Source organism: Helianthus annuus, chromosome 16 (assembly GCF_002127325.2).
Source record: "Helianthus annuus cultivar XRQ/B chromosome 16, HanXRQr2.0-SUNRISE, whole genome shotgun sequence".
Lineage (NCBI taxonomy): Eukaryota > Viridiplantae > Streptophyta > Magnoliopsida > Asterales > Asteraceae > Helianthus > Helianthus annuus.
Genome location: NC_035448.2, coordinates 148621778 through 148693866, shown reverse-complemented (window position 1 = coordinate 148693866; position 72089 = coordinate 148621778).

Here is a 72089-nt window from a genome sequence, read left to right as displayed (position 1 = left end):
ATGTAAATGTTCATAAAACCGGTTTGCACTTGGCATGTAATCGGATTAGTATAAAAACCGAGCTTGTGGTGTTATGCTAAATGTTTTGATGCTTGTTCATAATTTTGGTAGAATAAGGGTTGAATGTGTTATGAATATGTTTTGAATATATGAAGAACTTGATGAATGTGTTTGAATACATGAAGAACAACTTGAATATGCTAAGAAAGTGTGTTGAATATTTGAAATCTGCACTGTTTGATCCGATTTGGGTAAATATTAGACAACAAAACATGTTTAGTGGATAGTACATAATTCTGCATGAATTCTATTGGATAGTACAATCTGTGCAGAATCAGCAACTGTTGGGGAGTCGGAACCCCTGGTTGCGACTCGAAATCTCCACGTTGCGACACCAGTTGCGAGTCGAGAACACCTGGTTACGACTCGCAACCATAACATGACAAGCCGAGACCACAGGTTGCGACACAGGTTACGAGTCCCGTTACCACTCGAAACCTTAGCATGATCAGCCGAAACCATGGTTGCGACATAGGTTGCGACTCGCAACCATCCATGATCAACACAAACAGCATAACCCGCAACCATGCTTGCGAGTCCGGTTGCGACTCGAGACCACGCTTATTGGACTTGCTTAGTTACGGGCCTTAGTTAATGGGCCGGCCTTGTGGACTTCTGTGTTAACTGTTTAATGCGTGTTTTAGGCTTAAGCGATTTGGCTGAACATATGGGCTATACGTGCTACTGTTAATTGATTATGTTGTGCACTGTTGTTGAAACTACCATGATGGAACTGTATGCTAGGATCGTTACTTGTACGTGCACTGCTTGGTTTGAATCTGATTATAAATGGTATCTATGTTAGGACATAGTTGACCACTTGCAACTTGACCGACCCTTCTGTGATTAACTGCCGAGCAAACCAAGGTGAGTTCACACCCTCTACAAAGCATGGGATTCCCTGGGTTGGGAACGGGGTTAAGGAACGTGGATTCCTCGTCCTCCTTGGGTAGGACAGCTATGGTTCAGGAATGTGATTCCTCGTCCGGATGGACGGATAACTCGTACTAGACCAAAACTCTATCACGAAGTCCCTCCTTTTTGTATCGACTTAATCGCCGGGCCAATGGCGAGCGAGTCATTAGTTAGATAGCGCTATTTAGGTCTGACAAACCTCACACCGTGCCGTAGAGGACGGGCGTGAACTAATGGATCTGGGGCACGTCAATGATGATAGACATTGATGGTTTTCAGGGCACATAAACATGACTACAGTCAGCAGTCGATATGGTAACGAGTCTAGTGTACGCATGGGGTAGCCCCCACGGCCGAAATGCCTGATAACTAACATGGGGTAGCCCCCACGGCTGGAATGCCAGAGTAACTGGGAATGAACATGTCACGTTTTTAAACTATGGGGTAACCCCCACGGCAGGATGCCAGTAAAGGAAAACTATTTTCGAAACAACTAAAACGAACACCCAACTGTGAACTCACTCAACTAGTTGTTGACTCGTTACTACATGCTTTGCAGGACCATAGGTACTCAGCTGGAGCTGGCATGGAGGAGAGTCGTTGTGGGACATGGATTGCTGCGTACTATGTTAAACTTGAAACCATTTGAACTTATGTTTTAACTTTAAGACTTATGCTTCCGCTTGCAACTTAAACTTTGTTTGTTTGAAACACCAATCGTATTGGTTAAACTTTTATAACTGTTTACATGCTTGTTCAGTATGATTGGTGGCTGGATCCTGGTCAGTCACGCCTCCAAGCGGTAGTACTCCGCAGGTGGGATTTTGGGGGTGTGACAGAACGGTACCTAACCGAACAACTGGACATTACCCGGAACACAAAAATATTGTTAAAAACATTGTCTCACTTTTTCTGAGCTAGTCATGGTCCCCGAACACTTAAACACATTACTTATTACATGGTTCATACTAAACATTAGAGTTTACATCAAACACCCTACTAATTAACCTTCTTACCCCCAAATATTACACTAACCCCCCCCTGGCTGATTTTCGGCTCACATGGCCCCACCCACCAAAATCTCCTAATCTTCTAATATCTTCACCAATCTTTCATTGGATTTAGTGAGATTATGATGTGATGATGCTTGTACTAGGGGGAGCATATAAACCATTGGACAAGGATGTTTAATCTACATATAATCCCATAAGCTTATCATCTTCATCATCACAAAACTCTCTCTCCCTTCCTCCATTAAAGCTCGGCCGAAACCCCCCTATATACACTCACCATTTTTCGATTTTCCATCATCAAATCCAAGCTTGTTTCAAGGTGCACAAAGGTGAATCACGAAGTGTGGAGCTCACGGATTATCAAGGACCTCTCTCGTGTGCTTTTATCCACTCATTTTCTCTAGTGTTTCTTCCCTAGCTTAAAAGCTAGTAGTAAGCTCCTTTGATCCTCATTTACTTCATGTTTATGGTGGTTAATAGTTAGATTATGATGAAAATACAAGAACACTAAAAGATTATAAACAAAAGTCTTGAACATAAAGTAACATGATGATGAAATAAGATGAAAACTTGATGAAATGAAGTTGTTTTGGTTATGTTGTTGATATCTTGATGATTACTAGTAACATGATGGTTAGTCATCATATGAAGCTTGTTAAGTTATGATTAAAAACATGACTTCACAAGTTAGGTATGATTATGTGTACATGAAATAATCATCCACTAGTGAAGACATGAACTTGAAAGTAGGATGATTTTCTTGAAAAATAATGAACCAAGTGAACTAGTAAACTTGTAAATCCAAGTCTTGATGATGATTTTTCTAAACTAACCAAGTTAAAAAGACGGGTTTTGAAGGATCATAACTTTACTTGCATATACATTATTTTTGGAATTAAAAAGAGTATAAGGATGCAAGTGAAACATGAAAATATTGTAAATGGATATTTTTGCAAAATAAGTTCACAAGTTGTGAACATTTAAAAACCTCGAGAGTAAGATTTTAACAAAAATAAACACACTTTGGAGGGTAACTAACCCCACTAAACACCCCACTAAGTTACTAAGCGTTTTTATGAAAAACCAAGTTCATGTTGTTATGTAAAGTGCATTGTTTTTACACTTGACTAGAATAATTGTATGATCGTTTGCTGACCCGAACGAGTCGTTCAGAGGTTGTCTCTTGCGTTTCAGATGTGGAATAATAAGAAATGCAAGTAGATATAGCTTGTACTTCCTCCTAACTGCTTGTTTTATTTATTTGAAACGTTTTACAGATCAATCGTCACACCGGCAGAGCTTCGGCGTGGAATCCAACAATAACTACTGAGGTCCGCTCAAACGACTCCTATATATAGGCAGTTGGGTCCGCTTATGTGTCACATGACCATAAGAGCGGACCACCTTAGTCCACATAAGCGGACCACAATTGACAAATGAGCGAACCATAATCTTAATGTCCCTATGAGCGGACCTAGCATATACAACCTATACAGACTCCTGTTTTCTCGTAAAACGTGCCCTAATCTATACAATACGATATAAGACCTGATTCTAGACACCTAGACGAAATCAACAGATGTAGTGCACTAACAGACTCCCCCTCAGATGTTGATGTTGATGTAGTCGCCAATACACCTTGACAGCAAAACTGTGTCTTCAACTCTTCAGTCTAGATCAGTCTCTGGGCTTTCTCTTTTTTCAATCTTCAGACTCCCCTTCTCGACTTACTGGCATTCTTTTGTTCTTCAGTAACATCTTCAGGATCGTTGTCTGGCTTTAAAACACTCTAATTCTTTTGATCAGATCTCTTGATTCCTTAAGTTCATCGGCATCAACGATAGACGTGATCTTTAGGATCAGAACCTGACTCTATTCATTCTTTCAGGATTAATTTCCAGAATAGAAACTTGACTCTCTTCCATCAGAAATCTTCAGATATTGAAACCTGGCTACCTTCACAATCTCAACCCCAAAATAAATTTCTTTCACAAATATTTTAAATATCTATGCACCAGCATTTGACTCTCATATGCACTAAACAAACATATAATCGCAACAACTCAGGCTCTCTCTCTCAAATATCTATGATGAACCACTTGAAGAAGGTTAGATTTAACGAAAACAGTTAGATTTACACAAACACTCCCCCTCAAATGCTGCTCATAATGTTTAGCACTCGGAATTTTGAAAATCAGTTTTCCAACATCAGTTGTCGAAAATCTTTTTGACTTTTTCAAAATTTAGCTAAAATGCACTAAAATCTTTTTGGATTTTTCAATGTAAAAAAAATAAAATGCAAAGAATGAAATATTTACAAACATATTTTTGTGAGTTCGTGTAAGAGGATCATATCAGTTTATGAGACAAATCACCAACACCGTTAAGCTTGATTTCATTTTAAGCTTTAAACAATTTACCTAGATTGTCAGTATGTTTGTCCTCTTAAATTCTCACACAGATTTCAATCGATTCGAGATACGATATTAATGTTTTATAGACTTAAACTTAATTGTGTATCACTCCACTTGAATATACTCCTGTATCCAGATCCCAAATATTCAGTCTTACAGGTGAGTATACCACAGATGATATTTGTAAAGGGGTTAGGTGCGAAACCGTGAGAGCTCAGGTCAGAACTTCCGTTCAGCAGAGAGATGACGGCTCGACTTTTGGTGGGTCCCCTTTAGAGGATCTTTTGAATTTCAACAGCAGCGACTATCAATTTTATTGTTTCATCAGCATGCTGAGGGCTGCGCTTTTTCAAGCATATGCAGAAAGTATTATCCGGGGACTAGGTCAGAACTTCCATTCAGCAGAAGTCCCGGGATAATACCCCAGATATCACTGAGTATAAAGACCTAGTATCTCAGAATATGGGACCTTTCAAACAAGATTTCGGGGGTTACCCATATATCCAAGAATAGTTATTCACGAATCAAGCAAGTTTGAATTTAGGTTTATATCTCGTTTCAACTTACTAAGTGTGCGAAAATCTACTGACACATCCGCAGTAAGATTGTTTATCACATTTTAGCTTTACATTTCTTTAGCGTGCCGTGATAGTCTACTGATGTACTATCATTTCCTCTTTTCACAACGAAACTCATTTTTGAATTTTATCATGTTTTTGGCTTTTTCAAATTTTCAAATGTTTTTGGATTTTCTAAAATTTCTTACTCCCCCTAAAATGCAAACACATTTCAAAGGAAATTTGAAAACTCAGACTCTTGACCCACTTGAAAAACATAGAAAACAATACAAACTGTACAGAAACTTGACAACTGACACTGAATCACATCAAATCGCCATTCACTCAGCATAAACAATCAGAACTCCCCCTTTCACAAACCATTTTCTCATTTTAGATTTCAAAACACTTAAGTTTGTTTTAATCAAAATGATTTTTCCGGAAAATGAATTTGTGTTGATAAAAACCACTTGTAGGTCTATCATTTTAAGAATGGGAATGTGGTTCATCATCTTGTTTATCAATTTCATATGAACAATAAATCAAGTACAACTTAATGTCCCTGATTTATTATTTGCAGTCAAGCAATCTCTAAACCAATTGTAAAGAAAATAACCACTTGTAAAAACACACAGTACCACTTGTAGGAATGTTACGTCTACATCACCATTTTACCAATCAGGATGCCGATTCCTGCTTCGCACTTACCAACCTGGAAGCTCCGGCGTAGTCCTTCATCCTGTAAACATTAAACACATTTCAAAATCTTACAAACAAATTTTTCAAACACTAGAAAGATGTCGATTCCTGATCCACGATATAAAATTTGGGATCTCCGGCATAGTCCTTAGACTATTATGGGAAGCACACTTCCATCCAAGTCTTCTCAGACTTGATGGCCTTTAGTTCTTGAGCCGTAGGGTTGTATGTTGCCTTTTTAGTTGCATAAAAATCCTTTACCCCCTTAGCTCTCCCACTCAACATTTTCCCAAATATCTTTTTAACATTCCCGTTGAATGTTTTCTCGACATCAAATTCATCTTTTTCTTTATAAAACTGATTTGAAATCTCAATTTTTCCCACTTTCTTCTTCGCTTCCTCAAACTTCAATGATGGAAACTCCTCATCATTCACTGAAATCTTCTTCTCAACCTGTGGCTCTTCTGGCTTTGTGGAACCAGATTCATTGTCGACATTCACTTCACCTTTCTTCGCAACCAATACCTGGTTGTCTTTTCCTTTCTTCTCATATTTGTTCTTTTTTGAACACTCACCAACCTCAAATTTTCAATTCTCAAAAATTTTAGGTCTATTGGTTGGTGTGTCAACATCAACAACTTTCTCTTTCAATTTCTGAGAAACTCCCTGTTTTGATTTGTCACTATTCGAACAATTCCATGCAATGTGACCAGCTTCATTGCATCTATAACAAGTTCTAGTCTCTCTTTGATAACATACATCAGCTCCATTCTTCTTTCTCTCAGCAAGAAACTCTTTATTAGACTGTCTCCAGAACGGTTTCTGTTGTTCCTCCTCAGCACTTCCACCTGACACAAATTCCGATTTTGTTTTAGAATTTCTCATATTTTTATCATTTTCTGATGGAGCAAAACCAAGACCTTTCTTTTTGTAGCTACGATTCTGGTTAGGTTTCTTTTGAAAACCAAAACCAGGATTGTTGCCCCTTTTCTTATTTAAACGTTGCTGAACTCTAGAAGTGTATTTTTTAGATTTTTCAAAACTTTTCAAAACTTTTAATTCTGGAATATTAATCTCTATTAGTTTGAAAGTTTTGTTTATTAGTTCCGTTTTAATACTCATTATTGGGAACTCTTTATTGTAATATAATTTGTCCGAACCATTCAAAGTATACACAACTTCGAATGTTTCATCATTCAAATCTGCCTTTGACAATAAAAATTCTTTACTATAAGACCGTTTATCCGACGAATTTTGACTGTTGACTGACGACTTTGACTTTCCAGACCCAGATTTCGACTCAGACTCCTCATCAGTATCCAACACCTGATCGACCACCTTTTTGATTAGTACAGACTCATGATCAGTATCGGGCGAGGTATACGTGACATCTATGTTATCTGGTAAAACGTCAGTTGTGTCGGTTTTAAGCTTTATATTGACTGCTTTTTCCAATTGCTCCTCATTTGGTCTCCTAGGTGAATAACCATCCGAAATCGGAGGCGGACATTTGTTGTAACTAACAGTCGATTTCTTACCACAGTCTTTCTTGTCTTTTAGCTTCTCATCTTTGAAAGCTTCCATACCTGCAACAGTTGGGTAAATACGATCAATGAGATAATCAGAACTAGAATAACTTTGCAATAAGCGTCTAATTCTCTCATTCTCTATTTTTTCCGTCTCCAACTCTTGCTTCCACTTAGCACTTTCTTCGATGTAGAAGTTTATTGCTTTTTGTTTTGTCATTAAAACTGCATTCAACATCGTCAATGATTGCTCTCTTTCTGAGTTTGTCTTTTGAAGACCAGTTACTGTTTTGTTCAGAACATCATATGATTCTTTCACATAGTTGAGATTGAACAGTAACTGCTCCTTTTTCTTCTCGTACTCAGCTATGATGTCGTCTTTAGCAGCACAATCCTTGCAAGCTTCCAAGCACTTCTCACACGACCTCAACAATTTTTTCAACTTCAATTGTTTTAACAACTTCTTCCACCTTTTCTACTTCAATCACCTTTTCTTCTTTTTTCACAACCTCAGTAATCTTCTCAGCAACATTCTCAGCGTTTTGAATATCACCTTCAGATTCAGATTGTTGTTCTTTAGCAGCTCGTTTCTCCTTCAGTTTCTCCCTTCGATCTGCAAAATAGAAATGAAAACTTTCAGGAGAAAGATGAGTTTTTGCAATATTTATGTGTTTTTCTTCCTCATCATCACTGCTGCTGTGATCAGGTGATTGATCAAACTTTACAGACTTATCAGAATCACCATCTGATACATCGGAATCAGACGGTGTTTTATCAAAAACAACTTCTTTTTCTTGAACATTTTCATTTTGTACACTTTTATCAGAACTCTGTAAATCTTCATCTGAACCCTGTAAACCTTCGTCTGAACTTTCTGAAACTTCCCCAGAATGTTCTGAAAGTTTATCATTACTGTCTGAACTTTCATCAGATGACACAGATTTTTCATCTTCACTTTTCACAGTCTCTCCAATTGATTTCATCCAAGTAGCAAACAAATCTGGCTCTCGGACGATCTTAGCAATGAAGGCTTTGAACTCTCCCTTCTCATCCACAAACATATCCCAACTAAAACCTTCTGGTAGTTTCTCATCATCTTGATTGATAATACGTGCTGCTGTGGCTTCAGATGCTATGTAATTACTCCAGCTAAAATCTACCAAACATGCTCTCTTGGGATCTTCAATCTTTCTTCCGTGAGCTGTCTGCGATTCTTGGGATTGACCAACTTGCTGATAGATAGCTTTGCGATAGTAATCATCTTTCCCGAATGGATTCTGTGCTCCGCTAGTTTCTCTTCCCTTGCACTCCCGCTTGAAATGTCCTTTCTCCCTGCATCGAAAACAAGTAACTTTAGATTTATCAAAACCTAAAGTTGAAACATGAGCATCTAGAAAGTCATTTCTCCCTGTAATGGTTTTGAATTTCTCAGCTCGTCGAAGAACACTGGCAAGACACCATTTGATATCCATGAGTTCCATTTCCTCAGCGTCTATTTGATCGTAATCCTCTTTGGTGAGCATAGGATTTCCGATCCGACCAGCAACAAGACCGTCATAGGATAACAGAACTGAACCCAGAAGTGCCATGTGGTCTTTAGCAGTGTCTTCAGAGAAGCTTTGACCTTCTGGAAGATTAAGAGCTATGTTGCATTGAATTATGTATCCATTTCCGGTTTTTGTACTCTGAGACTGAAAACTCGTGTTAGTCTCTTTCGGATTCACACTCGGAAACGATGAAAACCCACTGCTACTCTTGTTCGAACCCTGATCAGCTTTTTCAGATGAATCACCAGCACTGAACGCAGTTTGAATCTTCGGACTTCTCTCAGATTCAGTGACTGGAACACTACCCCGGTAGTACATCTTCACATCCTGTTGACCACTCGGACTATTCATCCTTGCGATCTTCTGCTGCTCAAGATCCTGACTCTCAATTTTCTTAATGAACTGTGAAATAGTCAGTCCGTCATACACACCAGTATTCTTCAAGATCATCAAATACGTTCCCCACTCCTTCTGAGGTAACGCGTCTGCCAACTTATCCACCCACTCCTCACGACCTTTTTCAACTCCCAACATTGATAACGATCGCACCAAATGACAGTATCTCTCGATTAGCTTTTTAGTATCCTCTCCCGGCAAACTGCTAAACAAATCGAATTCTTTCTTTAACAATGCTTTCTTGCTCTTGATCATGTTTTCACTTCCCTCGAATTTAACCCTAAGAGCATCCCATATCGACTTAGCAGTTTTGTCGTGCTGTAACAAGATGAATATATCTTCCTTTATCGCCTGCTGCAACAAACTGATCATCATTTTCTCGGCTCGATACATTGCTCGTTCTTGATCAGTAAACTCGGATATCTCTTTAATAACTTGCAAATCTGTTCGAGGCAAAGTGTACTTCTTCAATATACATTCCCACGATCTGAGATGATTTGCCTGAACCCAATTTTCAAACCGATCCTTCCATCCATAATACTCCTCAATACTCATCAATCTAGGGGCTTTTGTGTCGTTCCCGTCTCGTTTTCTAAATTCATTGCTTGAGCAATTGCGGCTGGAGTAGTCGATGTAGCAAAAGCGTTGTAAAACTTGGAATCCATACTGACTTATAAGCGAACCTTATAAGCGAACCTTCCCAAACTTGACTAAAAAGCGGACCAGACCAGTACTTTGGAGCGGACCGAGATGATCAAATAAGCGATCCTGATATGTACTCTTGAGCGAACCAGAAATGAGTTTGGAGCGGACCAAACTTATAATTTCGAGCAAACCAGGAAAAATCGGTACAGATGAGCGAACCAGCTGAGACCAGAAAAGCGGACCTATTGAATGTTCTTTTGAGCGAACCAAACAATGACAGTTTGGAGCGAACCAGAAACAAAATTGTACCAATAAGCGAACCAGACTGTGATCTAAGAGCGGATCTTGATGACGTCAGTACGAGCGAACCACATAACGAACATGATTTGACCTGTTTTTGAGCTGTATTTTGACCTGAAACTTCCAAGGGTTTGTCTAAGTATGATTATACACAATCTGTGAGCTTTTGAACAAAATTTGACCGTGAAATCTCCCGGAAATGAGAAAAGAAGGTGTAGAAGTGAGAAGAAATGATGAAAAACAGCTACAATCTGCAGAAAACCTCCTCCCAAGCTCTGATACCACTTGTAGGATCGTTTGCTGACCCGAACGATTCGTTCAGAGGTTGTCTCTTGCATTTCAGATGCGGAATAATAAGAAATGCAAGTAGATATAGCTTGTACTTCCTCCTAACTGCTTGTTTTATTTATTTGAAACGTTTTACAGATCAATCGTCACACCGGCAGAGCTTCGGCGTGGAATCCAACAATAACTACTGAGGTCCGCTCAAACGACTCCTATATATAGGCAGTTGGGTCCGCTTATGTGTCACATGACCATAAGAGCGGACCACCTTAGTCCACATAAGCGGACCACAATTGACAAATGAGCGAACCATAATCCTAATGTCCCTATGAGCGGACCTAGCATATACAACCTATACAGACTCCTGTTTTCTCGTAAAACGTGCCCTAATCTATACAATACGATATAAGACCTGATTCTAGACACCTAGACGAAATCAACAGATGTAGTGCACTAACAATAGTATTGTTTGAAAACTTGTTGTTGATTGATTTGATGATTTCCGAAAAGAAAATGATATGCTAATAAGCATGGACACCTCCATTTACAAAGGAAACTCTGGCGAAAATTTTCTAAAATTCCAACACTTAGAAAATATTTTCGAAACAAGAGTTACAAGTATATTTTCAACTTTGTTTTTTCAAAATAAACTTCGCCATAATTTTTGTTACAAAATACAAAGTATCAGAGGTTGGTTTTTGTAAATAAAATGGGTAAATATATGTTTAGAATATATATTTTATACTAAGTCACTTGTGTGAACATTTGCATATTTTGTGAACTAGTATATTATTTTAGGATAAAATAATATAACTTAACAAAATACCTTGACATTTACAACTCCAAAATAATGCCGAAAACAACACGGAATAAATATTTAAGTTACGCACATAATATTGTGAAACCGAACAAGAAAACGTAACTTATGAATTATTCCAGAAAATACTCTTACACATATATTTTGGGTAAAATATTATTTTGAAAGCTAAAGAAGTAAAATATATTATTGTTGGGAAAAATACATATATTTTGGGAATAAGTTATTTTGGACAAATAAGTTGAATATATTTTTCCAAATGGGAGTTAAAATATTTTTTTTTTCGAAACTACAAATGTACATGTATAAATACCCTCATCATTGGGAAGGAAATACACATATAAAATACTTGAGAAGTATGGTTACGAAATAGTTGCCTAACTATTATTCCAAAACCCTAAAAACAAAACTTAAGTTAAAATAATTATTATTATTTTGACAAGAAGTTATAACTTGGAATAATATCAAAGTAACGTAACTCGAACCCGTAACTACGAAAGCAAGGCACGGCCCGTTCGTCTAATGGATATTAGTACGGTGTAGGTTATCGTGTAGCTGACAAGGTTTGAGTACGAGCACAGGAGACGCAATACAGTGAGTTCATGTCCCCCTTTTCCATAAACTGTTTTGTTTACTTAACTTCGGGGGTGAAATACATGTTACAAAGGGATACTTACAATACTATTGGTATGATTAGCCTAGGAAAGAACCATAGATCATGTGATAGGGTAGGCGGATACTTGGGACCATTAATCCCCGTATCAGGACCGAGGGGCATGAGTGATAGATCTATTTGGGTGTAGCGAGCCCACACCCATGAGGCGGGGGGGGGCATAGTGGTGAACTATGTCTTCCAGCCGGGAGCCTGGTACAACTTTGCTAGGTTTGAGTCTTCCTATACCGTCACACATATCAGTGGCCTTGCAAACCATTGGTGATCTTTTCCTTATTTGCAATCATACCGGGGCATACATACATACATACATTGTTTACAAAGGTTTATACATACTGACATACACATGAACTCGCTCAACTTTTTGTTGATTTTTCAAACTACATGTATTTCAGGGAAATGATTGGATCTGGCAAGTGACTGCATATGTGTCAAGCTGCGTACTAAATAAAGATGTCATCCAGGGTAGTAGGTTTAGGAGGTGTAATCCTTACCTGGACGGGTTACATGTCTTTAAACCACGGTTTATTTAAAGTCTTTTGCTGAGTCTTATGAACTCTTTTCAAACAAGTATGTTATGGTCTGTAACGCTATTTGTATCGATGTTTTAAAACAATGATGTTGTAGTATTTTTAAACTTAATGAATGGATGAACATCTTGCGTTTTTATCATATAGCATTGTTATGATTGTTGCTATGGTATTAAGAAGTCACACCAAATAAACCCACGCTTCCGCAAAAGCCAGGGTGTGACAGCTTGGTATCAGAGCCTCGATCATAGCGAACTAGGATTCTTTCTCGAGTCTAGACTATGATCATCACGGCTCTCACGAAAACATTTTTACATTGCATACACAAAACGTCCGGATCCAGGGAACAAACATTTTTACAAACAAAAAGGGCAGAAATACACATTTCAAAATTTCATGTTTATAATTCAGTCCTAGAGACTGAGGGAGGTTCGGTCCTAGAGACTGAGGGAGGTTCAGTCCTAGAGACTTAGGGAGGTTCAATCCTAGAGACTGAGAGAGGTTCAGTCCTAGAGACTGATGGAGGTTCAGCCTTAGAAGGCTGGGGAGGTTCAATCTTAGAGGTTCGGGAGGTTTAGTCTTAGAGACTGGGAGGTTTTGGTCTTAGAGACCAGGGAGTTGGTCTTAGAGACCAGGGAATTAGTCTTAGAGACTGGGAGTAGGTCTTAGAGGCCAGGGAGTTAGTCTGAAAGACTAGGGAGTTCAGTCTAAGAGACTGGGTGGGATAGTCTGGGGAAGACTAGGGTGATTACTTGATTACATTGATTGTGACTTACATGCTTATTTGACTACATGTTGATATATGTGCATATGTGTGGTTGTGTTACAGACACCATGCCATCATCTTCAGATACCGGAGTGTCAGACACCCTGGATCCCATGGCGATAGTCTCGGACGACGAGATCCTACCTGAGAGCGAGGTTCATACATCGGATACTACGAGCACTGATGACGACGACTTCCAGCCATTTGCCCTACCGGACGATGCGCCTTTAGCTGATGGTCCTTTCGACGGGGATCTACCTCTCGTTCCTGTCACACCCCGATTTCCACGTGTCACCGGTGGGCCCGGTGTGGGGTACAGTGACGTAGTTGGCATCGTCATAGACAATCAACACAATATAATAATGCACAGCGGAAGCAGAATAGATACATTTCAACTTTAATTAAAATGACATAATAAAAATCATAAGTAGTTGAAACGGATCCACAGGCGGATCAAATAAAAATAAGAATAAATTGTTCAACAGTTATTTGTCGTCCGAGCTTGCGAGACTATAGTGGACGCTCTTAGGAAACAGCCAGCCTATTTCGTATAGTACCTGCACTTAGCCTTTTGGGAAAAATACGTCAGTTTACACTGGTAAATACAAATCGACTGACTCATTTTAAAAATGATTGAAAATTGATTTAAATGCACAAGGCATAAATATTTTTATTAACTTGGGATATTTATGCAATATAAACTTGTGAACGATTTACATGTACCCGTACTTATGGTGGCCCGGGATCTGCTGTCCGGGCTAAAGATTAAATGACACACCACATTAAAGAGTTATACACGCCGGGTGTACGCCTACACCCCGTGCTCTGGTCGTGGCCATCTCGTAAGATAATGCCAAGGATATCCGGGACACGGTCAATAACCCCCCAAAGCCTAAAGTAAGACAAGACTGTTTAAACGAGTCGCACAAGCTATTCAAGACTGTACACCCATAAGGTGCAGGACTTGTGCGCCCGATCAAGCGGTATTTTAAATACCGTACCCCAAGCCCGTATAGGGAAAATAAGTCAAAATGTATTTACCTGAGCAAGTATGTAACACAAACGGTAAGTGTCGGTAGCTTTTACTGGGCCTCCTAATCTGGAACAAAGGTTTATAATAACCTATTAGATTTCTAACGGGTCTTTTATTTAAGCCTAAGCTTTGACCGGTTAGTTTAAGGACGATACGGTACAAGCGCACGATTAAGCGAAAGACCGGATAGAATGTGATTTAGACCCGACAAGTTTGAATACTTGTATAATATGGGTATACTAAATACATTCTGGATTTTGAGATAAAAATGATAACGTTTGACCCGTTTCGGTCAATTTACGCAAACTAGTTACGTAAACCGAACCGAACGCAAAAAGGGCGTTACGGGTAGCCAAAAGAGTCAAATGCAAGTTTCCTGAGATAATATGCTTTATATATGATATAATATCAGTAAGTTATGTTCTATTATGCCCCGAATAATTTTAAACTCAATTTATGCCTTAGAAGGGCATTTTGGTCATTTAAAAGATTATAAAAGAGTCATATTAGAAATCTGAGTTTCGGGTCTGGTTTATACAGTAAATATACTCCATTTAACATATCATAGCAGTAGGGTATGACCCATATACCAAACTTAACATTTAAAAATCAAACTATGCACCGTAGGGGTATTTTAGTAATTTCACAAGGGCTAAAAATGCCAAAACTGGAAATCTGGGTTCATATACTTATACTTACTGTTATTATATGAAAATATACCAATTACATCAGTAGGTGTGAGTCTTATATGTTTAAAATGAGTATAACGATTACTATGCGCTAAAAATGCTTAAAATGCGATTTAACGCCGTTTTCGGGTTTTCAAAATAAATCTGGGATTTTTATATTTCCAGAATACTTAAAATAATTTATTTAACATATAAAATCAGTAGGAAAAGGTTTCGGGTCAAAAGAATGCATAAAACTCATTTTATGGCTTAAACGGTCAAAACCGACATAAACCGAAATAACTAAGCGATCTAAGATACGACCAGCCAAAAATTAAATAAAAATCATCAAAAATCCCAAAATATTATATAACATCAGTGGGTAAAAAGTTTTGTATCAAAACGTGGCCAGAAATGGGTTATACGCGAAATACGCCGTTTATTAAACATAAAGCTTTATTTTTACGCTATTGGTCATAAGTCAAAATCTGGACCACGAACTAATCCGAAATTTTCGGTGCAAGTTTATATATTAGTAATAAAGATTTCTACTCTTTCACTTTTCCAAAAATCATGTTTTATATCAAAAAGGGCAAAATAGTCAACTTTAAGCATAATTCAGAAACATGCAAATGAATCGGCTAAGCAAAGACTCAAGCATCAAAAATTCCAGAGAGTTTTATCAAAATAAAAATGGTCAAAAATACTCTCTAATACAGATCTCAAACATGCATGTACGAATCCGAATCGATAGTCTACGAAATAGTCGTTTTACAAGACTTTCGGTTCCGATTCGTATCTATACTAAAGATTGTCGAGTTGATGATGATAAAACACATTCTTATATATATTATAAGTTATTTATGATGATCAAACAGATTGCATGTCCTATACATTACCATTTAATCTTATTTTTGCAAAAACAACTTCTGTTGACTTTTTAGAAACAAGTTTGACTCGACAATTAGCATGCATAAAGTGGGAATCAGTGAATACCCTTTTGAGGGTTTGTTTCCCACATAAATACCAACATATATGTGGTTTCAATTTGAGAAATGACTGAGTAAAACTCGTTTAATCAGAAAGTCAAAGTATAAGAACAATCAGTTTGACTTTTAGCAATAATCAAAGTAAGAACGAATTTGAGACTGATATAGAAGCTTACAAAGGTCCTATTGAAGCTTAGTTAACCCTTAGAGGTTGCCTTGACGTTCAGAAATGCTCCAGAAGTCCTTGAGAGCTTTTGCAAATTTGGGAGTTCTTGTTTACAACACAAGTGTTTAGTAAAATGAGCTTTTGATCTGATTTAAGGAGAAATTCAGAGGTTGTGGGTAGCTCACTGTAGTCATAGGCATGCATGGATGTTTATTGGAGCTTAAGAGAGGTGAAAACAGCTGGAATGCACACAAATTCGGACCCAAATCGCTGCTGTTCGCGAAAACCAGAGCTGGGCGCTGGGTCGCGGCCCGCGTAAGGCCTCAGGCGGGCGCCTGGGGTCTGCAGTTCCAAACTTCGCCCATTTGTTGCAGTTTTGGTCCCTGTACTTCGGTTACGATGATTTGGTTATTTATCTTGACTCGTAAACCCTCGGATCTGGTTTTTAAGAACCTTGGGACATTTACCAACATGGTAATGTCCTCGGATAACTTTGCGCTCAACCGAAAAGCCATGAAATTCGACGTTGACGCTTTTAGTCCCTCAAGTACGGTTTTGGCCATAACTTTCTCATACGTTATCGAAACTTCACGAAATTTTTACCACACGTTCTAGTGAGTATATTTTAGCATTATAAAGCTTCGGGTCTGCCAAAAGTTCACTCAGAGGTATAAATTCAACATGTTGACACTTTTGGCCCCTATAGTTTGTAATTCCTCACTTTTGGGCATTTTCCGCTTCGTATGATCCATGAACCACCCGTTTAAGGTTATAAACATTATGTAGGGTTATCATAGAGTCTATTTATCCATTGTTGACACTTTGGACCCTTACGTTCCATAGTTTTCACCGTTTGTCACTTTTAGCCCTTCTAAAGTTTGTTATCACATACCGGAACCTTATGACATGTGTCAAGACATTATTGGACGAAATTTTTCGAGGTGTTACAGTTCCGATCCCTGCTCCTATCCCCCTCGTTTCTTTTCCCTTAGAGGATTTACCTCTAGACGCATTATCAGATGACGATATCGACCTTTTCATTGAGGGTCCCCCGGAGGGTGACCAGGATGGTGGGGCCCTTATGGAGGACGATATTCCGGTTGACGACCCTGTAGATCCTATTGTTGAGGTTCTTGCCGCTGACGTTGTTGTCTTGCCACCTACTGAGGCTCCTGTGGAGGAGGCTCCTTCTGATTCGTCTGGTCCAGACTCGTTTGAGTCTATGGCATCCGCTTCTATTCACGACTAGGACGTGCAGCACTACGCCCCTGACGATGATTCAGACATGGCGATGTCTGCCGCACCTGTCATTCCCCATGACGTCGACCCAGATCCTAAGGTCGAGTTCGTACCCACTAAGCCTGCTCCAGTTGGCCCAGAGCATGTCATTGCTCATGACCCTATTGATGCTCCAGCTGTTGCACTTTTGCCGGATCCTTTACCTGAGCCTGGTCACGTTGATATACCAGACGTGGCACCACCCGTCATTGATGCACCAGTCATTGTACCACCGGTTCCTGATGTTCCTATTGTTGATGCACCCGTTATTTCACCACTTGTTGTCGACCATGCACCTTTTGCCACACATATTGATCCCAGATATGCTAACATAATGGGTGGATTGAGGATGATGATGACTATCCTCCATTTGTCCTACCAGTCACACCCCCTGCTGCACCTGTTTTTTGCACCAGTCGATGTCCCACCGGTCCACCCGCACGTATCTGATGTCCACCGCACAGACTTACCCATCACCTTCCTACAGGACATACCTCAACCCCGTCCAGGGGAAGGACCTTCTACTGGGCCACACGATCACATGCCACCCATGACAGCAGCTTTTCCATTTATGCCCTCTTTTACACCAGTTGCACACACCACATCTCCTTTTACACCCGCGGGTGAGCCACTTATGTGGTCTGTCACAACCCCAAAATCCACACGCGGAGTATCACCGCCTGGAGGCGTGACATGACCAGGATCAAGCCACCAATCATATTGAACATAACAAGTAATAAGTAAAATTCAACCACACAATATGAAAGGTGTTTCAAATCAAAAACGTAGTTAAGTGTTTAGCGGAAGCATAATTGTAAAACCCAACGTAAGTATTAAATATGAAACAAAGTAATGTTTTTAGCATAGCACACACTGCCATGTCCCACAACGTCCGCGCCTCCCTGTGCAAGCTCCATGAGTACCTAACGACTTGCAAGACATGTAACAACGAGTCAACAACAAAGTTGAGCGAGTTCACAGTTGGTTGTTTAGTTATAGTATTCGTTTCATAAATCATATGCTCGTTTTGTAAACCATGTTTCGTATTAATTCGTATCGCGGTCTCCCAGACATGTGTGCGAAGATTAGTGGGGGCTTCCCATGTGTTACTAGACCGTGTGTATCGACTGCTACGAAAATGTAAGAGGTGCCCTAAGTCAATGTCTATCAGCATTGACCCTTTGCCCATAGTCCATTAGTACACGCCCGTTCGAACGACACGGTGTGAGGTTTATTAAACCTAATAGTGCTATTAACTAATGACCCGCTCGCCATAGGCCTCGGCGATTAAGTCGATATAAATGAGGGACTTCATGATAGAGGTTTGGTCCAGTGTGTATTCTTGGCATCCTACCCACGGAGGATGGTCGTAATTACCGTTTAGTTCATTTACCCATTCCCAACCCTTGGGAATCCCATGCCTTGGAAAGAGTGTGAACTCACCTTGGTTTGCTTGGTATGCTAAAGTATGTGCTCACAGTAAATCAATCAAGGCCTATAGTATGTACGTGTACTCAATCAGTTTATATTCACAAAGCTCGACTAACAATCAAGATCAATCACGTACATGCAAGTAACAACACAGCATCTAACAGTTATACAAGTTCATGCAAGTCATGCTTATCATTTAACATCAGTTAGCTAACTCAGTTAACTCTAACAGACTTAACTGAGTTCACTGTGCGGTTTACCCACTCGACGAAACACATCTGTTTCGCCATGATTCCCATTCGATGAAACTCCCCTGTTTCGTCATTGTTACCCTTGGCGAAACACACCCATTTCGCCGTGATTACCCTTGGCGAAACACACCCGTTTCGCCGTGATTTCGTTTCGTCCAAAAGATCAGTTACGTCACATAACAGTTTCGTGAAACACATAAACCCTAACTGCCGTCATTAACATCATCAATCATACAGTAATCATTCAACACAGTAATAATTGATACCCACAACGTTATAACGTATATTCGTCTAATATTCAATCCAGTGATGATCATGGTATGCAAATATCAACCAAAACATAAACCGTGGCATAACAATTTCATTCAAGAGCATCGAGTTTAGTCTAAATGGTTCGAGACAGAATATCAACCATATCTACTAGCCACAAATCATCAAGCAATCCATTCTCGACATACGAATCCGTAATCCGATAATCTAGATCCTATTATAATCAAAACACCATCTAATCATGAACATGAATCTTACCTAGTAGTCAATTAAATCCGATTTCAATTACACAGTTAACAATGATTTAATCCAACAATGATTAACACTAACCGAGATAAGAGAAATAACGGGTTGATCGCTAAGAATAACTTCGAGAACTTCAAACTGCTGTCACACAGAAGAGAGAGCCTCTAGGGTTTCTTGTTTGCGGAAGTGTGTCGAATGAAACAGTTGTTTCGACAAATACGCGTCGTAGCGTATTGGGCCCTTACTGGGCTTCGGCGAATCGCTGGGCCGGCGAAACATCCTGTTTCGTCGAGGTGGTTACGACGAAACAACTCCCTGTTTCGTCGAGACGATTAGCGGCGAATCAATGCTTGTTTCGTCGGGAGGTTAATGGCGAAACACTTCTGTTTCGTCGGACTCATTTAAAGTTTAAGTAGTTTAAGTTTCTAAACAGGTTACATGATATAATCCAACGCATGCAATTACAAGGCAAATAAGTCATATGAACAAACAACTTAACAATTAACGTGTAATAAATGCGAAGATGGAAATCTTGGAAACTCAAGTTGTCACATTATCCCCAACTTGAAAGAAATTTGGTCCCAAAATTTAGCATGTGATTACTGAGGAAGCTAGTTGTGTTGTGTAGTTTACTGGTTTTCCTTGGGTGTCACATCATCCCCCCGTTGATTTGGAATTTCACCCCGAAATTCTGTAGTAGCCTCAGCCTCAGTAGTAGTTGCATCGTTTCTGAACAACTGGGGATACTTGAATTTCATTTGGTCTTCTCGTTCCCAGGTGAACTCTGGGCCACGATGGGAGTTCCAACGAACTCGAACAAGAGGTATTCTAGTGTGCTTGAGGACCGTAACATCCCGGTCCGTGATTTCAACTGGTTCCTCAACGAATCGCAACTGCTCGTTGATGTGCGTGAAGTGTGTTATATTTTAGATGTATAAATTAAGCCCTTTTTACACTTTTAGCCAAGTTTTAAATTTATAAAACACGATATTTACTAACACTAAACACACATATGGGCAAGTGCACCCATCGTGGACGTAGTATAGTGTTGGTAAGATACCGAGGTCGTACAAGGACACAAGAGCTTTTAGTACCGGTTTATCCTTAATGTTTAATCAAATCAAAATGTTAGAAAAAAGATGTTTAAACTAAGAAAATAAAACTAACTAAATGCTGAAAAATAAAATAAAAATAAAAACAGATAGACAAGATGAATCGCTTGGATCCGACTCGTGTATTAGTATAACCTTTGATTATTTTTGCACTTTTGCACTTGTTTAAGAGATTATCTTAGTTATTGTAGTAGGCCCCTCTTTTGAAGGCGACGTTACCCTCAACCCAGTAGTTTGAGTCCGCAAGGATACAATCCTAAAGGGTCGGATTATTGAAAGATAACGAATTAAGTTACTAATGCAAATTATGGTAGGCCCCTCTTTTGGAGGTGACGTTACCCTCGACTAAGTAGTCTGAGTCAGCAGGGATACAGTCCTAAATAGCCGGGTTATAGTATTAATAGTAGTTAACTTATGAGGGGGTCAAAGAGTTTGGATCCCCGGCATCCAATACCTTTGGGTATTGAAGGAGATCCTACTAAATTTGACCCAGGTCCCTTGCAGGACCTCTAAACGCTGAACAAGGGCAAGACCCATACCAAACCGTCCCCTTAACCCCCGACCAGGTAGCCAACATACCTCCATATAGACCGTGGAGATATGAATGGTGAAAATCTTTTATTTTATATAGACAGTAAAATAATGCCAAGACACCACGGACAAACGATAAGGAAAAGTCACCTTCAACATAAGCAACTAGTTATTAAAGTCATTAATACAAATCCAAATAAAAAGTGCAAAAGATTAAAAATAAAAAGTATTATACTAAACACTTGTCTTCACCAAGTGATGTAAGAGACTTAGGCAAACATGGCCTTGATTGTCAAGAACTCTTACGATCAATCTTGGATCCCGAGATGACTCACACACTCTATGATGGACAATGGATGATGGTGTTGTGATGGTGGTGGATGGTGGATGAAGTGTGAGAGAGGTGGTGTGCCAAGGGATGAGTTGCAATGAAACCAAGCACTCCTATTTATAGGCTGAACAGAAGCCTGGGCATGGCCCCGTGTCCGCTGGGCACGGCCCCGTGCCTGTCTGACAATCTCTCTCCTCATTAATTGTAATTCGCAATTACAATTAATGCGCCTGCAGTACTTTCGCCACGCCCCCGTGTTCACTGGGCACGGCCCCGTGGTGGGCAATAGAGGCTTCTATAGGTTTGTCTTATCTGCTGCTTCTTGGGCACGGAGCACGGGGCGTGTTCAGTCTTCTGCCTTCTCTGTTTTGCTTGGGAGGATGCTGTCGAGGGGTTGGGCAATCCACTTTTGTTCCTTTTCTTGTATTTATGTTAGATTTAGCTGTCTTTTTGCTTCTTTTGTTAATTTGAGCTCATTTAATCCTGAAAATACAAAAGGAAGGCAAAAACACTCTTTTTCCAACATTAGTACTTAAAAAGGTTAGTTTTATGCCTCATTTGATGTGATTTATATGTTGCATTTTACACACATCAAATATCCCCACACTTGAATTTTTGCTTGTCCTCAAGCAAAACTCTTTAATACGTGGCTTACACTCCCAAATGGAATGGGTAGAAGAGAAGGTTTTGGCTTGTCATAGAGTGTCGGGAATCCAAGATCTTTATTGGGTTTTATTTTTATTTATTTACAATCCTATTCGTTATGATTTATTTAGAACGTTTCATAAGAGAAATTACTTATTTGGGCATAACATGCCTTTTTAAAATTCCATTTATATACAAGTTCACATACCTCACGGAGAAATCACTCACACTCGGCCGAAGGTGTCTTTTTTTTTAGTGAATCACTCGAGAGCGGCATGGAACTTATTCCTACCATAGGCTTTCCAAGCAATCAATCCTCCTCCTTTTTAACTTTTTTTACCTTTGTAAATATCAAGAGGACTTTTTGGGTAAAGGTTTGGGCTAAAGGTGGGTAGTTGGGTTAGTGGTTAGTAGAAAAGGGCGAAAAGCGTAAAAAGCGATGGTTTTCGTAAAACATTTTGTTTTGGTGACTTTTTATTCTTAATGAAGTATTTCTTCAAACAAGCTTTTGTTTTAGGAGCTTTGTTTGTTTATTTCTAACTTCATTGTAATTTTTTTTTTAGTCACATGAAAACCGAGCTAGTTACTAAAATAAAGGGTAAAAATAAAAGGGTTTTTTTGGTGGGTAAAAAGGGTTTTGGGGTAAGGAATGAAAAAGGTTTAGACTCAAAGGGGTTAACTAGGGGGATTTTTGGGTAGGTAAAAAAAATAAAAATAAAAATAATGGTGTTGAAAGAAAAAGGGTTAGTCCTAATGCCTCCATCATATACTTACTTGGGTTTAAGTTGGTAAGGACCGGGAATGAATTGTCGTGGCAAGTTCTAGAGTCGTAAGAACCAAGCGGCTATTCTCACAAGAAACGAAAAATGAGCATTTAGCGTAAAGATGTATATTTGTATGCTCAATAAAGGCTCAAAACTCACTTTTTGTGGGAATGGGTTTTTATGTGGTCAAGTATATATAATCGAATTTTAACTAAGCTTGTCATGCCGTTTCATAATTTTCTTATGTTGGTTCTTTTTATCACGACGCTATCGGTTGTAAATTTGTAAAAATATAACCTTGTTAGTCTTAGAATTCCCAACTTAAACTTTAGACAAGTAAAAAAAATGAAATTTTTTTTGAAAAAATATGGGGTGATTAGCGGTTCCAATAGAGTTTTGTGTAAGGCTTGTTATTAGGACTTGCAAAATTCAAGGTTTTAGCATCCCCCCCCCCTCCCCACACACTTAAATTACACATTGTCCTCAATGTGTCCCAAAAATAATTTTTTAGGTTGATTGAATGTGTAACATGGTGTTAAAAGCAAAAATTTATGTTACTGGCGGTCTGGACACGGCCCCGTGGTGACCGGGCACGGCCCCGTGTTCAGGTGCCAATAACGATAATTAAAGAAAAGAAACAGAAGCCTGGACACGGGGACGTGTCCGGTGAACACGGCCCGTGTCCAGTTACCTGAACTGGGCATTTTTCTGCAGGGTGTTCAGCACGGGGCCGTGTTCGCTGGGCACGGCCCGTGCCGAACTTACTGTAATGGAGAAATTGTTATCGGGTGGCCTTGTTCTTGTGCATGAGGCCATGTTTCTCGTTTCCCTTATCATCCTTTACCACCATGAGTGTGTTTTATTCCTGCATATTAAAACTAAAACATTAAATTTAAACTAAGGATAGTTCCGCGGATTGCCTCCATGGTGCGCCACGTTTATAAGGGTCCTTGGCTAGACCCAAGGCAAGGTTATATGTTTTCTGAGCTGGATGTTTTGCTTTCCATGTTACATCGTCGGAGAGCATCATCCAAACTTGAATCAATAACCTTCATGTAGTTGACCGGGTCATCGTCCTCTATTCTTTTCCCAACCCCGAATTTTACTTCATCATCCCCGTACTTTAAGGTGAGCGTTCCGCCATTCATGTCTACCACTGCCTGTGCGGTGGCGAGAAATGGTCTCCCTAGTATGAGGGGGACTTCGGTGTCTTCTTCCATATCGAGTATGACAAAGTCGGCCGGGTAGACGAATTTGTTTACCTTGACTAGGAGATTTTCAATGACACCTTGCGGGAATTTGACGGATCAATCAGCAAGTTGTATGCTCATTTTTGTAGGACTCGTTTTTCCTAGGCCGAGTCTTTTGAACATTGATGAGGGCATGAGGTTAATGCTAGCCCCAAGGTCGGCTAGTGCATTACGAACGGGGGAGTCCCCGATCAAGCAAGGAATCATGAAGCTTCCGGGATCGATTTTCTTTTGGGGGAGTTTGTTGAGTACGAGGGCAGAGCATTCTTCGCCTAGGTTAACTAATTGCAATGTTTCAATTTTCCTTTTATGAGTGAGGAAGTCCCTCATGAACTTAGAGTATTTGGGCATTTGGGTTAGGACATCAATAAAAGGAATGTTGACATGCAATTGTTTTAGAAGACTTTCGAATTTTGCGAATTGCTCATTGGTCTTTTGACGGATTAACCTACCGGGGTACGGAACTCGAGGAGCCTTGGTAGGCTCTGGTGATGGAGAGGAACCCTTCTCTTGCAGGGGCGGCGGTATAGTTTCCTGGTAGGCGGCGGCCCTTCCGTAGGACCCACTGTGCGGTTTCGCAATGTGATGAGGTGAACTTGCGCTTTTGGGTTTGTTTCGGTATTGCTTGGTAATGCGCCTTGTGGTCTCTCGGAGAAATTTTGGGCTAGTTGACTTATTTGTTTTTCTATGTTTTGAATACTAGCTTGTTGATTTCTAAAATTTGATTCTAATTGTAGAAACCTCTCCGAGTTTTTCTTTTCAGTGTCGGAGATGAAGCGAGATATGGTATCTTCAAGCCTTTCTCGTCCACCTTGTTGTTGAGGGAAATTTTGTGACTCATTTCTTGGTTGTTGAAAGTTTGTTCATTGGTTTTGTTGGTTACTACTATTGCCGGGTTCTCTCCAACCAAGGTTAGGGTGATTTCGCCATCCTTGGTTGTAGGTGCCCGTTGGAGGACCCGACGGCCTAGGTCTATTATCAATGTAGCTTACCGACTCTTGTTGATCGTCTTTTTCTTTCATACAGGTGGCTGAGCGTGTTGACCTATTGTGTATAAGAACAGGACAAGGTTAAACACAAGAGTTGGTTTAGGAGTGTAGGATCTAAAGATCCTAGAGTGAGTTACGACGGCAGGGTATAACTCCTGCTTGTGCGGCTGCAAGTGCCGCAGCAACTTGTTGGTTAATCAGAGCCGTCAGCTGGGCTAGTGTCATGTTAACGCGTCCACTCATGATCTTCACAAGTAAGAGAACACAAGTGAGAAGTGCGTCGTATCAATACGCAAGTGTGGAATGACAGAAGAGTGTGAACAAACAGGGTTTTCAAATAGTAGTTGCTACGTTATCTAAGCATACCATGAGCAATGTAGTATGTAACTAGCAAGTAGGCAATAAACATAAACCATATCACCTATAGTGTTGAGTCTTGCACGTGGAGCGAAGCGTCGTTGTGGATCGTTGAGCACTGTACAGGTTATAGTCTGGTTTTAACAAAAACTTTTTCCCCTTATTAAAACCAAGTTCACTATAACCAATGACTCTGATACCAATCTGTCACACCCCCAAAATCCACACGTGAAGTATCATCGCCTGGAGGCGTGACATGACCAGGATCAAGCCACCAATCATATTGAACATAACAAGTAATAAGTAAAATTCAACCACACAATATGAAAGGTGTTTCAAATCAAAAACGTAGTTAAGTGTTTAGCGGAAGCATAATTGTAAAACCCAACGTAAGTATTAAATATGAAAGAAAGTAATGTTTTTAGCATAGCACACACTACCATATCCCACAACGTCCGCGCCTCCCTGTGCAAGCTCCATGAGTACCTAACGACCTGCAAGGCATGTAACAACGAGTCAACAGCAAAGTTGAGCGAGTTCACAGTTGGTTGTTTAGTTATAGTATACGTTTCATAAATCATATGCTCGTTTTGTAAACCATGTTTCGTATTAATTCGTATCGCGGTCTCCCAGACATGTGTGCGAAGATTAGTAGGGGCTTCCCATGTGTTACTAGACCGTGTGTATCGACTGCTACGAAAATGTAAGAGGTGCCCTAAGTCAATGTCTATCAGCATTGACCCTTTGCCCATAGTCCATTAGTACACGCCCGTTCGAACGACACGGTGTGAGGTTTATTAAACCTAATTGTGCTATTAACTAATGACCCGCTCGCCATAGGCCTTGGCGATTAAGTCGATATAAATGAGGGACTTCATGATAGAGGTTTGGTCCAGTGTGTATTCTTGGCATCCTACCCACGGAGGATGGTCGTAATTACCGTTTAGTTCATTTACCCATTCCCAACCCTTGGGAATCCCATGCCTTGGAAAGAGTGTGAACTCACCTTGGTTTGCTCGGTATGCTAAAGTATGTGCTCACAGTAAATCAATCAAGGCCTATAGTATGTACGTGTACTCAATCAGTTTATATTCACAAAGCTCGACTAACAATCAAGATCAATCACGTACATGCAAGTAACAACACAGCATCTAACAGTTATACAAGTTCATGCAAGTCATGCTTATCATTTAACATCAGTTAGCTAACTCAGTTAACTCTAACATACTTAACTGAGTTCACTGTGCGGTTTACCCACTCGACGAAACACATCTGTTTCGCCATGATTCCCATTCGATGAAACTCCCCTGTTTCGTCATTGTTACCCTTGGCGAAACACACCCATTTCGCCGTGATTACCCTTGGCGAAACACACCCGTTTCGCCGTGATTTCGTTTCGTCCAAAAGATCAGTTACGTCACATAACAGTTTCGTGAAACACATAAACCCTAACTGCCGTCATTAACATCATCAATCATACAGTAATCATTCAACACAGTAATAATTGATACCCACAACGTTATAACGTATATTCGTCTAATATTCAATCCAGTGATGATCATGGTATGCAAATATCAACCAAAACATAAACCGTGGCATAACAATTTCATTCAAGAGCATCGAGTTTAGTCTAAATGGTTCGAGACAGAATATCAACCATATCTACTAGCCACAAATCATCAAGCAATCCATTCTCGACATACGAATCCGTAATCCGATAATCTAGATCCTATTATAATCAAAACACCATCTAATCATGAACATGAATCTTACCTAGTAGTCAATTAAATCCGATTTCAATTACACAGTTAACAAAGATTTAATCCAACAATGATTAACACTAACCGAGATAAGAGAAATAGCGGGTTGATCGCTAAGAATAGCTTCGAGAACTTCAAACTGCCGTCACATAGAAGAGAGAGCCTCTAGGGTTTCTTGTTTGCGGAAGTGTATCGAATGAAACAGTTGTTTCGATAAATACCCGTCGTAACGTATTGGGCCCTTACTGGGCTTCGGCGAATCGCTGGGCCGGCGAAACATCCTGTTTCGTCGAGGTGGTTACGACGAAACAACTCCCTGTTTTGTCGAGACGATTAGCGGCGAATCAATGCTTGTTTCGTCAAGAGGTTAATGGCGAAACACTTCTGTTTCGTCAGACTCATTTAAAGTTTAAGTAGTTTAAGTTTCTAAACAGGTTACATGATATACTATCAAACACCTTAATCACAATAAAACAGACAACATAACAACCAAACATCTCGACATTTAATCCAACGCGTACAATTACAAGGCAAATAAGTCATATGAACAAACAACTTAACAATTAACGTGTAATAAATGCGAAGATGGAAATCTTGGAAACTCGAGTTGTCACATTATCCCCAACTTGAAAGAAATTTCGTCTCGAAATTTAGCATGCGATTACTGAGGAAGCTAGTTGTGTTGTGTAGTTTACTGGTTTTCCTGGGGTGTCACATGGTCTTTGCCCAATGTTATGCCTTTATCAGACCCGTATCACCCTTTCCATGTCGGATATACCACTGAGGACATACTTATATCCCTGCAGTTACAGCAGGATGCGTTGAGCCGACGAGTCCAGGAGCTGGAGAGGATTTCGCGTCCTCCCCCATGTCATTGTCAGTCTCCTTTTGCTACACCACCAGCTCCTCTCCCACTACACCCGGATTCTGATATCCGTTTCCTCACTCCGGAGCAGCAGATTGCTTACCTGCTGTGCGTTGTCCACGGACTTGAGGAGGATTGGGTGCGTATGCGCCGATTGCCTTTCTTCCCTCCTCCTCCTCCTCCTCCCCCACCATCAGCTTGAGGACTTTTGGTCTGTTGCAGGTAGCACTACTTTTGATGAGAAGACAGCGATTGAGCCAGACTGTACAGCACTTTTGAAGACCACAGGACGACATTATGATTTTTTTGATATTTGATTTTGGTTGTATATGGCTAGGCAGTTCAGACAAGGGCAATGTGACCCTTAGTCTCTATTGGGATGTATGATACCTTTGCAAAACTTGTAAACACTGTATTTGTGGTCTTGATTTTATGATAGCTCAATCGCAGTATTCTCATTACATGCATTGTTGATTTACTTGTTTATGATTATGGCATGGGATGTTATGTGTTATTGAGTTGATGGATGTTATTACGTACGCATATTACTTACTTACCGTACTTACTATGACCTGATCCATATGATTTTCTTTTAGAAGATGCCCCCACGACGAGACACACGTTTGCCTACTACTGAGGCAGAACTGCAGGAACGTATTTCAAAAGCGATAGCTGACTATGAGGCCTCTCGAGCAGAAACTAGCGGGAATACTTCAAGAAACAACAACCCACCCAATGGCTGTACCTACAAACAATTTCTGGATTGTAAGCCCTTAAGTTACGACAACACTAGGGGTGCTGTTGCTTTCGCCAGGTGGATAGAAAAGACGGATTCGGTAATAAGGATGAGCAAGTGTGCTCCTGAAAACCAAGTAACTTACGTCTCAGGACTCTTTCTTGATGGTGCCTTATCCTGGTGGAACCTGCAAGTTCAAACCTTGGGAGAGGCGGCGGCGTATGCATTAACATGGGCTGAACTGAAGGAGCTCATGAGGAAGAAATACTGTTCTCGGGCTGAAATACAGAAGCTAGAAACTGAGTTCTGTCACCTAAAAATGGATGGTCCTAAAATTGCTGAATATGTGCTAAGGTTCCACGACTTGTCACGCGTTGTGCCGTATCTGGTTGAGCCTGAGTTTAAACGCATTGAGCGTTTCATCTGGGGATTGGCACCCCAGATCATGAGCATGGTAACCACGTCGAAGCCTCCGACAATTACCGAAGCCGTTGATCTCAGCGTGGCGCTTACTGAGGAAGCCATCCGATTGAAAAAGTTTTCAATTTCTGAACCGAAAAAGAAGGAGACTTATGTTGAATATTCAGGAGAGAACAAACGGAAGTTCTCCAACTTTAAACAAGGTACCAGGAGTTCGAACAAGAAGGGTGTGACAGCTTGGTATCAGAGGATGTGTAATAGAGCTGGGAGAACACGAGTTTACACTGGATCTACTACCAGTCGAGTTGGGAAGCTTCGATGTGGTAGTAGGGATGGATTGGTTGTCAAGTAACAAAGCCGAGATCGTTTGTCACGAGAAGACCATTCGCATCCCAATGGCGGATGGAGAAACTGTTGTGGTACATGGAGAGAAGCACGATACGCCCTTAAGGATGATTAGCTGTTTGAAGGCTAGAAAATGTTTGAAGAGGGGATGTGTTGCCTTCTTGGCACACATCATTGATAAAGAAGCCACAGAACCAAAGTTAGAAGATATCTCAGTTGTGAAGGAGTATCCTGAAGTCTTTCCAGAAGACTTTCCAGGATTGCCGCCACAAAGACAAGTCGAGTTTCATATTGACTTAGTTCCAGGCGCCGCGCCTATAGCTAAGGCACCCTATCGACTTGCACCTTCAGAGATGCAAGAGCTCTCAACGCAACTTCAAGAGTTGTTAGACAAAGGATTTATCAGACCAAGCTTCTCGCCTTGGGGAGCTCCGGTTTTATTTGTTAAAAAGAAAGATGGTAGTTTTCGTATGTGTATCGATTACCGGGAGCTGAACAAGTTGACGATCAAGAATAGATACCCTCTGCCAAGGATTGACGACCTGTTCGATCAATTGCAAGGTTCAAGTTTTTACTCGAAGATCGATCTACGATCAGGATACCACCAGTTGAGAATTCAAGAGGAAAGCATACCAAAGACTGCTTTTAGGACTCGTTATGGACATTACGAGTTCCTGATTATGCCGTTTGGGTTGACAAACACGCCAGCAGTGTTCATGGATTTGATGAACAGAGTTTGTAAGTCGTACCTCGATAAGTTTGTGATTGTGTTTATTGATGACATTTTGATCTACTCAAAGACGAAGGACGAGCATGAACAGCACTTAAGGGCTATTTTGGAGCTACTTAAAAAGGATAAGTTATACGCGAAGTTCTCGAAGTGCGAGTTTGGGTTACGCGAAGTTCAGTTTCTTGGTCATGTGGTTAATGGAAATGGAATTTATGTGGATCCCACAAAGATCGAGGCGATCAAGAACTGGGAAACTCCTAAGATGCCAACCGATATTCGACAGTTCCTAGGTTTGGCTGGTTATTATCGCAGATTCATTGAGGATTTCTCGAAAATCGTACAACCTTTGACCTCTCTCACACAGAAAGACAAGAAGTTTGATTGGGGAGACAAACAAGAAGAAGCATTTCAGTTATTGAAGAACAAACTTTGCGACGCACCAATTTTATCACTGCCCGAAGGCACGGACGACTTCGTGGTATATTGCGACGCCTCACGTCAAGGTTTAGGCTGTGTGCTAATGCAGCGTCAGAAGGTTATAGCATATGCTTCTCTCCAGTTAAAGTTCCACGAGAAAAATTATACCATGCATGATTTGGAATTAGGCGCGGTGGTATACGCATTGAAGATCTGGCGACATTACTTATATGGCACACGATGTACCATTTTCACTGATCACAAAAGCCTGCAGCACATTCTTGATCAAAAAGAGCATAACATGAGGCAAAGACGCTGGGTAGAGCTGTTGAATGATTATGATTGTGAGATCAAGTATCACCCAGGGAAGGCGAATGTGGTCACCGTTGCCCTAAGTCGGAAAGAAATGATCAAGCCCATAAGGGTTAGGGCTTTAGAAATGATTGTCCAGACAGACCTCTCATTGCGCATTCGTGCCACGCAGAGAGAAGCTCTTAAAGAAAGGAATATTGAGGATGAGTATCTCCGTGGGATGGAGAAGCAGTTGGTACCAAACGGGGAAGGAACTTTGTGCTTCATGAAACGAATTTGGGTTCCTTTGTTTGGTGGATTGAGAAAGGTTATTTTCGACGAGGCTCACAAGTCACGGTACTCGATTCATCCAGGAGCGGATAAGATGTACCAAGATCTTAAGGATTTCTATTGGTGGCCAAGGATGAAAGGCGATGTTGCGATATATGTTGGCAAATGTTTAACTTGCACCAAGGTAAAGGCCAAATACCAGAAGCCTTCAGGTCTTCTGCAACAACCTGAAGTACCCCAATGGAAATGGGAACATATTTCGATGGACTTCATAACGAAATTACCAAGGACGCCCAAGGGCCATGATACGATTTGGGTAATTGTAGACCGTTTAATGAAATCTGCACACTTTTTGGCAATCAAGGAGAAGGATAAAACCAGCAAGCTAGCTGAAATATACATGCGAGAGATTGTTGCACGTCATGGGGTGCCTCTCTCAATTATCTCTGATAGAGATGGACACTTCGTGTCAAGGGTTTAGCAATCCTTTCAAGAAGCATTTGGTTCTCAGTTGAATCTGAGTACTGCATTTCACCTGCAAACAGACGAACAGAGTGAACGGACGATTCAAACATTAGAAGACATGTTGCGAGCTTGCGTAATGGATTTAGGTGGAAGTTGGGACACTCACCTACCATTGGTTGAATTTTCATACAATAATAGTTATCACGCAAACATCCAAGCCGCACCGTTCGAAGCTCTCTATGGACGCAAGTGTCGATCACCGGTTTGTTGGGCTGATGCAGGTGATAGACAGCTTGTCGGGCCATAATTGGTTCAAGACACAACAGACAAGATTTTTCAGATCCGAGAGCGCATCAAAGCGGCTCGTGATCGACAAAAGTGTTATGCGGACCGAAAAGGGAACCTCTGGAATTTGAGGTGGGAGATATGGTTTTGTTGAAGGTTTCACCCTGGAAGGGTGTGGCACACTTTGGGAAGCGTGGGAAGTTGAATCCGCGGTACATTGGACCATTCAAAATTCTGAAAAGGGTTGGTTTGGTAGCATACAAGTTGGACCTACCTGCTGAGCTTAATGGCGTTCACGATACATTTCATGTATCTAACCTGAAAAAGAGTCCAACTCAAGAGACAGTAGTCATTCCTGCCGACGAGGTTCATATCGACGACACACTCCACTTTACTGAAGAACCTGTTGAGGTTACGGATTGGAAGGTTAACAAGACACGCCGGAGTAGTGTCAAACTCGTCAAAGTTCGATGGAATGCATGACACGGGCCAGAATTCACATGGGAACATGAGGATCGTATGAAAGAAAAATACCCACATTTATTCCCCAAGACCCCTGCACTCGTAGCAGAACTAAAATTTCGGGACGAAATTTCTCTAACAGGGGGAGAATGTGACAACCCTCACAATTACAGGTATCCGTACAATTAAGTAATATTAAATTTGTGCTTAATGACTGTGCTTGATTACAACTAACAAATTAAACTGCTTTATGATTTTTGCATCATACATACATATGCATCACATTCATACTGTCACTCCATTCATTACATGCAACCTTTAGTGACAAACTTGATGCACAAAGCACAGTTAGCACAGTGAGCGGATAACTCAAAAACATGCTGACAATGCCAGCACATAGACAGGCAGTGTTTTAAGGCCCAGTGTGAGCCAGAGACAAGGTACTACACTAGTAGGAAGTGTAGGGAAGTAAGGACCATAAAACTGCGTCACTAGGTGATAGTTTAGGTGCCGGACAGTGCCTAAAACCCACTTAAAATGCAAAATTCTGCATTTATTAACAAAATTCAGCATTTAAATATGCTAGTCACTTGCAAAAATATGGCAAAATGGTCCTGTATGCTTTCCTAAGTGTCGGGAATTAAAAGGATCACTAAAAGTTACATAAAGGACACTTTACGATATCACTTAGCACTTTAACGGAACGGTACCTAACCGAACAACTGGACATTACCCGGAACACAAAAATATTGTTAAAAACATTGTCTCACTTTTTCTGAGCTAGTCATGGTCCCCGAACACTTAAACACATTACTTATTACATGGTTCATACTAAACATTAGAGTTTACATCAAACACCCTACTAATTAACCTTCTTACCCCCAAATATTACGCTAACCCCCCCCCCCTGGCTGATTTTCGGCTCACATGGCCCCACCCACCAAAATCTCCTAATCTTCTAATATCTTCACCAATCTTTCATTGGATTTAGTGAGATTATGATGTGATGATGCTTGTACTAGGGGGAGCATATAAACCATTGGACAAGGATGTTTAATCTACATATAATCTCATAAGCTTATCATCTTCATCATCACAAAACTCACTCTCCCTTCCTCTATTAAAGCTCGGCCGAAACCCCCCTATATACACTCACCATTTTTCGATTTTCCATCATCAAATCCAAGCTTGTTTCAAGGTGCACAAAGGTGAATCACGAAGTGTGGAGCTCACGGATTATCAAGGACCTCTCTCGTGTGCTTTTATCCACTCATTTTCTCTAGTGTTTCTTCCCTAGCTTAAAAGCTAGTAGTAAGCTCCTTTGATCCTCATTTACTTCATGTTTATGGTGGTTAATAGTTAGATTATGATGAAAATACAAGAACACTAAAAGATTATAAACAAAAGTCTTGAACATAAAGTAACATGATGATGAAATAAGATGAAAACTTGATGAAATGAAGTTGTTTTGGTTATGTTGTTGATATCTTGATGATTACTAGTAACATGATGGTTAGTCATCATATGAAGCTTGTTAAGTTATGATTAAAAACATGACTTCACAAGTTAGGTATGATTATGTGTACATGAAATAATCATCCACTAGTGAAGACATGAACTTGAAAGTAGGATGATTTTCTTGAAAAATAATGAACCAAGTGAACTAGTAAACTTGTAAATCCAAGTCTTGATGATGATTTTTCTAAACTAACCAAGTTAAAAAGACGGGTTTTGAAGGATCATAACTTTACTTGCATATACATTATTTTTGGAATTAAAAAGAGTATAAGGATGCAAGTGAAACATGAAAATATTGTAAATGGATATTTTTGCAAAATAAGTTCACAAGTTGTGAACATCTAAAAACCTCGAGAGTAAAAATTTTAACAAAAATAAACACACTTTGGAGGGTAACTAAACCCACTAAACACCCCACTAACTTACTACGCGTTTTTATGAAAAACCAAGTTCATGTTGTTATGTAAAGTGCATTGTTTTTACACTTGACTAGAATAATATTGTTTGAAAACTTGTTGTTGATTGATTTGATGATTTTCGAAAAGAAAATGATATGCTAATAAGCATGGACACCTCCATTTACAAAGGAAACTCTGGCGAAAATTTTCTAAAATTCCAACACTTAGAAAATATTTTCGAAACAAGAGTTACAAGTATATTTTCAACTTTGTTTTTCAAAATAAACTTCGCCATAATTTTTGTTACAAAATACAAAGTATCGGAGTTTGGTTTTTGTAAATAAAATGGGTAAATATATGTTTAGAATATATATTTTATACTAAGTCACATGTGTGAACATTTGTATATTTTGTGAACTAGTATATTATTTTAGGATAAAATAATATAACTTAACAAAATACCTTGACATTTACAACTCCAAAATAATGCCGAAAACATCACGGAATAAATATTTAAGTTACGCACATAATATTGTGAAACCGAACAAGAAAACATAACTTATGAATTATTCCAGAAAATACTCTTACACATATATTTTGGGTAAAATATTATTTTGAAAGCTAAAGAAGTAAAATATATTATTGTTGGGAAAAATACATATATTTTGGGAATAAGTTATTTTGGACAAATAAGTTGAATATATTTTTCCAAATGGGACTTAAAATATATTTTTTTTTTCGAAACTACAAATGTACATGTATAAATACCCCCATCTTTGGGAAGGAAATACACATATAAAATACTTGAGAAGTATGGATACGAAATAGTTGCCTAACTATTATTCCAAAACCCTAAAAACAAAACTTAAGTTAAAATAATTATTATTATTTTAACAAGAAGTTATAACTTGGAATAATATCAAAGTAACGTAACTCAAACCCGTAATTACGAAAGCAAGGCACGGCCCGTTCGTCTAATGGACATTAGTACGGTGTAGGTTATCGTGTAGCTGACAAGGTTTGAGTACGAGCACAGGAGATGCACTACAGTGAGTTCATGTCCCCCTTTTCCTTAAACTGTTTTGTTTACTTAACTTCGGGGGTGAAATACATGTTACAAAGGGATACTTACAATACTATTGGTATGATTAGCCTAGGAAAGAACCATAGATCATGTGATAGGGTAGGCGGATACTTGTGACCATTAATCCTCGTATCAGGACCGAGGGGCAAGAGTGATAGATCTATTTGGGTGTAGCGAGCCCACACCCATGAGGCCGGGGCGGCCCATAGTGGTGAACTATGTCTTCCAGCCGAGAGCCCGGTACAACTTTGCTAGCTTTGAGTCTTCCTATACCGTCACACATATCAGTGGCCTTGCAAACCATTGGTGATCTTTTCCTTGTTTGTAATCATACCGGGGCATACATACATACATTGTTTACAAAGGTTTATACATACTCACATACACATGAATTCGCTCAACTTTTTGTTGATTTTTCAAACTACATGTATTTCAGGGAACTGATCGGATCTGGCAAGTGTCTGCATATGTGTCAAGCTGCGTACTAAATAAAGATGTCATCCAGGGTAGTAGGTTTAGGAGGTGTAATCCTTACCTGGACGGGTTACATGTCTTTAAACCATGGTTTATTTAAAGTCTTTTGCTGAGTCTTATGAACTCTTTTCAAACAAGTATGTTATGGTCTGTAACTCTATTTGGTATCGATGTTTTAAAACAATGATGTTGTAGTATTTTTAAACTTAATGAATGGATGAACATCTTGTGTTTTTATCATATAGAATTGTTATGATTGTTGCTATGGTATTAAGAAGTCACACCAAATAAACCCACGCTTTCGCAAAAGCCAGGGTGTGACACCTTTATTGCGAGAACCGCGAGAACCAGTGTGAACACAAACAGTAATACCTAAAAAAATCTAAAAAACACCCAAAAATTTTTTTTGTTTTTTTTTTTTACTATTTTTTTTTGGAAAAATCGCTATATTTCGTTTATAATAAAAAAATATTTTTTTCAAAAAAAAAAAAAATCGAGTCACAGTTATCCATGCACATGTGCATTTGTATCATTTCTTTGACTAATTCCGTAATTCATTACAAATATTAGACAATTGCACTTTCATTTACACTACCACGTGTAATACACTACTTTTTACGTTAACAAAATAAGAAATGCACATGTGCATCTATATGTATCAACATGAAATAAGGTATGTTGGTACACTACTTTCTCTTTCATCTATCATTCCATCCATAATACACAAACATGCACATGTGCATTTTTGTCATTTCTTTGACAAATTCCGTAATTCATTACAAATATTAGACAATTGCACTTTCATTTACACTACCATGTGTAATACAATACTTTTTACATTACCAATATTAGAAATGCACATGTGCATCTATATGTATCAACATGAAATAAGGTGTTTTGGTACACTACTTTGAATACACTTTCCCTTTCATCTATCGTACCATTCATAATACACTACCATTACCTCCTACCATCCATAATACAATACCATTACCTCATACCATCGATAATACAATACCATTACCAATATTTTCACTTTGTTACATGTATGTAAACACCATATATACCATCCAATCAACATATTACATCATAAATTGACAACTATAACCAAACCATCAACCACTAGATATAACTAACCAAAAAACATATATATTGGCCTACTTCTCCATTCAAAATCGTAAACTTTTTGTACCAAAACACGTTATATCATGGTTATACCTAATGATGCACATGTGCATTTTGAATGTTGGTAATGTAAAAAGTAGTGTATTACAGATGGTATTATAAATTAAAGTGCAATTGTCTATTCCTGATAACGTATTACCGAATTTGTCGAAGTAATGATACATATGCACATGTGCATGGATAACAGTTACTCGAAAAAAAAAGTTTTTTTTTGGTAACGAAATATACGATTTTTTTTAAATATTAAAAAAAAATTTTGAGTGCATTTTTTATTTTTTTTTAGATTTTATTTTGTGTTCATATTGGTTCTCGCGGTTCTCGCATGAACCTTACCTATATATATATATATATATATATATAAACCATTAAAAACTACTTAAACATACATAATAATTTCAAAAAACATAGTATCAAAATAAAAACATTCATTCTTCGTCGTCTTCGTCAGTTTCGAACACAGGAGCGATGTACCTCCTCCGTTTAGGTTGCGAAGTCTCTTCCTCATCGTTTTCCACGATAGCTTTCACCACCGTCACGATCGTTTGTAGAAATATGTCCGCACCATCGTCAGATGATGATGACGATTCACTTGAACTTAAAGAACTCATGGCAAGATTGTGTTTTATGTGTTTGATATTGTGTGAGAAAAATGTTAAATACGGTAACGTATTTATAAAGGAAAAAAAGGTTTTTTTTTAAATAATGCCCAACGGCTAGCCCAAACGGCTAGTTTTGTTGGCCAATCACATCCCGCCAAGTCAGTCTCGTAGCCCCGCCCCACGCCCGGCTTAAAACTCCCGCCCCTTGGGCCACGCCCAAACCCAAGCCCACCCGGGGTGGTGGCTTGGGCGTTTTCAGCCAACTCACGCCCCAACCCCGTACCATACCCCATAGTCTAAAGGCTTCATTACGTGATTTATGTCACCTCATCAAATTATGTCACATCAACCAATAGTGTCCCCTTTAGACTATGGGGTATGAGGCTTGGGTTAGGACGTGGGTTGGGGAAAACTGCCCAAGCCACCACCTCGGGTTGGCTTGGGTTGGGGCGTGACCCTTGGGGCTTGGGTTTGAAGCCGGGCGTTGGGCGGGCTTGAGATTCGATGTGGCGGCCTCCTATTCGCTGTCCACCGCCATGTCATAGCGGGTTTGAAATTTAAACTCCAACCGTTCGGCCAAGCCAATCGGTCACCCCAACCCCCAACATCCCCTATAAATGTAACCCACTACCCCACCGGCTACCCCATCCCAATCCGTCGCTGTCCACCGCTAACCCACTTGATCCATCGCTGTCCACCGCTACCCCACCGGCTAACCCACTTGATCCCACGAACCCGCTACCCAACCCGAAGAAGATAGCCTCTTGGACCCATGAAGAAGAATTGGCTCTCGTCACAAGCGTTGTTGACGCTATGAAGGGGCGGCAACCCGGCCAAACACGATATTGGCCGGAAGCATTCGCAAGCTACCGACATAACGTCGAACACGACCGGCACAACCTCAACGCGTGCCAACATAAATGGCGCGAGCTACGGCCCAAGCTCGATCGTTTCAAGGCGTACTATGAAGTCGTTTCGAGCGGCGACTTAAGCCACGAGGACCAGGTGGCGGTGGCGTTCGACAAGCTCGCCCTTTTTGAAATTTACCTAACGCTCTAGGTTTTTTTATTTTGTAATTTGTAGGAATTATGTAATTTTTAGGATTACGTAATTTTTAAAAATTTAATAAAATTTTATGTTTTTTTTATAAATGTTGTGTGAATTTTTAAATTTTTTGTAATTTTTTTTAATAACCTGCCAACCCAACCGGTGCACCCACGCCCCGCCATACCCCACGGACACGTCACTAGGCAGTGGGGGGGGGGGGGGGCTCGAACTCCACGTGTCAACTCATGCCCCCAACCCAAGCCCCACCATACCCCACGGTCTTAACATTCAAGAAATGGGATAAAGCCCTCCCTATCAATAGCATCCCCTTTTATTAATATTAAATTGATTTGATCTCACATAACCTCCTTTATCCCTCGTTATAGCCTTGGCGAGCATTTAACAGCACCCTCACAATAGCATCCATGGTATGGTGTGAGGGCGCTATTGATAAAAAAAATGCCGAGGTGTATGAACAATAACGCTCAATATCACCCAACCTATGAGGCATATGCTTCTGCATACTAAGTGGTCTAGCCCAACATTAATAGATAATTAATTGGTAGCTCTAATCTATTAAAATGATAGTTGAATTAGTGACTTCTGTTAATTTGTCTTAACAAAGTATATGAATTTATATTTTTGTCCATCAAAATTATATTATATATTATTGTATGATTAGATTAAAATTTACTTTGTAAAATTGTAAACCAACAATAGCAAAATTTAAGATACGTTTATACAGATAATAAAAAGTTAATAAATGTAACCAAATAAATGGAATAATCATAACTAAGCTTTTAACTAAGTAAATTAAAAAAAAAAAGTAATAAAACTTGAACTACGTAAATTTATAAAAAAAGTAATAAAACTATAATATTAAAAAAAATCTAATAATAAACATATTCGATTTTAACCTGAGTAAACGGCTCACACTCATGACTTAAGTATCTCAAACTGATGATATGATAAACATGTAGCAGGTGAGAATATAGGTAGGGAACTCATAGACCAATGGGGAAATGATGCTTTCACACGTACCATCAACTACGTAACATGTTGTATCACGTCATGATCTAATGACAGTTTCATGGTTTGTACCACATTATGAATTCCATAATTACATGCATGTAGACAACCCCCACCACACACAAAGAGGCACCTATATACTTGTTAACGTAGTACATAAATGGATGTCATTGATTCTAGCTGCTTAGGGTCTACTCTTGGTAAAATAAATAAATGCTCTTAACAAGTTATTTGACAATGAGTACAATGGAGAGAATACTATTACATGCAATTAAGTTGCTAGTTACAGGTCATAAATATTCATAAGCCAATTTATAGATATTCAATCTAATATTCAAAGCCACTTCGGATGAGTCTACCTTAAGGCAAAGACGTATAAAGCTCTGTTGCCTTTTACGAATAAAGCTAACGGTATGGGTTAAAGCCCCCAATACCCCCCCCCCCTCGGTTTTAAGGTTAAATATTGAAGTGGGGCCCACAAGATCATCTGTTATTCCTCACTATTGTAATCACTTGCCTTCAATAGCGCCCCATGGATCGCGCCCATGGCATGGAAGGTGGGGGCACTATTATTTATTTATTTTTTGCTGAGGTGGAAGGGGGTTGACGCCCCATACCCTCTAGCCTAAGCTGAAGTTCTCAACATATGAAAAATCTCTTTTTTTAGCAAAGCAACCTTAATACACTTAACATCATGCAAAGTATAAACCTAGACAGATACACTCTCTAACTTGATTTAAACTCCCAGTTTACTATCGAGATCAATATAGAAACACCAAAAGAATTGTTTTGAGTGTTCTTATTATAGTATTCTTTCAAACACTTTTGTTGTGAGTTCTAACTTAGTGATAATTATTTGTATTAGTGTTCCTTTTGAAGCGTCTATTGGTAATCTCCACATTAGAGACAAGTTGTAAATATGATATATTGATATCCACCTTCATTTGACTTTTGGTTGAAAGCCTGAACAAACACCAAACTATTCTGGTGATTAGTTTGTTGTCTGTGTCTCGACAAATAAAGGTTAATCTGCTTTCGTCCGGTCTAAATAGCTATGATGATCTTGCAAAACAATCTTCACACCGTAAGCTCGTTACAAGGAGGAGAATATGGAGATTTTCCTGGTAACCACCCTCCGGCGTGAGAAAAAAGTATCGGTTTTGTGGATAATATTGTGTGTATTAAGTGAGAGAGCAAGATAGCGATCCTTAAACCTGGAGGTGAAGCTCCCTATTTATAGCCGGGATGGCTTGTGAAGGAGGTGGGCTGATGGGCCTTGAGCCTGTAGATGACAACAAAGAATATCCATTATGTCCCCTCTGCCACGACGGTTAGTGATTCCAGGCGAGAGGGTAGCTGGCGTACACTGAATGGATCCACGTGTCCTGTCAATTGTCCTTGTTGTCTGGTCTGTCATCAGCAGCTAAGTGCAGATCTTGGAGCAGTGGTAATTGGCGCACGCTGATTGGTGCCAAGTATACATCCTTGTGTACCTTTTTGTCTCCTGTATGATTGTCCATCGTGCGACACGACCAGGTACAACTTGTTGGACGCTTATTGGCCCACTGCTCTGCCATTTGTACCTTTTGTACTTGTCCGATGTTTAACTGCGCTTCTTACCTCTGTACAACTTCAAGTATAATCTGTGCAGTCGGCGCAGGGTCAAGGAAGACAGGCTTTTATCCTAGGAGCTAAGTGTCAAAATTGATCTTGTCTTGGCCCTGACCTCGCGCGCGACTTGGCACACATCCGTTTAGCCGGCGCGAGGTCGGAGAAATTATTAATTTGGCTCAATTTGGGTATGGTATTGCGCGTAATCTGATGCTGACTCGTATGGTCGGCGCAGATTTAGGACCATACCCCTTCAAGGCCCATTCACCTAAACCATTATTAATTTTCGTATTTATTAGTTGATATCTCTTAATCTCATTACATTTTACTTGTTGATTGTAATCTTACACCTTCTAAGCTAGATCTTGTTAGCGGATATATATCTAAAACTAGTCAACATAATAGCAATAACATATTCACCATCTCTAGATTATTATAAAAGTGTTTTGAAAACTTGAAATTTCAGAAAAAAAAAAAAAAAAAAAAAAAAAACTAGTTTTAAAAAATACATGGCAGTCTTGTAACCCAAAGCACCCTAGCTTTACGGTAGATCACTATAATGCAAAGGTATTGTTGCTTTACGGTGGCTCACGTTAACCCTAGGTGACCCAGTGACCCTCAACTGGGGTTATTTTTTTATATTTTTTCTATTTTTTTTTAATTTTGTTTGAATTTAGGTTTCTAACCTTATGCATTCATTTAATGTCAAATGGTAAAATACTGAATGAATTTATTGAATGATTGAGTTATATTATATAGACATCATAACAAAACCCTAACAACCTAATGGACCCGTGGGCTACCATCGAATACTTCCCCGCAGTCCGAGCAGGAGGAAACCAGAACCTTGGACTGGGAAAACAAAAACATAGAAATAATTATAATAAGATAAACGATAAACGTGCTTCAATTAATTCAAAGAATCCAAACTTTTGCCAACAAATCCGTATTTTGCTTCATTTTGCCATCCATATTTTCAATGACCGATCCCGTAATCCTGCAAGAGACGTTCAATGCAGTGGCGCAACGGCTACGGAATAGAAACCTAACTAACTAGCAGCGCGGCGGCAGACCGTAGTCTTGTCGGCGGCGCGGCGTGGACCGAAGTCCAATGAGCGGCGGATCAAAGTCAGCATAGAAAGGAACCGTAGTTCAATAAGCGGCGGACCAAAGTCGGCGACAATAATGAGGACCGTGGTCCGATAAGCGGCGGACCGAAGTCGGCGGCAATAAACAAAAACAAAAGAGAGCGGTGACGGCGTGGCGGCAAGGAACGGCTTGAGGAAGGAGCTGCATTTTTTTAAACGGTGGCTCATGGGACATGGTTATCCCACAATCAATATCAATTCCTTGTGTGTGGATGGCAGTCAACAAACAAGCAACAACCAACAAATATTCTTTTTTTTTTCTCGTTCAATGCTTTTGGTAGTCAACAAACAATATACACAATAACCAATCTTTTGTTATTGAATAATCACGGCAACTACTTCACAATGAAAAAAAAGAATATGTTGTTTTGTGTCTGGTACTTCGGCTTTGGGTGGTTGGCGAAACGAATAAGTAGCTTGAGTTTTCAACCGATAATGAAGCTTTATTCGACGGAAACTAGAAAATAAAAAACGAAGCTGAAAAACGAAGGTGGGACAGGGCGGAAGTGGCGGCACGCCGCCCTGTCTAGGGTTTGCACTCGGTGGCGACGGCTAGGTTTGTATTTTTTGTGGTGGCGCAGAGGAGACTTGGTAAAAAAACCTAAAGCTCTAATACCATGTCAAATGTTAAAACATTGAATGAATTTATTGAATGGTTGAGTTACAATATATAGACATCATAACAAAACCCTAACAACCTAATGGGCCCGTGGGCTACCATCTAACATTTAAGAAAAAAGCCAAACCTGAGAATTAATACAAACTAGCAGGGTGCCCGCGCGATGCGACGGGGGCGACACTTTGCATTGCGACACTCGTTTCTAGTAGTTCGCTTATTCATATAGTATTTATGATAACATTATTGTTGTGGATATATGTCATAAGTTTACACATATGTAAAAGTTTTTGTTTTTTTATAAAAATTAATAAACAAAAGACAAAAAATAAAAGATAAGTTGTTATAATTGTAAACTTTGTTTATTTTATGGTTAAATTATAAAGTATAATTTTATTCTTTAAAGTTCATAACTTTTTCTAAATATCCACATAGTACCCATCTAATAAATTTTAAGTTTAAAATTTTCGTTTTTATAAAAATAAAAAATAGTATTTGACTCGTAAGTACGTTTTAGAGCTTTAACTTGTTTTTTAAATTTCGGCTTTTTACAAATATAAAAAAATTATATTTTTATAAAATTTCAATAACTATTTTTATAAAAAAAAATAGGATGATAAGAGTTTATATTTTTATTAACTTTATATCATACTAAGTTCAAATGTTTACTGCCTAACTAATCTTATCTAAATGAGTCTATTTTTAACTAATAATCCCTAAAAATATGCAACACAATCTACTACTATGTATCTAGTCAAGTTGGTAAATAATTATTTTAGAATTGACTAATATTATCTATAACAATATAGTTGAACTTATAGTTCCTAAAAATTTGCAACCCAGTTTAGAATTTATCTAGTAAAGATTGTAAATTTCTGGAGTATTTTATTTATATTACTTGTTATAAAAATGCTTATAAAATAATTATTTTTTATTAGCTTTATATCAGAGTAAGTTCAGTTTTTTAGTTTAGCTTTAAAGTTTATTACTTTATTACTTTTTAATTAATAAATGCAAATTATTAGATTAATATCCAAAAATAACTGCAATATTTTATATTTTCAGCTTGACTATATCTAACTGCAATATTTTATAATTTCAGCTTGACTATATCTAACTGCAATATCTGTTTATTGCAACTTTAGGATATTAACTTATATAAGTTTAGTTGACTTGTAAATTTAGGATATTAACTTTATTTTGAACTTAATTAATATCGTTAATAACTGCATTATATTAACACCAAAGATAAAGTTCAAATATAAAATTAACTTTATTCATAGGTCCAGGTCAAACATAACAACTGAAAATGAAAAAAATATATATAAAAAACTTGATAGATTTCATATTAGACTGCATGAAAACTGTTCCGCTTCTGAATTGACACTCGACGTATTTTTAATCGGGTTTTCTGGTTTGTGCTTGAATCGGCAGTATCTTCTAATTCCTCTTCTTTGTCATTGTCCTTAGAATAGTCTAAATTAATAACCTCACTCCATTCCCATTAAGAGAATCTCTTGGATCTCTTCCTTTGAGTCTCAAACTTCCAATCCCTATAAATGACAAAAATTGAATACGAAAGTTAAAAAAGATTAAATAAACCTTAAAATTACATCATCACTAAATTCACATTGAAGATTAGACTTGTATGGACTAAACATTGCACCATAAGAAATAATATCAATATTTTTATCACCATCATCCTGCAATAAAACACACATATAATAACATAACAAACATGTTAATATGAAAGATATACTCAAAAATAATACTTAAAAACCAGCAAAATCAATACCTTAGAAGCTTGTTCGACAAATGTGTTGTTTAAATTGGCATGTTCATCATGCAACTAAATCTGAAAAATCAGATAAGTTAACATTGACATAAAAGTAAATAAAAGAAAAAAAATATTCACTGCTGCGATGTAACAAAACTAACCTTTCACAACAATTGAATTCAGAACTGGATCCATTTTTTTAACTTTGTTTAGCAATAGATATAAGAGTGTCCTGCTATATTTATAGTAGTAACTATAGAAGTGTATTAGGGTTTAATTTTAGATTTGCCACCCCTTTATTTAGGAAGTTTGTTATGGTTAGTTTTAAGTTTTTATAAGATATATCTACGTATATATATTAGGCAGTTTAAATAAAATAAAATGTGACACATAATATCTTCATTTTATGTTACGGTACTTTTAATTTCTTTTGTTTTTGTGTGCATAGATGGAGCCCATCTTTGTAGATTAGGCACATTAGATCACAAGTATTAATTATTTGTACATTAACGCATAATCGACTTGTACCTTTTAATCCGTACGTCGATATTGAACAAGACAACTACCGAAACGTCGACAAAAATGTGTAGGTCGTCATGCTATCTTTGGATTTTTTAAACAGTATAGTTTATAAAATATGTCAAGAATACGTAAAAAAATTATAAGTTTGTTATGGAGGGGTGAATTGTAACTAATTATCTATAATTTTGTTAAAACCTTAGGGATTTAAATGTAATAATTTTAAGGGCTAAAAAATAAATAATGTTTAAAAGACCAAACTACCCTCATTTTAGGGGTCTTTCTATAAATAAAGAGGGGGAAAAGTTCTTATTTTTTGAGTATCTTAAAATGCCCCTCCCTCATGCATTATAATATAGTATAGATATAACTCTCTTTAGGAAATTTCGCTTATATTTGTAGTTCATGAGCATTTTTTGCGCCATGTATTTGCTAATAAACTTGTAACGGGTACCAGTCAGTAAAAACGTTTCTGAGAATTCATGTATCCTGTTCATGCTCAAAAACATGTGTCCTTCCGTAATGTTTTATTTTTTTTAAATAAAATTGGTATTGGGCTCAACAAAGCTAATACTAATTAAGTGAGCTAAATTCCAAACCATAAAAATGATTTGTAAATGGGTCATTATTTGAATTTTTATATGTTTACTATTTAAAAAAATAACATATATATCGGAATTTTTTTATAAATCAAGTGCCCCTTGAAATCACGGGGTCTTTGCGGAGGTCCTCCACGCACACCATCATAGCCGCCACTGCCCAGTCAGTCCACAGTTTTGTATATCATTTTGAGATGAACTTTTAAAATACGTTGTAAAGTTTTATGATGGATAATTTTTTATATTATGAAGAAGAGTTTATTACACAAATGGGTCCTGTGGTTTATACCTAATTTCGTCTTTGGGTACTAACTTTTTATTTTAACAGATTTAGGTTCTATGGTTTCAATTTTATTACACCTTTGGGTACTAACACCAAAATTAGTTAATTAATGACTAAAATACCCTTACATTTTTTTAAGTTTATCAATGTAACACATTTGGGTACTAACACCTAATTTTATTTAAGTTTTAATCAATTTTACAAAATCTATTTATTTTTTTTTTATTTTCATCTTTTTATTATATCTCTTAATTAACATAAAGTCTATTTATTTTTTTATTTTCATATTTTATTAAATTTTTTATTTAACATAAAATCTACTTGTTACACCATTATTTTTTTAAATAGATTTTTTTAAATAAAATCTACTAGCTATATAGTTTTATGTAAATTAAATTTCTTACTAGTTTTAAATAATGTAAACCTTACTCGTTTTGAATTTTGGATATATATGATTGATAATAATAATAATAAATATCTTTCATGTAAAAAAAATTAAGCCATTTTTAACTCGTTTTTTGTTCATTTACATTTTACTATTTTAGAAAGATATTTAATTTAGATAAAATCTACTAGTTGCACTAGTAAAATCCACTAGCTATATAGTTTTATGTAAATTAAAAATCTATTTTACAAAAAAAAAACGAGTTAAAAAAAGGCTTAAATTTTTTTAGTTTTATCTAAAATACCTAGCTATATAGTTTTATCTAAAATACCTAGCTATATAGTTTTATGTAAATTAAATATCTTTCTAAAATAGTAAAATGTAAATGAACAAAAAAACGAGTTAAAAAGGCTTAAATTTTTTTTACATGAAAGATATTTATTATTATCAATCATTTCAATCCAAAATTGAAAATGAAAATTTAATTTACATAAAACTATATAGCTAGTGGATTTTATTTAAAAAATCTATTTAAAAAAATACTGGTGTAACAAGTAGATTTTATGTTAAATAAGAAATTTAATAAAAATATGAAAATAAAAAAATTAAATAGAGTTTATGTTAATTAAGAGATATAATAAAATAATGAAAATAAATAAATAAATAAATTTTGTAAAATTGATTTAAACTTAAATAAAATTAGGTGTTAGTACCCAAATGTGTTACATTGATAAACAAAAAAAATGCAAGGGTATTTTAGTCATTAATTAACTAATTTTGGTGTTAGTACCTAAAAGTGTTACAAAATTGAAACCATAGAACCTAAACCTGTTAAAAAAAGAAGTTAGTACCCAAAGGCGAAATTATGTATAAACCATAGGACCCATTTGTGTAATTAACTCTTATGAAGAATTTAGTTTTTGAAGGATTTCCGTGTTGTAAGTGATATTTTATGAGAAACTGTATAAAAGATCCATCCATTTGTTTTACAGATTTTAAGGTTGCTTTCAAGTTATTAAAACAATCAACGACTTTGTAGATTTTTGAAGGGTTATCATGGATTTTTGGAATTGATTGTTGATTTGTTTGTCATCTCCAAGACCAGTGGCGGATCTAGAAAATCCTTATAGGCGTTTCATATAAAAAGGGGTAACGAAATCGAAAAAACATCAAATTTTTCCAAAATTTACACTACCACCAGAGTGTGAAAGGGTAACGGGGGCTACTCCTAGTAAAAATGCTAGGTCCGCCCCTGTCCAAGACCACAACGGGTTTGATCTAAAGCATTTTCTACGCTTTTTAACCCGAGTTGAGAACATGTATATGAAAGAAAATTTCCATTTTCATAGATTTATAGAGAAAAATTGATGGTAATAAATTGTTTCGTTTGCTTTTATAGTGTTTAGAGAAATTTATGGTAAGAAATTGTTTGGTTTGCTTTAATTTGGATGGGGTCACGAACGATGGTGCAACTCCACACATATGTTGAGGGGTGCGACCCGCTGCGTGTGTGGAGAGGGAGTATATAGTGATACATATGAATATAAAAATGGCTAGCTAATGTATTTTTTATTATTTATTTTGTTTTAATTAAGAACTAGAAAATAGGATAAGACAAATTTATACATTTTAAATTTAACGTAGCTATATTAGTTGCAGATTCAATAATATTTTTCAGTGGATTCCTATATAAGTTTTCACTAAGAAATTATATATCTTCTATATAGATTCTCACTGAAAATTCCAAACCGAATGAGTTTTCGAAAACCCGTTCTTTTCATACTAGATCCGCCCCTGAAGTATATAACATACATCCATTTTGATTATACACTACACGAGTAAAAACTTAAAGAAATAAGGATGATTTTACATTTTATAATGTTTTAAGATCAAATTCATAATTGTGTGTGTTTATATATATATGAAACATTTTATTTAATTTACTCTAAATTCGCAATTAGATTATAATAAACTTTTAAATGAATATTTAATTTCAAGCTAAGTACAATAATTCATTCTAATCAATGTAAATGTATGGTCAATGAGGTAGTGGTAAAGTGGTTGGAAAAATATTTGGTGTTCCTTATAACTCAGGTTCAACTCCCACTCTCCCCATTATTTTTTGCAGCATCAAGGTGAAGGACGAATACGGTTGGTCTTGGATGGGAGGCGAGATTTTACTGATTATTCTACTTTCGTGTCTTCGGACGGGTGGGGGTCGGATTTCCGCGCATCTGAGAGAGCCAAGGGGTTGGCGACGGTCGAATAGTCGACCTTGGCCACAACGCCTGATGTCACGATAGTTGGCACGTTGTTTCTTGCCGTTAAAAAAAATTGTAACCGCATGGCTTAAAGTGCATATTTTAAAATAATAACTCCAAAATGCTATTTTGTAATCTCAAACCTTCCATGTGTTTTAAGCACCAGAATTAATTATAACATATGTGATATGTCTTTAACAACTTTTGACAAAAGGAATGCACTTAATATATGCAATTATAGTATCAGTTGAATCTGGACATATTCATGTATTAACTAAATCAGGAAAAATGGACAAGTAACCTAATTACTAATTATAAGTTATAAATAATAAAATAAGGTAAAGCAGATAAAGTGTATTCTTATGAATTTCAATCACATGAGAAAAAGTTATATAAAATGTATTCAAGTTCAGCTAAACCTTTTTAAGCGTCAAAAAATAGCATTTAAAAATTGGAGCCTTTGGTTGGTTTAAGGGAAAACGGGTTTGTAGCTGGACTAGCAGCAAGAAAGGCAGAATCAAAGAAAGTGGATAAGCACGCTAAAGCTTGCGCATGTCTTTATCCCTTTTGCCTTTGATACTTTTGGCTCCCTAGCGCCAGAAGCCATCAACTTCTTGACGAGGGTTCAACGGGTTATCCACAGCAATTGTTCGACCCCAAGGGGGCAGGGGTTTGTGTTCGGGAGGTTGAGGTTTGCAATTCAGAAAGGGTTGGCGGCGCAGCTTGTTGCCCGTCTACCTTCTGTTTTGATGTAACTTAACGAGTTTATATAATTTATAAATATAAATAAAAAAAAATTTATTTAAAAAATATTTTTTTTCTTAATATTCTAGCATATGAAAATATGATGACACATATTTTTTTTATATACGATGTATAAAGCACACAAAATAACACAATTCTAACAGAAAATTCGAGAGTGAAAGCTGATGGAGTTACAATTGGAGAGTAAGAATCGAATGTGAATATATATATATATATAGGGGAAGGTTCAAATGAAAACCACTAGTTAACGCGAAAACTCGAAAACTAATTAAAAAAAGCCAAAAAAACATGCAAAAAAATTTTTTTTTTTTTTAAATTTTTTTTTTCAATCAAATTTTCGCAGGTTTTTTTATTAAAAAAAAAATTTCAAAAAAAAAAAAAAAAAAAAAATTTTTTTGTGTAGTGCACATGTGTAATACTGCACATGTGTCTGTGTACTACACATGTGTATTATTACACATGTGCACTACACAATTTTTTTTTTTTTTTTTTTTTTTTTTGAAAAAAAGTTTTTTTTTATATATAAAAACTAGCGATTTTTATTAAAAAAATTGAAAAAAAAAAAAAAAATTTTTTGTGTGTTTTTTAGGCTTTTTTTAGTTAGTTTTCGAGTTTTCGCGTTAAAAGTGGTTTTCATTTGAACCATCCCCTATATATATATATATATATATATATATATATATATATTATAGGGGGAGGTTCATTTCAGAAGAAAATTATATTGAGAAGAAAAAGAACAAATGATACAATTGTAAAATATTAAATAGTTTTTCTCTCATCTCATTTATTATTATTTTTGACTAATTAATTAATCATAAAGACTATCATCCTACACACTAAAATTTTTTACTAGACACATCAAAATTTATCCTACACGTTTTTGAAATTTATCCTACACATACTGAAATTTATCCTACACAACTCGTAATTTATCCTACACACCTCATACTTTATCCTATACTTTAAAATAATTTTTTTTCTTCTTTGAAAAAATATATTTTTTTGAAAATAAGTTACAATTTTAATTTAGTTAGCTATTAAAAAGGAAGACTAACAATTAATGATGTATCTAATTTTACCAATATACCCTTACACCTATATAAAATATAAAAATTAAATGAAGTAAAAGAAAATCATTCTTATTGGTTGAAGATTGTTCTTTTTTATTCTCATAAAAAATTTGTTCTCATTTGAACCCTCCACTACATATATATATATATATATATATATATATATATATATATATATATATATATATATATAGGTAAAGGATCCTATACAAAGTCATATATATATATATATATATATATATATATATATATATATATATAGGTAAAGGATCCTATACAAAGTCATACTTTTGTAAGAAGTGTGAGAAATAATTTGGTGATGACAAGTGTCCTCTATCTTAATTAATTCAAAAGGGTATATTAGTAATTTACCTTTCTTATCAATTAACTGAGTTTCAAGATAACTGAAAAAAATGTCGTCCTATTTTTTTGAAAGATCCAATTCCATTTTCACCTACGTATCATTTCTTCATCATCTTAATCGCAACATCTTTTAATCGTATATTGTTCATATCTTCTTTTCATCATCTTAAAGTTGCAATACAATGTTTTTTGGATTCCAGATAAAACATCATGACTTGAATCATAGTCAATGTCTCCAGAATGTATCCAGATGTTTTAAAACATCACGCCATGAACAATGTCTACAGAGAAAACACCATGACTTGAATCATACTCATGGTGTTTTAAATTCTGGGAATGTTTTGTATTGATTCTCCAGATGTTAATGCACCATGAATGTAATCACAATACAATGTTTTTTGGATTCCAGTTAAAACACCATGACTTGAATCATAGTCATGGTGTTTTAAAATCTGGGAATGTTTTGTATTGATAAAACACCATGACTTGAATCATAGATGTTTAAAGCACCACGCAATGAACAATGTCTCCAAATAAAACACCATGACTTGAATCATAGTCATGGTGTTTTAAAATCTGGGAATGTTTTGTATTGATAAAACACAATGCCTTGAATCATAGATGTTTAAAACACCACGCCATGAACAATGTTTCCAGATAAAACACCATGACTTGAATCATAGATGTTTAAAACACCACGCCATGAACAATGTCTCCAGATAAATCACCATGACTTGAATCATAGTCATGGTGTTTACGATTTTTATACAATGTCTCCAGATAAAACACCATGACTTGAATCATAGATGTTTAAAACACCACGCCATGAACAATGTCTCCAGATAAAACACCATGACTTGAATCATAGTCAATTTATCCAGTTGTTTTAAAACACCATGCCATGAATCTGATTACAGTTCTCGTTATGATAATGTATGACGAATATGCAACCAAAGACCTCCTACAATTAAGGTGAATCATTAATTCCGATATTTAAGGAAAAAGGAGTAAATGTAGGAGTTTTTTGGTCGTGTATGATATGGTTACCATATTTCAAACATTGAAAAGGACACTATTGCCCTTCAATTTTACATAAGGTCCCTCTAATTAAAACACAATTTACATTTTTATACCCTATTGATCTCAACCATTAGATCAAATATCCAATGGTTTAAAACACTTCTTACATTTCTTACATTTTAGACACTTTTTACCATATCCCTACCCTATATATATATATATATATATATATATATATATATATGTGTGTGTGTGTATATATATATATATGTATGTGTGTGTGTGTAAATCAATACTTTTTTTTGTTTGAAGTAGACATTAAAAACATCTATTATTTATCTTTGCTTTTGAATACAGGCAAGGAACAATAAACAATATAGGTTTAATAAAAAGTCTACCCAATAAAGTATGACAAGAAAAGTTAGATTAGGAGATCGAACACCATATAAATCATTGCTTCTAAGCTTAAAGTCAAGTAGTTGAAACTCAAACTAAGGTTTCTTAAGGAGCATTATTTGCCCCCCGAAAAAAAATACACCTCTTGGAATCGACTTGGACTCAAATATTATAATAAAATCAGAAAGGCAAGGATAATAAAATAAACTAATGAAAACATATATCATGTGAATTATTTTTTATTAAAAAATATACGAAGAAATGAAAAAATAAGCCGAAAAATGACTAAAACTCTCTCAACCAAAACTTTGCAACCAAAGAATCAAGTAATGAAACATGGCTTCTTTCAAAATTTTACACTAAAATCACCTTTTTTATAATAAAGCATAGAGCCGACTCTAACTATTGTTTGTCATCTAACTTAGAGCATCCTCGCTAGAGACGTTTACCCTGTTTTTGGCGCCTATATAGAATTTGAGGGTATTTAGGGTATACGGAGTCGTCTGCAAAGTTGAGCGGCAAAGGGTGTTTGCCGTGCAGGAACACCGCCGCCGACCCCTTTGCCGCGCGGTGAAGGGAGGTTAATCGGTGAGGGGTTGCCACAGCGGTGAAGGGAGGAAGGAGAGAGAGAGGGGGGGGGGGTGTGGTGGGGTCCATGTCATCTCAACCAATCACACATTTTTCCTTTTTTTTAAACTTTATCACTTCACCAAGTATTTAACCATTACCAACACTTTTCAGCATAGTTTAAACACTTTTCACTGACTGACGTGGCACACTCTGATTGGTTGATTTTTTTAGTTTGTCACTCTCAAGTGTCTAACCACTCCTTATACCCTTATGTCTATTGTAGTATTTTTGTCATCGGCAGTTCGTGATTATGGAACGACCTTAAACAAGGTGTGGTGGGCCATAGGGTGTTAGGGGCAGATTGGGTAGTATAATATTTTTCAAGTACATATGTATACTTATATATTAAAAATTAAGAGCTATAAGTTGATCCAGGAGACAATTTCATGATGCTTGTTTTTTGACGATGATCTTGTGTTAGTGGCTTAGAGTAAAGAAAGCTTGAATGCAAGGTTAGAGCAATGGCGAGTAGCTTTAGAGGGTAACAATTTAAGGATTAGTTATTCTAAGACTGGGTATCTTTACAGTGATTTTAGTGGTGCATGCGACTAGGATACTCAAATCTCCATTGAGGGGCAAGTGGTTCCGGAGGTAACTAAATTCAAGAATCTAGGATCTTTTGTATAAAATGATGGGGAGATAGATAGCGACGCAGCTCATCGAGTTCAGGCTAGATGGTGTAGGTGGATAGTAGCCACTAGGGTAATGTGCGATAAGAGGTTCCCAGCGAAATTAAAGGGAAAATTTTATAGGGTTGCAGTTAGACCTTCTATGTTATACGGAACATGTTGTTGGGCCATCAAGAAGGCACAAGCGCGTTAGCTGGAGGTGACAGATTTGAGGATGCTAAGGTGGATGTGTGGGCACACTAGATTTGATATGATAAGAAATGAGGTTTTAAGGGAAATATTAGGAGTGGCTAGTATTTTAGATAAGGTTAGGGAGGGGAGGCTGAGATGGATTGGTTATGTTAGGAGGAGACAAGTAACGGCTACAGTTAGACCAGTAGAAACTCCCACTGTGGAGGGGAGGATGAGTAGAGGCATGCCAAAAATGACTTGGGAAGAGCGAGCTAGAAATGATTTGTTAAACTTACACTTCTTTGGGGACATGGCGAGGATAGGAGTTCGTGGAGACGTAAGATTAAGGTTAATGACTTTTAGGAGGATGACGCGGTTTTGTATTAGTTTCTTGATTTAGGAGCTTAGCCTCTTTAGTCTATTTTGGTGGCCTTGGAATATTACAGTTGGCACGCGTGTCTATTTGAAGTATAATTTGTTCCTATTATATGTTTCCACCCCTTTTTTGTTAGATTTGTAAGAATATATTTAGTACTATTTATGTGGTTGTATGTTTTTTTTTTCGTTTTTCTTTTGACTCTTTTGCCTGAATATGATTTTATGTGGTTATATGTTTTTCTATTTTTATTTGACACTTTTGCCTGAACATGATTTGGAGCTAGGGGTCTTACTGGAAGCAGTTTCTCTATCTCTCGGGATAGAGGTAATGCTTGCTTACATCTTACCATTCCCAGACCTTACCAATAGCTAGGCTATGAGTGGGATTATTGTAACAACTCTCGCCAAAATTATTATTTCTTATTTATTAATGTCCAATAGGAAACCTTAATTGAGACCCCCAAGTAATATGGCATGACCCCTAAATTTTTCAGAACAATCGAAACTAGGATCAGGGCCCCCTAAAACTCAAGGGGGTAAACCCTAATGGATAATTATCCATACAAATGCTTGTAAATCACAAAATTCGTCGAAAGTTGACTCATTTAGGCTAAGTGGACACGAGGCTACCCTACCCTAAAAAGGGAGCCGTCGCGCCACGCGACAGGGACCATTTTCCAGCATATAAATCAGGGGTTTGGCACTTGCATGGCTGCGTTGTTTCGACGTTCAAATTCGTTTTGTACGTTGAGTTATTCACTTTTTCGTTCAAAAACACACATAAGCACGAATCTCTGCTGCAGCAACAGGGTAATAACTCGATCACTGCTACGATACAATGTCCGATCGATTGAAACCGACCCGATGGATGTTTAAGTGCTGCCCGAATACGGGCTATACTTTGTCATTCGTCGTGAGGGTTTTGATTTCGTGAGCTTATCGTAAATGTTGTATTAAGTTACTGACCTAGTTTCGTGTGCATTGTTATTTAACTAGGTTACGAGGCTAAATAAGTAGGCAAGGTTCTTGTCACACCCCCAAAATCCCACCTGCGGAGTACTACCGCTTGGAGGCGTGACTGACCAGGATCCAGCCACCAATCATACTGAACAAGCATATAAGTAATTATAAAAGTTTAACCAATACGATTGGTGTTCCAAAACAAATAAGTTTAAGTTGTAAGCGGAAGCATAAGTTTAAAGTTGTAACATAAGTTCCAAAAGTTTCAAGTTTAACATAGTCTTGTAGCAATCCCTGTCCCACAACGATCCTCCTCCATGCAAGCTCCCACTGAGTACCTATGGTCCTGCAAAGCATGTAGTAACGAGTCAACAACTAGTTGAGTGAGTTCACGGGTGGGCGTTCGTTTTAGTTGTTTCGAAAACAGTTTACTTTATCTGGCATCCTGCCGTGGGGGTTACCCCATAGTTTTAAAAACGTGACCAGTTCGTTCCCAGTTACTCCGGCACTCCGGCCGTGGGGGCTACCCCATGTAGTTATCAGGCATTTCGGCCGTGGGGGCTACCCCATGTACATCATCTGGCTCTCCAGCCGTGGGGGCTACCCCATGTGTATACTAGACTCGTTACCGTATCGATTGCTGACTGTAGTCATGTTTATGTGCCCTGAAAACATCAACGTCTATCATCATTGACGTGCCCCAGATCCATTAGTTCACGCCCGTCCTCTGCGGCACGGTGTGAGGCTTGTCAGACCTAAATAGCGCTATCTAACTAATGACCCGCTCGCCATTGGCCCGGCGATTAGTCGATACAAAAAGGAGGGACTTCGTGATAGAGTTTTAGTCTAGTACGTTTATCCGTCCATCCGGACGAGGAATCACATTCCTGAACCACTGACGTCCTACCCAAAGGGAGACGAGGAACCCACGTTCCTGAATCCCGTTCCCAACCCAGGGAATCCCATGCTTTGTAAAGGGTGTGAACTCACCTCGGTTTGCTCGGCAGTTAATCACAGAAAGTCAATCAAGTCGCAAGTAGTCAATAACGTCCTATCACGGTTATCACGTATAATCAGATTCGAACCAAGTAGTGCACAAATGTTCAACACGTATGGCAGACACGTTTAATCAGTAGCAGTTCATAGGTAACAGTTAATCACATGTTCAAAGTCCAAACAGTTGGGCTCGTGATAACAGGCCCAAATAACTCATCAACAGTAGCACAGAAGTTCATAAGTCCGGCCCACTAACTAAGGCCCAAAGTGTGGTCTCGAGTCGCAACCGGACTCGCAAGCATGGTCTCGAGTCATGCTGTGTGTTGATCATGGATGGTTGCGAGTCGCAACCGGTGTCGCAACCGTAGTCTCGGTTCATCATGCTAAGGTCTCGAGTCGCAACGGGACTCGTAACCCGTGGTTTCGGCTTGTCCTGCTATGGTTGCGAGTCGCAACCGCGTGGTCTCGAGTCATCACGCTGTGGTTGCGAGTCGCAACCGGGTGATTGCGAGTCGGTAAGCTGTCGTTTTCAAGTTCACGTGTTGATGCAGGTGTATCAGTCCCATTAGTACAATATAATCAGGCCCAAATCAGGAAACTACCAATAGCATTCCACTAACAGTTTTCCTAATCAGGTTACTAGTCAAAGATGGATCAAAATCACAAGGGTTTTCAATCTTCAACTATCATTCAAAGTGTTCTTCACATATTCAAAGCATATTCATCAAGTTCATAACATTTTCAACACTTATATCAACCACAACTATGAATAATCATCAAGACACTTAGCATAACATACAACTCGGTTTCCCTATAGGTCCGATTTCATCACAAGTGCAACCTAATTTCATCATTCATTTTTAACATACAATGAATCTATTTTCAACATCAACATTTATGCATAGTTCCACACATAACAAGATCATTCATGAACCGATTTCTTTTCAAATATCATGCATAACTCAACTACCACATTATCACATAATCTTGTCATACATTTATTCAAGTACAAACTCATCATGAACATATTATCACTAAGCATTCAACAATAATCATCAAGAAATACTAACAATAAACATCATCTTATGCATTTTATCATACATCACAAAATACAACAAAAATCAACCATAAAAATACTAACCGGTTATGGGTTTCGAGGGTGTGTGAAAAGCTTCCAAGCCGGGTGTGTGTGTGTGAGCCGATTCAAGCTTCAAAGATCCGAAAATGATGAAGTGTGTTTGTGTTCTAGAGTTTAAGTGAGAGAGAAGTAGGAGAGTGTGTGTGTGTGTTTTTGTTCAACAAAATGGCAAAGTTAACTAAGGTTGGTTTATATAGGCTAGTTCAAGTGGTGCACCCTTCATGGGTTTCGAGTGGGGTTTACGGCCCAAAGGCCCAACCGACCAAAGGTTCTCGGCCCAAGTTCCATTCGGTCACTATTCACTCGAGACCTCATGGTCTCGAGTCGGGTTCGTTGTTGTCTCGTGTCGGGTTCTCGGTTCCCTTATAACACGTATAAATATATACAATGCACACATAACAAGCACATATCATGTAAAAAGGTTCACGTTATCATTAAGTTCAATCGGTCAACTAATCACATAACATACAAGCAAGTCACATCAAGACACAACGAAGGTTCTAGGTTTCGGGTTGTCACATCATCCCCAAGTTGAAAGAAATTTCGTCCCGAAATTTGATGGCACTCACTGAGGAAGCTAGTTAGGTTGCAAGGTTTTCCCGGTTTTCCTGGGGTGTCACATCCACCCCCCGTTGATCTGGAATTTCGTCCCGAAATTCCGTAGCTTCAGCCTCAGTAGCGTTTGTACTGTTCTCAAACAGTTGGGGATACTTTTGTTTCATCCGATCTTCGCGCTCCCAGGTAAACTCTGGGCCGCGACGTGAGTTCCAACGAACTCGTACAAGAGGTATTCTAGTGCTCTTGAGGACCTTAACATCCCGGTCCGTGATCTCGACAGGTTCTTCGACGAATTTCAACTGTTCGTCGATCGTAAGTTCCTTCAGAGGAACTACGTGCGTCTCATCTGACAGACACTTCTTCAGATTCGACACATGGAAAACGTTGTGAACTGCACCGAGTTCTGCTGGTAATTTCAGTCTGTAGGCCACCTTGCCTATTTTCTCAAGAATTTCAAAAGGTCCAACGTACCGTGGGTTGAGTTTGCCGCGTTTACCAAAACGAACCACACCCTTCCAGGGTGAGACTTTGAGTAATACCCGCTCCCCAACCTGGAGCTCAAGTGGTTTCCTGCCCTTATCGGCGTAGGCCTTCTGACGGTCACGAGCCGCCGCCATGCGTTGTCGTATTTGAGCAATCCGCTCAGTAGTGTCTACCACATGTTCTGGACCAGTGATCTGACTATCCCCCACTTCTGCCCAACAGAGGGGTGACCGGCATTTACGTCCGTACAATGCCTCAAACGGAGCAGCTTTAATGCTGGTGTGGTAGCTGTTATTATACGAGAATTCCACGAGTGGCAGATGCCTTTCCCAGCTGTTGCCAAAGTCGATTACACAAGCGCGAAGCATGTCTTCTAATGTCTGAATAGTTCGCTCGGACTGCCCGTCCGTCTGTGGGTGATACGCTGTGCTCATATCTAAACGTGAGCCAAAAGACTTGTGCATTGCCTGCCACAGTTCCGAAGTAAAACGTGCATCTCGATCAGAGATAATAGAAGTGGGCACCCCGTGCCTCGAAACAACTTCCTTGAGGTATATTTCCGCTAGAGTGGAGAATTTATCTGTTTCTTTGATTGCCAAGAAGTGTGCGGATTTTGTGAGTCGATCCACGATCACCCAGATAGTATCGTTCCCGCGCTGTGATCTAGGTAAGCCAGTAACGAAATCCATGGAAATTTGCTCCCATTTCCATTGTGGTATCTCTGGTTGCTGAAGTAGGCCTGAAGGTTTCTGATATTCTGTCTTGACTCGCGCACAAGTCAAACACTTGCTGACGTAGGTTGCTATGTGGGCCTTCATGCTAGGCCACCAATACGTAGTTTTAATATCGTGGTACATCTTGTCCGAACCAGGGTGTACCGAGTAGCGAGATTTGTGCGCTTCATCCATCACAAGTTCTCGTAAGTCGCCATAGAGTGGGACCCAAATGCGTCCTGTTACATAATAAGCACCGTCTTCCTTCTGTTCTAAGCGTTGCCTTGACCCGCGTAGAGCTTCAGCTCTAACGTTTTCTGGTTTCAGTGCTTCTATCTGAGCAGCTCGTATTTGCGAAGGTAGACTAGAATGTATCGTGAGTTGTAAAGCTCTTACGCGCTTAGGCGTAGTGTCCTTCCGACTCAGGGCGTCTGCCACAACATTGGCCTTGCCCGGGTGATACCTGATAGAGCACTCGTAGTCATTCAGCAGCTCGACCCATCGTCGCTGCCGCATATTCAGTTCCTTCTGCTTGAATATGTGTTCTAAACTTCTGTGGTCGGTGTAGATGGCGCACTTGGTTCCGTACAGGTAATGCCGCCATAACTTAAGTGCAAAAACAACAGCTCCCAGCTCTAAATCATGCGTAGTGTAGTTCTTCTCGTGAACTTTAAGTTGTCGTGAGGCGTAAGCTATGACTTTATCTCGTTGCATCAATACACAACCAAGACCTTGAATTGATGCATCACAGTAAACCACAAAATCTTCTGTGCCCTCTGGCAGTGAAAGGATAGGTGCACTACAAAGTCTATCCTTTAGATGCTGAAAAGCTAACTCTTGTGCATTTCCCCAATGATAAACAACGCCTTTCTGTGTTAACAACGTGAGGGGCTGCGCGATCTTAGAAAAATCCTTAATGAATCTCCTGTAATAACCTGCCAATCCCAAAAATTGGCGAATTTCCTTTGGTGTGCGAGGCGCAGGCCAGTTCTTAATAGATTCCACTTTGGATGGATCAACGTGAATCCCATCCTTGTTCACCACATGCCCTAGGAAATGGACTTCACGAAGCCAGAAGTCGCATTTCGAGAATTTTGCGTAAAGCTGTTCCTTCCGAAGGAGTTCCAAAATAAGTCGTAGATGTTGTTCGTGCTCTTCTTTGCTCTTAGAATAGATCAGGATGTCGTCGATGAAGACTATAACAAACTTGTCCAGATACGGTTTGCACACTCGATTCATCAAATCCATAAAAACTGCCGGTGCGTTCGTCAGCCCAAACGGCATGACCAGAAACTCATAGTGCCCATATCGAGTCCTAAAGGCCGTCTTAGAGACATCCTCTTCCCGAACTCTCAGCTGGTGATATCCCGATCTCAGATCGATCTTTGAATAGTAGCTCGACCCCTGCAACTGGTCGAACAAGTCGTCAATACGCGGTAGAGGATAACGATTCTTCACAGTCACTTTGTTGAGTTCGCGATAGTCGATACACATTCTGAAGGTACCATCCTTCTTCTTCACAAATAACACTGGAGCTCCCCAAGGCGATGAGCTAGGACGAATGAAACCCTTATCCAAGAGTTCTTGTAGTTGCGTGGAGAGTTCTTCCAACTCTGATGGCGCTAAACGATAAGGTGCACGGGCTACAGGCGCGGCTCCAGGAGCTAGATCAATCTGAAACTCGACTTGGCGATGGGGCGGAAGACCAGGTAATTCCTCAGGGAATACCTCAGGATAGTCGCGTACAACCGGAAAATCCTCTAGCTTCTTCTCCTTCTCTGTGGTATCAGTAACTAGAGCCAAAATCGCAGTGTGGCCCTTTCGTAAGCATTTCTGAGCCTTAAGAAGAGAGATGATGTTCTCAACAGCACTTCTCTTGTCGCCACGAATCATGAGAGGTTCACTACCTAAACCAGGAATACGAACGATCTTCTCGTTGCAAAGAATCTCTGCTCGGTGTTGGGATAACCAATCCATCCCAATGACAACGTCGAAACTACCCAAGACAATAGGAATAAGATCGATAGAGAAAGTCTGGTTAGCGAGAATAAGCTGGCAACCCTTGACTACGTGAGAGGCTTCCAAACTCTTACCATTAGCTAGCTCTACAGTGTGCTTGTCGCTCAGGGGTGTAGGAATACGCTTAAGCATCTTACTAACTTCTAGTGACACATAACTAGTATCGGCACCCGAATCAAATAAGACTGTAACATAAAAGTCGTCGAGAAGGAACTTACCCGTCACCACGTTGGGATCATTCCTTGCTTCACCTTGGCCAATCACGAACACACGTCCCCTAGCACCATTGTTGTTGTTCCCATTGTTACCATTCCCCTGATTATTGTTGTTGTTCTGGTTCAGTTGGGGACAATCCTTCTTGAAATGACCTTCAGCTCCACACTGAAAACACCCTTTGTTGTTACCCTGCTGCTGTCGCTGGTTCTGCTGAGGTTGCTGACGATTCTGATTGACGGGATATGCGCTCCTGCAATCTTTTGCAACATGACCAGGCTTGTTGCATCGATGACAGTTGCCCCTGGTGCATGGCCCACTGTGGTGTAGGCTACAACGATTGCACTTGGGGTGATTTCCTTTGTACCCACCATGACTTTGACCACCAGACGATTGCTGACTGGGGCTCTTGTGATCATCCGTCTTTCTCTGCTGAGACTGAGTTTGCACCGAAGTTGAACCCCTGCTTGAAGTTCCATCCCATTTCCGTTTATCCCCACTAGAAGCACCAGAAGTAGTTGCAGCACCTATGCGCTTCGGTAACTTGTTCTGCTCCACCGCTTGGTCAGTGAGACGGTGAGCCAACTGTACAACCTGCTGGATAGTAGTCAAGTTCGCTGAAGTCACATGACTTTGGATCTCTGGCACCAAGCCCTTGAGATAGAGTTCAATTCGCTTGTAGGGAGGATCCACCATAGTAGGACACAACAAGGCAAGCTCATGCGATCTCTTAGTGTATGCCTCAATCTCCGACCCCGACATCTTGAGATTGTAGAACTCATCTTCCAGTTTGTGAATGTCGTCACGACTGCAGTATTCTTCCCTGATCATTTCCTTGAAAGTTTCCCATGGGGTGGCATTGGCAGCAACCAACCCTAACATCTGCACTTGAGCATTCCACCACGTGAGAGCCAAACCCTCGAGAGTACCAGTAGCATACTTCACCCTGCGCGCTTCAGGGCATTCACACATTTCGAACACAGACTCCAGTTTCTCAAACCAGTGTAGGAGACCTACTGCTCCCTCAGTTCCGCTAAAAGTAGTGGGTCGACAGTCCATAAAGGTCTTAAAAGTGCACACCGGTGCCTGAGCATACTGACCTAAGGTAGGTGAAAGAAAAGACAGAGTTTAACACAAAGGTTGGTTCACGAGAGTAGGATCCAAATGATCCTAGAACAATTTCGGACTGCAGGATATACCTCCTGCGTGTGCAGCTGCGAGCGCTGCGGCAACTCGCTCGTTGATCAAAGCCGTCAACTGGGCTTGTGTCATGTTAACGCGTCCAGACATGGTTCTTCATAATAAAAGCAATACGTGTGAGAGAGGTTCGCGAAAGCACGATAGTAGGACAGAGTAAGTACGCATGTGTTCAAACAACAGTAGTTATACTAGTCAAGCATACCATGAGCAATGTACTACGCAACTAACAAGTAGGCCATATACATACATTATATTGTTGGTTCAGTTCTGTTTATGCATAAAGGAAAACAATATAATCATACCTGTCACAGCAGATAGTGCAGAGGAGAATCCTGTGAGAGAGTTCGACATGCCTGTCATCTTGATTTGGTTCCTCCTTAGGGTGCTAACTGATGATGGTGCTAAGAAAACCGAAAAGGGATATCGGCTTTGGAGAGGAGGCCGAAACTAATGATGTTATGATCTAATGGGGTGTGAATTGTGAAAACTGAGTAACCCTTAAACCTCCACATAACTCTCCTTATATAAGCACCCAGGAGGAAACCTAATTAGTTACTAAGGGTAATATGGTCCATCAACAATTACCAACTAATTAATAATAGGTTCTAATATATTTTGATCTCTATAATGTAAATGATTAAGATGGCTATAGATTAAATATTAAACATAATATATTTAATCTTACATTCTCCCACTTAGCCGAGTAATCATTTACTATGAGTATTAGCTAAGCCTGATCAGGAGTTAACACTCATTTTAGCCTTAAACAAGTACTATAGCAGAGAAATACAGCCGTTGAATCATTATGCGACTCAGGACCCCCATTAATCATACTATAGCCTTAATTTAAAACCTAGTCGTTATGATCAAAATACGCGTAAGCCCTTTGTTTGATTTGTAACTTTTATTTGTCTATATGCCATTATACCGGTTGAACATATTCTAATAGACATACAAAATCAAACTTGAGGAAATTTCATTAAACATAAAACATAAGCTAGTACAATATGCTCAAATAAGGTCTTTACATAATCCCATATTCCGAACATGTTCTTCATAAACCTTAGGAGGGAGACCTTTAGTCATCGGATCCGCAAGCATATCCTTAGTACTAATATACTCGATACAAAGATTATTTTCCTCAACACGTTCACGTACAAACAGATATTTCGTATCGAGATATAAACCAGCTCCAGTCGAACTGTTACTGTTCGAGAAACTAACGGCAGCTGAATTATCACAGTAAAGCTTCAATGGTCTAGAAATGGAATTAACGATTTTGAGTCCAGTGACCAGATTTCTAATCAACATTCCATGACAGGTTGCGTTATAGACAGCAATGTACTCTGCCATCATTGTGGAAGTTGTGGTCAACTGTTGTTTATGACTCTTCCAAGAGATAGGGCCGCCTGCTAACATAAAGATATAGCCCGAAGTGGATTTCTTGTCATCTTTGCATTTGGCAAAGTCAGAATCAGAATAGCCCACCACTTCTAAATGATCACTTCTTCTATAAGTCAGCTTATAGTCTTTCGTCCCTTGCAGATATCGAAGTACCTTCTTAGCTGCTTTCCAATGATCTAGACCAGGATTAGTCTGATAACGGCCTAGCATTCCAGCAATATAAGCGATATCTGGACGAGTACAGACTTGAGCATACATCAAGCTCCCGACTACTGATGCATAAGGTATCTGGCTCATTTGCTCCTTCTCAACCTCTGTTGTCGGACACTGAAACGAACCGAAAACATCTCCCTTAACTACTGGAGCGATGGAGGGTTTGCACTGTTGCATGTTGTATCGTGTAAGGACACGATCTATGTAGGCCCTTTGGGACAATCCTAAGATCCCTTTGTTTCTATCTCGGTGAATTTCGATGCCAATGACGTAAGATGCATCTCCGAGATCCTTCATGTCGAAGTTATGCGAGAGTAACCGCTTCGACTCATGCAACATGTCTAAACTATTACTTGCCAATAGAATGTCGTCAACGTAAAGGACAAGTATAGTAAAGTTGCTCCCACTCATCTTGAGGTAGGTGCATTGATCCACTTGATTCTTCATAAAACCTTGCTTCTTCATGACTTCATCAAACTTGAGGTACCACTGACGTGATGCTTGTTTTAACCCGTAAATGGATTTCTTCAGCTTACAGACTAGATGCTCCTGACCTTCAGGCTCAAAGCCTTCAGGTTGCTTCATGTAAACATCTTCGTCCAAATCTCCGTTAAGGAAAGCAGTTTTAACGTCCATCTGATGCAGCTCTAAATCAAAATGAGCTACTAGGGCCATGACGATCCTTAATGAATCTTTACGAGAGACAGGTGAAAACGTCTCTTGATAATCAATTCCCTCTTTCTGAGTGTAGCCCTTTGCAACCAATCTCGCTTTGTAGCGTTCAACGTTCCCATTCGGATCCAGTTTTGTTTTGAACACCCATTTGCATCCTACGGGTTTGACTCCGTTGGGTAATTCTACCAAATCCCAAACGTCATTTTTCTTCATGGAATCAAGCTCATCAATCATTGCTTTATTCCATTCAGAAGACTGATCACTGCTAATGGCTTCATTGTAAGAGATAGGATCATTGAGCTTTCCGGGATCCATTTCAGTCAGGTAGGCAACATAATCATCCCAATTAGGAGGCCTTCTTTGCCTGGATGACCTCCTGAGTGGATTATCGGGTTCAGCGTTGTCTTGGTTTTGAGCGTTTGATGTGCCTTCGTCATGAGGTATAATGGGTTCTGATTGTAGAGGTGAATTTGGAGTTGGTGCAGTGGCTTCAGGAACAATAGTTGCATTGGGTACAAGAGGAGTAATCGGAGTAATGGTAAGCGACGAGTCTCTCCCCCCCGCGTCTTGTACTTCTTGCAATTCTTCGTAAGGGTTGGTACTGCTCCCACTGACCTTGAAATTCTCCAGGAACGCGGCACGCTTGGTTTCAACAATACGGGTGACATGGGAAGGACAATAGAAACGATAACCCTTAGAGTTCTCAGGATACCCGATAAAGAAACAGGTAACTGTCTTAGGGTCAAGTTTCCTTAGGAAAGGATTGTAAAGTTTTGCTTCAGCAATGCAGCCCCATACTTTCATATATTTAAGACTCGGTTTCCTTCCTGTCCAAAGTTCATAAGGAGTTTTAGGGACAGACTTAGAAGGAACTCTATTGAGTATATGAACAGCTGCTTTTAACGCTTCAGTCCAGAGGAATAATGGTAAGTTAGTGTTGGCTAACATACTACGCACCATGTTCATAAGGGTACGGTTTCTTCTTTCAGCGACACCGTTCTGCTGAGGTGTACCAGGCATGGTGTATTGGTTTACAATCCCCTGGCCCTTACAAAACTCATAAAATGGACCAGGAGCTTGACCCACATCAGTATGTCTTCCATAATACTCACCGCCTCTATCTGATCTCACAACTTTAATCTGACGATCTAATTGCTTTTCAACTTCAGCCTTATAATCTTTAAAAGTTGTTAGAGATTCAGATTTCTCCTTAATAAGATACAAGTACATGTAACGAGAATAATCATCAATAAAAGTGATAAATGAAGTATGTCCTGTTATGCCAGCGATTTGGTAGGGACCACTAATGTCAGTGTGAATGAGTTCTAATAAATTAGAACTCCTAGTGGCACCTTTCTTATTCGCTAATGTCATTTTACCTTTAAGACATTTGACACATGTTCCAAAGTCAGAGAAATCGAGAGGAGGTAAGACTTCATCCTTTACGAGACGATTTAATCGCTCTTTTGAAATGTGGCCTAAACGCTGATGCCACAACATGGATGAAGTCTCTAAGTCTCGTTTCTCTTCCATCTTTGTGAGTGATTCATTAATGTTATATGACAACAAAGATTTGGAAAAGCCATCATCTAGTTCTAATCTATAGAGACCTCCATCCAGAACACCAGTACCATAAAGAACAGAATCATAATGGATAGAGAGTTGGCGATGACCATGGGAAACAATAAAACCGTCCATGTCTAACTTTGGTCCTGATACAAGGTTCCGAGTTACCTCAGGAACATATAAGGTATCATAAAGTTTAATACATAAACCAGTTTTCATAACTAATTGTAATGTTCCAATGGCCTTCACTTCTAATTCTCGATCATCCCCAACCTTAAGCGTTCTTTGGTTTCTTTCCAGCTTCCGGATTGAAAGGAATCCCTGAGTAGAATTGGTAACATGAACCATAGAACCAGAATCAAACCACCAAGAATTAGCAGGAACACTTAAATTATAGGACTCAAGTATCATAAAATAATCGTTACCTTTCTTAGCCAGCCACTCCTTAAAGTCAGGGCATTCCTTCTGCATGTGTCTTGTCTTTTTACAGAACTTGCAGCGGATACTGCCTAAGGAGTTCTTAGAGCTGGAAGGTGCACTTGCATTAGTGTTAGGATTAGACTTATGGACTTTAGAAGCATCCTTCCTCTGATAATTGTGCTTCCTTCTCTTAGGATTGGAGGTAGTGAAATTGGCAACATCAGTATGGCGATCCATCCTCATACGCTCCTCCTCCTGTACGCACATGGCGACCAGCTCACTCATCGTCCATTTTTCCTTCTGAGTGTTGTAGTTGATCTTGAATGCTTCAAAAGAAGAAGGAAGCGAAGTAATGATGAAATGAACAAGGAAACCATCACTGATTTCCATTTCCAGCCCCTTCAGCTTATTGGCCATGTCGTTCATCATCATGATGTGCTCGCGAATGCCGCTCCTCCCATCATACTTAGTTGTCACAAGCTTGAGAATAAGAGTACTAGCGTGCGCCTTAGACGTCCCTTTGAACTGAGCCTCCACATGTTCCAAGTAGGTTTTAGCATCTTCAGAATCAGGAATAGCTCCCCTGATTGCATTGCTTATGGATTGCTTCATAAACATGAGAGACATGCGGTTACACCTAGTCCACTTTTCATGAGTTAACTGCTCAGCAGCAGTGCTTTGAGTGGTAAGGTCCGCTGGCTTTTTCTCTCTTAGAGCATAATCGAAATCAAGCAATCCGAGAGTAAGCATGAGAGCATCCTTCCATGCAGCAAAGTTATCACCAGTTAAAGGTGGAATCCCGCAGTTGGGTGCTGATAGTGGAAATAAGATGAGCAAGTTATGATACTAAGGAAGAAAACTAATGTGATCTATGGGCACGTTAAACTAAGGCAGGCAAAATAATGACCATTTTACATAATGAAGCTGTGATAATGTCTATTACTAACATCAAAATAATAGACTTAACTAAAAATTCTACTTAAACGAAAACAAAACAGCTTTGGCCAGAAGTGTAATCATTTAAGCATATGTGCAAAGTGGTTGTAACAAATCAGCTTTGGCCAGAAATTGAAACAATCACTTTAGTTATGCACTTGCTAAGTATGCCATCTATGAAAGAATTAAATCAGCTTTGGCCAGATATTAAAACATTCATGCTTATGATGCACACTTAGCATAGCTTTCGTAATACTTGAATGATAAGTAGATGTATCAAGTCAGCTTTGGCCAGAAATGATATATCAAAAGCTCATTCAAGTTAAGCTATTTCTGGTTTTGTAAAACATTATCTGATTCTGATTAATTAACTAAGTAAATTACAAAACCATTCATTTAATAGCAAAAAATTTTTCTTTAGTTCACATTCAAACAGCTTAAAATGATGAGATTGCGAGTCGCAACCACGGTTTCGACTAATGACGTTATGGTTGCGAGTCGCAACTACGGTTTCGACTAGTCACGTTATGGTTGCGAGTCGTGACGTTATGGTTGCGAGTAGCAACCTCATGGTCTCGACTAATGACGTTATGGTTGCGAGTAGCAACCTCGTGGTCTCGAGTAGCAACCTCGTGGTTGCGAGTAGCAACCTCATGGTTGCGAGTAGCAACCTCGTTAACAGCTGTAATTGTGATATCATAACCGAAAATTCGAAATCTAAGGGATTAAAAGATATCCTTTCCTGTTTAAGCTGATCTAATTCTGTTAACTGATTTCGAAATTTCAATCTCTTTATCTTTTAACAGTTTTCTAAAAAATTTAGAGGATAAAATTAGATCAAAATCAGGAAAAACACTTAATAATCCAAATCATATTCCAAAACATAACAGAATATTCGAATTTTCACATAAACATGATGAACCCTAATCATAAAAAATAAAATTCTGGAACCCGAAACCTGAATTTTTAATAATTTTACTAAACAGATTTCGGTTAAAACATGATCCAGTTAATTCGGTGAACAAACAATTAATCCTTTCATCGAAAATCATGATTTCGAGTCGATTCTTATGACTCGAAACCGGCTGTCAAGTTCATACGGTTTCAAAAAATTCCGTTTTCCAAGTTTCAATCCCAGAATTATGGATACGAAAACAGAACTGACTAATCAACATATGCTCTGATACCACATGTTGGTTCAGTTCTGTTTATGCATAAAGGAAAACAATATAATCATACCTGTCACAGCAGATAGTGCAGAGGAGAATCCTGTGAGAGAGTTCGACATGCCTGTCATCTTGATTTGGTTCCTCCTTAGGGTGCTAACTGATGATGGTGCTAAGAAAACCGAAAAGGGATATCGGCTTTGGAGAGGAGGCCGAAACTAATGATGTTATGATCTAATGGGGTGTGAATTGTGAAAACTGAGTAACCCTTAAACCTCCACATAACTCTCCTTATATAAGCACCCAGGAGGAAACCTAATTAGTTACTAAGGGTAATATGGTCCATCAACAATTACCAACTAATTAATAATAGGTTCTAATATATTTTGATCTCTATAATGTAAATGATTAAGATGGCTATAGATTAAATATTAAACATAATATATTTAATCTTACATATATTACCTAGAACGTCGAGCCTTGCATGAGGAGCGAAGTGTCGTTGTGGACCGTTGAGCACTAAACCGGTTATAGTCTGGTTTTAACAAAAACGTTTCTCCTTTATTAAAACCAAGTTCACTATAACCAATGGCTCTGATACCAATCTGTCACACCCCCAAAATCCCACCTGCGGAGTACTACCGCTTGGAGGCGTGACTGACCAGGATCCAGCCACCAATCATACTGAACAAGCATATAAGTAATTATAAAAGTTTAACCAATACGATTGGTGTTCCAAAACAAATAAGTTTAAGTTGTAAGCGGAAGCATAAGTTTAAAGTTGTAACATAAGTTCCAAAAGTTTCAAGTTTAACATAGTCTTGTAGCAATCCCTGTCCCACAACGATCCTCCTCCATGCAAGCTCCCACTGAGTACCTATGGTCCTGCAAAGCATGTAGTAACGAGTCAACAACTAGTTGAGTGAGTTCACGGGTGGGCGTTCGTTTTAGTTGTTTCGAAAACAGTTTACTTTATCTGGCATCCTGCCGTGGGGGTTACCCCATAGTTTTAAAAACGTGACCAGTTCGTTCCCAGTTACTCCGGCACTCCGGCCGTGGGGGCTACCCCATGTAGTTATCAGGCATTTCGGCCGTGGGGGCTACCCCATGTACATCATCTGGCTCTCCAGCCGTGGGGGCTACCCCATGTGTATACTAGACTCGTTACCGTATCGATTGCTGACTGTAGTCATGTTTATGTGCCCTGAAAACATCAACGTCTATCATCATTGACGTGCCCCAGATCCATTAGTTCACGCCCGTCCTCTGCGGCACGGTGTGAGGCTTGTCAGACCTAAATAGCGCTATCTAACTAATGACCCGCTCGCCATTGGCCCGGCGATTAGTCGATACAAAAAGGAGGGACTTCGTGATAGAGTTTTAGTCTAGTACGTTTATCCGTCCATCCGGACGAGGAATCACATTCCTGAACCACTGACGTCCTACCCAAAGGTAGACGAGGAACCCACGTTCCTGAATCCCGTTCCCAACCCAGGGAATCCCATGCTTTGTAAAGGGTGTGAACTCACCTCGGTTTGCTCGGCAGTTAATCACAGAAAGTCAATCAAGTCGCAAGTAGTCAATAACGTCCTATCACGGTTATCACGTATAATCAGATTCGAACCAAGTAGTGCACAAATGTTCAACACGTATGGCAGACACGTTTAATCAGTAGCAGTTCATAGGTAACAGTTAATCACATGTTCAAAGTCCAAACAGTTGGGCTCGTGATAACAGGCCCAAATAACTCATCAACAGTAGCACAGAAGTTCATAAGTCCGGCCCACTAACTAAGGCCCAAAGTGTGGTCTCGAGTCGCAACCGGACTCGCAAGCATGGTCTCGAGTCATGCTGTGTGTTGATCATGGATGGTTGCGAGTCGCAACCGGTGTCGCAACCGTAGTCTCGGTTCATCATGCTAAGGTCTCGAGTCGCAACGGGACTCGTAACCCGTGGTTTCGGCTTGTCCTGCTATGGTTGCGAGTCGCAACCGCGTGGTCTCGAGTCATCACGCTGTGGTTGCGAGTCGCAACCGGGTGATTGCGAGTCGGTAAGCTGTCGTTTTCAAGTTCACGTGTTGATGCAGGTGTATCAGTCCCATTAGTACAATATAATCAGGCCCAAATCAGGAAACTACCAATAGCATTCCACTAACAGTTTTCCTAATCAGGTTACTAGTCAAAGATGGATCAAAATCACAAGGGTTTTCAATCTTCAACTATCATTCAAAGTGTTCTTCACATATTCAAAGCATATTCATCAAGTTCATAACATTTTCAACACTTATATCAACCACAACTATGAATAATCATCAAGACACTTAGCATAACATACAACTCGGTTTCCCTATAGGTCCGATTTCATCACAAGTGCAACCTAATTTCATCATTCATTTTTAACATACAATGAATCTATTTTCAACATCAACATTTATGCATAGTTCCACACATAACAAGATCATTCATGAACCGATTTCTTTTCAAATATCATGCATAACTCAACTACCACATTATCACATAATCTTGTCATACATTTATTCAAGTACAAACTCATCATGAACATATTATCACTAAGCATTCAACAATAATCATCAAGAAATACTAACAATAAACATCATCTTATGCATTTTATCATACATCACAAAATACAACAAAAATCAACCATAAAAATACTAACCGGTTATGGGTTTCGAGGGTGTGTGAAAAGCTTCCAAGCCGGGTGTGTGTGTGTGAGCCGATTCAAGCTTCAAAGATCCGAAAATGATGAAGTGTGTTTGTGTTCTAGAGTTTAAGTGAGAGAGAAGTAGGAGAGTGTGTGTGTGTGTTTTTGTTCAACAAAATGGCAAAGTTAACTAAGGTTGGTTTATATAGGCTAGTTCAAGTGGTGCACCCTTCATGGGTTTCGAGTGGGGTTTACGGCCCAAAGGCCCAACCGACCAAAGGTTCTCGGCCCA